The following is a 71,887-nucleotide window of genomic DNA, read 5'->3' as shown; positions in this document are numbered from 1 at the left end:
GAGTGCACAAGCAAAAGCTAGTATGGTGGCTAAAGCAGAACATATTTGAGCACACACGCCCACACCCAAGCCCACCCAAGCCCACACCTAATATGGAGGCTAGAGACGGACGAGATGAGTACCTAAGCCCTCACCCAATATGGCAGCTGGTGTGGGCACAATGAGTGCACAAGCACACTCCCAATATGGCAGCTAGAGCAGACATTATGAGTGCACAAGCACACACCCAATATGGCAGCTAGAGCAGACATTATGAGTACACAAGCACACACCCAATATGGCAGCTAGAGCAGACATTATGAGTGCACAAGGACACACCCAATATGGCAGCTAGAGCAGACATTATGAGTGAACAAGCACACACCCAATATGGCAGCTAGAGCAGACTTTATGAGTGCACAAGCACACACCCAATATGGCAGCTAGAGCAGACAGTATGAGTGAACAAGCACACACCCAATATGGCAGCTAGAGCAGACTTTATGAGTGCACAAGCACACACCCAATATGGCAGCTAGAGCAGACATTATGAGTGCACAAGCACACACCCAATATGGCAGCTAGAGCAGACATTATGAGTGCACAAGGACACACCCAATATGGCAGCTAGAGCAGACATTATGTGTGAACAAGCACACACCCAATATGGCAGCTAGAGCAGACTTTATGAGTGCACAAGCACACACCCAATATGGCAGCTAGAGCAGACAGTATGAGTGCACAAGCACACACCCAATATGGCAGCTAGAGCAGACATTTTGAGTGAACAAGCACACACCCAATATGGCAGCTAGAGCAGACATTATGAGTGCACAAGCACACACCCAATATGGCAGCTAGAGCAGACATTATGAGTGCACAAGCACACACCCAATATGGCAGTTAGAGCAGACATTATGAGTGAACAAGGACACACCCAATATGGCAGCTAGAGCAGACATTATGAGTGCACAAGCACACACCCAATATGGCAGCTAGAGCAGACATTATGAGTGCACAAGCACTCACACAATATGGCAGCTAGAGCAGACATTATGAGTGAACAAGCACACACCCAATATGGCAGCTAGAGCAGACATTATGAGTGCACAAGCACACACCCAATATGGCAGCTAGGGCAGACATTATGAGTGCACAAGCACACACCCAATATGGCAGCTAGAGCAGACATTATGAGTGAACAAGCAGAGAGTGCACAAGAACACACCCAATATGGCAGCTAGAGCAGACATTATGAGTGAACAAGCACACACCCAATATGGCAGCTAGAGCAGACATTAAGAGTGAACAAGCACACATCCAATATGGCAGCTAAAGCAGACATTATGAGTGCACTAGCACACACCCAATATGGCAGCTAGAGCAGACATTAAGAGTGAACAAGCAGAGAGTGCACAAGCACACACCCAATATGGCAGCTAGAGCAGACATTATGAGTGAACAAGCACAAACCCAATATGGCAGCTAGAGCAGACATTATGAGTGAACAAGCAAACATCCAATATGGCAACTAGAGCAGACATTATGAGTGAACAAGCACACACCCAATATGGCAGCTAGAGCAGACATTATGAGTGCACAAACACACACCCAATATGGCAGCTAGAGCAGAATTATGAGTGAACAAGCAGAGAGTGCACAAGCACACACCCAATATGGCAGCTAGAGCAGACATTATGAGTGAACAAGCACACACCCAATATGGCAGCTAGAGCAGACATTATGAGTGAACAAGCAAACATCCAATATGGCAGCTAGAGCAGACATTATGAGTGAACAAGCACACACACAATATGGCAGCTAGAGCAGACATTATGAGTGCACAAGCACACACCCAATATGGCAGCTAGAGCAGAATTATGAGTGAACAAGCAGAGAGTGCACAAGCACACACCCAATTTGGTAGCTAGAGCAGACATTATGAGTGAACAAGCACACACCCAATATGGCAGCTAGAGCAGACATTATGAGTGAACAAGCACACATCCAATATGGCCACCACAGAGAGAAGGGAAGATGCTATGCAGCTCAGCAAATGAACACCCAAACGGCAGGCAGGAAAAGGAAGAAAAGTCCACTACCCATGCACCCTCATGGCCCATCTATCATGGATCTATGCTACTTCATGGCCCATCCATGCTCCTTCATATGGGCCGTCCATGCTCCTTCATATGGCCCATCCATGCTTCTCCATATGGGTCACCCATGCTCCTTCATATGGGCAATCCATGCTCCTTCATATGGCCCTATCTACGCTCCTTGATGACCCATCCATGCTTCTCCATATGGACCATCCATGCTCCAATCTACACTTCTTTATGGCCCATCCATGCTTCTTCATATGGGCCATCCATGCTCCTATCTACACTCCTTTATGGCCCATCCATGCTTCTTCATATGGGTCACCCGTGCTCCTTTATAAGATCCTATCTATGCTCCTTCATATGGCCCTATCTACGCTCCTTCATGGCCCATCCATACTTCTTCATATGGCCCTATCTACGCTCCTTCATGGCCCATCCATGCTTCTTCATATGGGCCATCCATGCTCATTCTTAGCCCTCTCAGATACTGAATCGCGGCTCCAGATCTGAGTGTTACCCTCTCTCACTCAGCCTCTCACTCATCCCTCTGTCTTGTATGACCCTTCCCTACCTCACCACTTTTGGCACCCTCTTTACCTCACTCCCTCGGACGTCTACACCACTCCCAGTCCCTCTTCCCCTCACTCAAGGCTGCATTGCCATAGCCACTTGCTTCTCCCTGCTGGGATGCCCTTCTCAACCCCACCCCTCTCTTGGTGCTGTGCTAACCCATCGTCTCCCTGCTGCGAGCCCCTCTCTCAACTCGGTCCCTCTCCCGTCTCTTGGTGCTGTGCTACCCCATAATCTCACCTCGGCCTGCTTCGAGTGGCTTTTGTAACCCCTCTCTGTGAGAAGTTGGCCTGGCATATGCTGCCCACTATTCTAGTGGGCACCTTGCACCAGTCCAAATGACCCCCTAATGATGGAAGGTTTAAAGACAATCTTGATTGAAAGCTATCCTAGTGGTAGCTGTGGAGAGCAGCCTTCAGGCTAAGTCTTGAAGGAATGTAAAGCAGCTTGTTTTACCAGTCTATAGTCTCATGAATGACCAAATGAAAGGAGAACCACACCAGGTATATATAAAATATATATATTTATGAGGCTAGAGGCAAAAGTACATTCAGTAAACTTAATATCACACAGTAAATTAGCACAATATATGTTGAACCCTAGGGGCGTACCAAACCATATATTCGGAAAGTGGTATGAAAACCATGACTTGCATAGACACAAGGCCTAGAGCCTGTAGAAACTCTGGGGCCACCAGGAACCACCCAAGGTAGTGACACAGGGGACCCACGGGGGACTTGTGCAGTGTGTGAATACAGCCGCGAATCACCATTAACTTCTATGGGGAAAGTCGCGGTTGGAATTTTAAAGATAAAGGACACTTAGAAGAGGACTTGGAGCAAGCCCTTTTAGAACTAGGAGGTTCTAGAGTCCACACCCACAGGAGCACTGGAGTACTCGAGTTACCTCACCCATGGAAGCCGGGTGCATAGGTGTCTTTTCGTGTCGGGTTTCCTCGTCATTTTCAATGGCGATCTGCTGCAAAGTGCTGCTGGCGTCCAAGTGGAAAGTGTCCGGTGTGATCCAAGCCTGCATCGAAGATGTGAAGAACCTGAAAGCAGAGGGGACAAAGTCTGGGTCACTCGCCAGTGACCAGGGAGGCGATAAGAAGATGCCCACCGATGATTTCAGGTGAAGAAGGTGAAGCTTCACTCTTCAGCAGCGAGGACCAGGAGGTGTCAAAGATGACCAGGTTCTGGATTCAAGCTTTCCCACAAAGGATGTCAAGTGCTGTGGTGTCGGTTACAGGATTGGACCCAACAAGCCTTGGCAACAGCAACCTATGCAGAAAGCAGAGATAGGCTTCAGTGCAGACCAGCAAGGTCTGAGGGACTCCCCACGTGGTGGAGAGTCAGAGCACGTCTGGAGCAACAGGGGAAGCCCAAGGAAAAGTAGAGTTACCTTCAAGCGGACCCACCAGTCAATGGACCAAGGATCGCGAAGGAGCTTCGAGCGGAAATGCAAAAAGCGGGCTCACGGAACACTTGTGGAGTGTAGGCCTACAAACTTTGGTGCAGATGGTTCTCGGGGCTTGGGCTACAAGCAACCCAAAGCACAACTTTGGGAATGATCGGGAAGTCAATGTACCTGCAAATGTGCACAGTTACCAGGAGTGCCGGTTCCACGTCACTCGTGAGGGCTCCGAGTCTCAGCTTTGCTGGGGACACAGGTCGACCTTCGAGAAGTCCGGAAATCCTCTTCCTGCACTGCAAATACTTCGGAGTCCGGCGGGAGCTTCAGAGATGCTGAACGGAAAATGCTTCGTTGGTGCCTGTTTGAACAGGGGAGTCACTCCTTGACCCCAAGGGAGATTCTTCCGTCCTCTAATCGTTAGTAGAGTGTCGAACTTACAGGATTCAGTTTCAGAGTTTCATTCAGGTGTAATCTAAAGTCCTGTTGTCAGGGGTCCCTTACTTATACTAAGAAAAGGGGTTGGACATACTCTGGGACCCACCTATGGGAGGGTTTGGAAAGAGGGGTGGCTACACCTATTTCCTTTGTCCAGTTTCGTGCCAGAGCAGAGGCTGGTAGTCCTTGCAACCGGTTTGAACTGGGCTATGCACAGGGACACCAAATGTGCCCCCAGTGCAGACTTTCTGGCGCTCTCAGAGTGCACCCACCCAGCCCCAATACACTAACGCCTGTCTGGAAGGTGGTTACAACTCCCTGTGACATGAAATCTATTGTCCAGGCCTCCCCTGCCGGATTTTCGTCCAACAGCAGGAGGTCAGACTTGTGTCTGTGGCTGCAGCATTAATTTTATGATGCCAGGGCTCTTTTAAACTATTACTGGTTAGACTAGTGTGTACATGTCTATCCCTCTAGAAGGGGGGAATTCTACCCCCACCACCAGGACTGGCGGGGGAGGGGGGAGGATTCCAAAGAAGTTGGCACCAAACACAACATGTTTCCATGCAGCCATTCCAAAGTTAGCATTTACTGTGAGGTTATAATGCACTTAAGAGTATATGGTCTGGCTGCATCACAGAACAGCCTCAGAGAATAGATTCCGAAAGCTGCAGAGGGGTCCTGCTCATGCATGGGCACCCTCTCACACAAAACCAAGCACCCTGCCTTCAGGATTGATAAGGCCTGCAATAGGAGTGAATGATAAATTTATATGTGTCAGTGATTAAAGGTAGATATAGGTAACCTATATCTTAGTAAGTGTTGCATGCACCACCTTACCCAGGCTGCAGTAGCAGTACTGTTGTTTCATTTGGCTTCCCAGGGGTGGCATAATACATGCTTCATCCCCTGGTAGGCCTCTGGGGTACCTATGCCCTTGTTACCTAAGGTACCATATAGTAGGGACTCACAAGGGTAACCCAGTAACAAATCTGGAGTGTACCTAATGTACATGCAATCAATTTAGAGAGGAAGCAGCTAGGCTGGGGTCCTGGTTAGCAGGGCCCCAGTCAGACTAAAGTAAAAAAAAGAGTGAAACACCAGCAAAAAGTGTGGGTAACTATAGTAAGCAGATCCTACTCTCTTACACTCTACCCTTCTATTGGTGCTGTGCTACCCCATAATTTCAACTCTCCCTGCTGGGAGCCTTTTCTCCCAACCCCACCCCTTTCTCAGTGCTGGTCTACCCCCATAATCTCACCTTTCCCTGCTGCGAGTGATTCTCGTAACCCCTCTCCCCCTCTCGTGGTACTGTACTACCCCATAATCTCACCTCTCCCTGCTGCAAGCGGCTTTCGTAACCCCTCTCCCCTTCTCTTGGTGTTGTACTATTCCATAGTCTCACCTCTCCATTGCGAGCAGCTTTAGTAATCCCTGCTGCAAGCAGCTTTCGTAACCCCTCTCCCCTTCTCTTGATGCTGTACTGCCCCATAAATTCGCCTCTCCCTGCTGCGAGCAGCTTTCGTAATCCCTGTTGCAAGCGGCTTTCGTAACCCCTCTCCCCTTCTGTTGGTGCTGTACTACCACAGTTCCTCACTTCTTCCTGCTCTGAGCCCCTCTCTCAACGTCTCCCTGCCCCCGCTCGGTGCTGTACTACCCCTGTTTCTCTCCACTCCCTGCTGGGAGCTCCTCTCTTAACCCCTCCCTGCCCCTGCTTGGTGCTGTACTACCCCTGCTTCTCTCCAATCTCTCCTGCGAGCCCTTCTCTCAACTCCTCCCTGCTCCCCACTCTGTGCTGTACTACCCCTGCTTCTCTCCACTCCCTGATGGGAACCCCTCTCTTGACCCCACTGCTCTCTTGGTGCAGTTGTACCCCAGCCTCTCACTCTGTGAGTCCCTTTCCAAACTCCATCCCTCTATCCCTCTCTTGGTGCTATAGTACGCCAGTGTTGCACTTGCCTCTTTGCAGGGTCATCCCCAAACTGTTTGCTTTCACCACTCCTTTTTCCACACCTAAATCGTATTTTTTAATACGTAGAAGCCACCCCTAAGTAGTCCCTACACAGCCCATAGGGCAGAGTGCACTGGGAAAAAATAAGTAGGAAATATGTTTTAAAGTTTTACATGTCCTGGTAGTGAAAAACTCCTACATTTGTTTTTCACTACTGTAAGGCATACTTCTCCCACAGGATAACATTGGGTTACCCTAATTCAATTAATAAGTGATAACTTTTGATTGGGAGCAGGTAGAAATGTCATGTTTGGACTCAAATGAAGTATAATTTAAAATGTTCTTTAATGATAAAGTTGAATTTTAAATAAAAAAAATTGAAAATGCCACTTTTAGAAAGTTGGCCTTTTCCTGCCCAAAAGTTTCTAAGGCCTGCTAGGTTTTTCAATCTGCTGGGCCTGGTTATTGTCCTATTATGTCCATTGTGCTGACTCCTCAGACTTTTTATGTAAAAAGCACCATCCTATTTATATATCCTTGTCTAAACTCGGGAAAGCAAAGTTGTATACATATTTTCAGCACTTTCTACGATAAGCTTGGAGGTTAAATATAAACAGTTAACAAAAAGAATGCCTAATGGCCACAGACACTGAACAATAGGACCTGGGTGCAGCTGGAAGAAGACCATCCTGCCAGGATGGGAGGGGTGGAGACGTACCCTATCTCACTTACATTCCAAAGGGCTGCCTACAGCAGCACACTCACAAAGGAACTTGACACCAGCCGTTTGTCACCCTAGAATGCTTGAAACCTAGGCAGGGGAAGAAAGGGGAACAACAGAACTTTCCAGAACCAGATGTGGGAGTGGACTAGAAGTTTCCCTCACTTCAATGGGTGGATCCAGGTATAAATACTATACTTCCTGTGCCACTCACCAGTACAGTTCGGGCCTGCGGACATTATGGAAGAAGGTCTGTCTTGTTCCTCAGAGGACTGCCCTGCTGCTTAAGGCCTCTCTTTACTTCCCAGAGGAGTGCCCTCATGCTACCAGTGGACTGCCCTGCTGCTTGAGGCCTCTCTTTACTTCCCAGAGGAGTGCCCTCATGCTACCAGTGGACTGCCCTGCTGCTTGAGGCCTCTCTTTACTTCCCAGAGGAGTGCCCTCATGCTACCGGTGGACTGCCCTGTTGCTTGAGGCCTCTCTTTACTTCCCAGAGGAGTTCCCTCATGCTACCAGTGGACTGCCCTGCTGCTTACGGCCTCTCTTTACTTCCCAGAGGAGTGCCCTCATGCTACCAGTGGACTGCCCTGCTGCTTAAGGCCTCTCTTTACTTCCCAGAGGAGTGCCCTCATGCTACCGGTGGACTGCCCTGCTGGTTAAGGCCTCTCTTTACTTCCCAGAGGAGTGCCCTCATGCTACCAATGGACTGCCCTGCTGCTTGAGGCCTCTCTTTACTTCCCAGAGGAGTTCCCTCATGCTACCGGTGGACTGCCCTGCTGCTTGAGGCCTCTCTTTACTTCCCAGAGGAGTGCCCTCATGCTACCAGTGGACTGCCCTGCTGCTTGAGGCCTCTCTTTACTTCCCAGAGGAGTGCCCTCATGCTACCGGTGGACTGCCCTGCTGCTTAAGGCCTCTCTTTACTTCCCAGAGGAGTGCCCTCATGCTACCGGTGGACTGCCCTGCTGCTTGAGGCCTCTCTTTACTTCCCAGAGGAGTGCCCTCATGCTACCGGTGGACTGCCCTGCTGCTTGAGGCCTCTCTTTACTTCCCAGAGGAGTGCCCTCATGCTACCGGTGGACTGCCCTGCTGCTTGAGGCCTCTCTTTACGTCCCAGAGGAGTGCCCTCATGCTACCGGTGGACTGCCCTGCTGGTTAAGGCCTCTCTTTACTTCCCAGAGGAGTGCCCTCATGCTACCGGTGGACTGCCCTGCTGCTTGAGGCCTCTCTTTACTTCCCAGAGGAGTGCCCTCATGCTACCGGTGGACTGCCCTGCTGCTCGAGGCCTCTCTTTACTTCCCAGAGGAGTGCCCTCATGCTACCGGTGGACTGCCCTGCTGCTCAAGGCCTCTCTTTACTTCCCAGAGGAGTGCCCTCATGCTACCAGTGGACTGCCCTGCTGCTCGAGGCCTCTCTTTACTTCCCAGAGGAGTGCCCTCATGCTACCAGTGGACTGCCCTGCTGCTCGAGGCCTCTCTTTACTTCCCAGAGGAGTGCCCTCATGCTACCGGTGGACTGCCCTGCTGCTCGAGGCCTCTCTTTACTTCCCAGAGGAGTGCCCTCATGCTACCGGTGGACTGCCCTGCTGCTTGAGGCCTCTCTTTACTTCCCAGAGGAGTGCCCTCATGCTACCGGTGGACTGCCCTGCTGCTCGAGGCCTCTCTTTACTTCCCAGAGGAGTGCCCTCATGCTACCAGTGGACTGCCCTGCTGCTTGAGGCCTCTCTTTACTTCCCAGAGGAGTGCCCTCATGCTACCGGTGGACTGCCCTGCTGCTTGAGGCCTCTCTTTACTTCCCAGAGGAGTGCCCTCATGCTACCGGTGGACTGCCCTGCTGGTTAAGGCCTCTCGTTACTTCCCAGAGGAGTGCCCTCATGCTACCGGTGGACTGCCCTGCTGCTTGAGGCCTCTCTTTACTTCCCAGAGGAGTGCCCTCATGCTACCGGTGGACTGCCCTGCTGCTCGAGGCATCTCTTTACTTCCCAGAGGAGTGCCCTCATGCTACCGGTGGACTGCCCTGCTGCTTAAGGCCTCTCTTTACTTCCCAGAGGAGTGCCCTCATGCTACCAGTGGACTGCCCTGCTGCTCGAGGCCTCTCTTTACTTCCCAGAGGAGTGCCCTCATGCTACCAGTGGACTGCCCTGCTGCTCGAGGCCTCTCTTTACTTCCCAGAGGAGTGCCCTCATGCTACCGGTGGACTGCCCTGCTGCTCGAGGCCTCTCTTTACTTCCCAGAGGAGTGCCCTCATGCTACCGGTGGACTGCCCTGCTGCTCGAGGCCTCTCTTTACTTCCCAGAGGAGTGCCCTCATGCTACCGGTGGACTGCCCTGCTGCTCGAGGCCTCTCTTTACTTCCCAGAGGAGTGCCCTCATGCTACCGGTGGACTGCCCTGCTGCTTGAGGCCTCTCTTTACTTCCCAGAGGAGTGCCCTCATGCTACCGGTGGACTGCCCTGCTGCTTGAGGCCTCTCTTTACGTCCCAGAGGAGTGCCCTCATGCTACCAGTGGACTGCCCTGCTGGTTGAGGCCTCTCTTTACTTCCCAGAGGAGTGCCCTCATGCTACCGGTGGACTGCCCTGCTGCTTGAGGCCTCTCTTTACTTCCCAGAGGAGTGCCCTCATGCTACCGGTGGACTGCCCTGCTGCTTGAGGCCTCTCTTTACTTCCCAGAGGAGTGCCCTCATGCTACCGGTGGACTGCCCTGCTGCTTGAGGCCTCTCTTTACTTCCCAGAGGAGTGCCCTCATGCTACCGGTGGACTGCCCTGCTGCTTGAGGCCTCTCTTTACGTCCCAGAGGAGTGCCCTCATGCTACCGGTGGACTGCCCTGCTGGTTAAGGCCTCTCTTTACTTCCCAGAGGAGTGCCCTCATGCTACCGGTGGACTGCCCTGCTGCTTGAGGCCTCTCTTTACTTCCCAGAGGAGTGCCCTCATGCTACCGGTGGACTGCCCTGCTGCTTAAGGCCTCTCTTTACTTCCCAGAGGAGTGCCCTCATGCTACCGGTGGACTGCCCTGCTGCTTAAGGCCTCTCTTTACTTCCCAGAGGAGTGCCCTCATGCTACCAGTGGACTGCCCTGCTGCTTGAGGCCTCTCTTTACTTCCCAGAGGAGTGCCCTCATGCTACCGGTGGACTGCCCTGCTGCTTGAGGCCTCTCTTTACTTCCCAGAGGAGTTCCCTCATGCTACCAGTGGACTGCCCTGCTGCTTACGGCCTCTCTTTACTTCCCAGAGGAGTGCCCTCATGCTACCAGTGGACTGCCCTGCTGCTTGAGGCCTCTCTTTACTTCCCAGAGGAGTGCCCTCATGCTACCAGTGGACTGCCCTGCTGCTTGAGGCCTCTCTTTACTTCCCAGAGGAGTGCCCTCATGCTACCGGTGGACTGCCCTGCTGCTTGAGGCCTCTCTTTACATCCCAGAGGAGTGCCCTCATGCTACCAGTGGACTGCCCTGCTGGTTAAGGCCTCTCTTTACTTCCCAGAGGAGTGCCCTCATGCTACCGGTGGACTGCCCTGCTGCTTGAGGCCTCTCTTTACTTCCCAGAGGAGTGCCCTCATGCTACAGGTGGACTGCCCTGCTGGTTAAGGCCTCTCTTTACTTCCCAGAGGAGTGCCCTCATGCTACCGGTGGACTGCCCTGCTGCTTGAGGCCTCTCTTTACTTCCCAGAGGAGTGCCCTCATGCTACCAGTGGACTGCCCTGCTGCTTGAGGCCTCTCTTTACTTCCCAGAGGAGTGCCCTCATGCTACCGGTGGACTGCCCTGCTGCTTGAGGCCTCTCTTTACTTCCCAGAGGAGTGCCCTCATGCTACCAGTGGACTGCCCTGCTGCTTGAGGCCTCTCTTTACTTCCCAGAGGAGTGCCCTCATGCTACCGGTGGACTGCCCTGCTGCTTGAGGCCTCTCTTTACTTCCCAGAGGAGTGCCCTCATGCTACCAGTGGACTGCCCTGCTGCTTGAGGCCTCTCTTTACTTCCCAGAGGAGTGCCCTCATGCTACCGGTGGACTGCCCTGCTGCTTGAGGCCTCTCTTTACGTCCCAGAGGAGTGCCCTCATGCTACCAGTGGACTGCCCTGCTGGTTAAGGCCTCTCTTTACTTCCCAGAGGAGTGCCCTCATGCTACCGGTGGACTGCCCTGCTGCTTGAGGCCTCTCTTTACTTCCCAGAGGAGTGCCCTCATGCTACCGGTGGACTGCCCTGCTGCTTGAGGCCTCTCTTTACTTCCCAGAGGAGTGCCCTCATGCTACCGGTGGACTGCCCTGCTGCTTAAGGCCTCTCTTTACTTCCCAGAGGAGTGCCCTCATGCTACCGGTGGACTGCCCTGCTGCTTAAGGCCTCTCTTTACTTCCCAGAGGAGTGCCCTCATGCTACCGGTGGACTGCCCTGCTGCTTGAGGCCTCTCTTTACTTCCCAGAGGAGTGCCCTCATGCTACCAGTGGACTGCCCTGCTGCTTGAGGCCTCTCTTTACTTCCCAGAGGAGTGCCCTCATGCTACCGGTGGACTGCCCTGCTGCTTGAGGCCTCTCTTTACTTCCCAGAGGAGTTCCCTCATGCTACCAGTGGACTGCCCTGCTGCTTACGGCCTCTCTTTACTTCCCAGAGGAGTGCCCTCATGCTACCAGTGGACTGCCCTGCTGCTTGAGGCCTCTCTTTACTTCCCAGAGGAGTGCCCTCATGCTACCGGTGGACTGCCCTGCTGCTTGAGGCCTCTCTTTACATCCCAGAGGAGTGCCCTCATGCTACCAGTGGACTGCCCTGCTGGTTAAGGCCTCTCTTTACTTCCCAGAGGAGTGCCCTCATGCTACCGGTGGACTGCCCTGCTGCTTGAGGCCTCTCTTTACTTCCCAGAGGAGTGCCCTCATGCTACCGGTGGACTGCCCTGCTGGTTAAGGCCTCTCTTTACTTCCCAGAGGAGTGCCCTCATGCTACCGGTGGACTGCCCTGCTGCTTGAGGCCTCTCTTTACTTCCCAGAGGAGTGCCCTCATGCTACCGGTGGACTGCCCTGCTGCTTGAGGCCTCTCTTTACTTCCCAGAGGAGTGCCCTCATGCTACCAATGGACTGCCCTGCTGCTTGAGGCCTCTCTTTACTTCCCAGAGGAGTGCCCTCATGCTACCGGTGGACTGCCCAGCTGCTTAAGGCCTCTCTTTACTTCCCAGAGGAGTTCCCTCATGCTACCAGTGGACTGCCCTGCTGCTTACGGCCTCTCTTTACTTCCCAGAGGAGTTCCCTCATGCTACCAGTGGACTGCCCTGCTGCTTGAGGCCTCTCTTTACTTCCCAGAGGAGTGCCCTCATGCTACCAGTGGACTGCCCTGCTGCTTGAGGCCTCTCTTTACTTCCCAGAGGAGTTCCCTCATGCTACCAGTGGACTGCCCTGCTGCTTGAGGCCTCTCTTTACTTCCCAGAGGAGTGCCCTCATGCTACCAGTGGACTGCCCTGCTGCTTAAGGCCTCTCTTTACTTCCCAGAGGAGTGCCCTCATGCTACCAGTGGACTGCCCTGCTGCTTAAGGCCTCTCTTTACTTCCCAGAGGAGTGCCCTCATGCTACCGGTGGACTGCCCTGCTGCTTGAGGCCTCTCTTTACTTCCCAGAGGAGTGCCCTCATGCTACCAGTGGACTGCCCTGCTGCTTGAGGCCTCTCTTTACTTCCCAGAGGAGTGCCCTCATGCTACCAGTGGACTGCCCTGCTGCTTGAGGCCTCTCTTTACTTCCCAGAGGAGTGTCCTCATGCTACCAGTGGACTGCCCTGCTGCTTGAGGCCTCTCTTTACTTCCCAGAGGAGTGCCCTCATGCTACCGGTGGACTGCCCTGCTGCTTGAGGCCTCTCTTTACTTCCCAGAGGAGTGCCCTCATGCTACCGGTGGACTGCCCTGCTGCTTGAGGCCTCTCTTTACTTCCCAGAGGAGTGCCCTCATGCTACCGGTGGACTGCCCTGCTGCTTGAGGCCTCTCTTTACTTCCCAGAGGAGTGCCCTCATGCTACCGGTGGACTGCCCTGCTGCTTGAGGCCTCTCTTTACTTCCCAGAGGAGTGCCCTCATGCTACCGGTGGACTGCCCTGCTGCTTGAGGCCTCTCTTTACTTCCCAGAGGAGTGCCCTCATGCTACCGGTGGACTGCCCTGCTGCTTGAGGCCTCTCTTTACTTCCCAGAGGAGTGCCCTCAAGCTACCGGTGGACTGCCCTGCTGCTTGAGGCCTCTCTTTACTTCCCAGAGGAGTGCCCTCATGCTACCAGTGGACTGCCCTGCTGCTTGAGGCCTCTCTTTACTTCCCAGAGGAGTGCCCTCATGCTACCGGTGGACTGCCCTGCTGCTTGAGGCCTCTCTTTACTTCCCAGAGGAGTGCCCTCATGCTACCGGTGGACTGCCCTGCTGCTTGAGGCCTCTCTTTACTTCCCAGAGGAGTGCCCTCATGCTACCAGTGGACTGCCCTGCTGCTTAAGGCCTCTCTTTACTTCCCAGAGGAGTGCCCTCATGCTACCAGTGGACTGCCCTGCTGCTTGAGGCCTCTCTTTACTTCCCAGAGGAGTGCCCTCATGCTACCGGTGGACTGCCCTGCTGCTTAAGGCCTCTCTTTACTTCCCAGAGGAGTGCCCTCATGCTACCAGTGGACTGCCCTGCTGCTTGAGGCCTTCTCTGCTCTTTGAATAGGAAGTTTGGACCTACTCCCTTCATCCTAGGCAAACCTGAGCAATTCCAGGGGTCAGTTGGCTGACCCTCTATTCTGAACCTCAGGGACACAAGTTCCAGAGACCTCTCTGCAACCGTCGAGCTGACATGCTGCAACTGGGACTGCCTGAGCCCGACTGGCCTCTGCTAGAGTGAGTCCCTGATCCCCTGGAGGGGCCCCCCCAAGGTCCCAGACTTTTGGCTGGCATCAGAGGGCACTCCTCTACAAGACAGGGACAAATCCTGAAGTTCTGGACTCTTCGCGCCAAACTTTGAGAAGGTAACTTTTTGAGCAGGACTAACCTGATCCCTGTATCCAGCCTGTGCTCCATCGCGTTCAGCCTGAACTTGTGACTTGTCTCCAGTCTAGCACCACCAGATGGCTGCAGGTGACGCTTATGCTTTTAGGTGCTATATTTACCTAAAGCATGGAAATTGCATGTCTCCGATTCTACTCATTGGATGTATGTTCTACCCTCTTGCACATGGTATTGTGAGCCCTAGGTCCCTGCACAAAAATACAGAACAACACAGACACCAGTGGAATGGGTGTGGAACTGGCCCAGGGCTCGTGCGCCCGGCCGCTTTTATTGGTAAGGTCACATGACTAGTGATGCCTGCGATGGGTGGGTGTGGGTCTTAGTACAGCACCACACTGTCCACACTGTCCCACTACCGTCCAGGTGAGGTGTGTAGGGCTGTCCCAGAGGTTCATGCTTCGGCCCCGTTATAGGGGGTCTAGTTTTCAGAGGAGTCGGTCTCTTCGGTGGATCTGTCGCTCTCCAGGTCTGCCCTTCTCCGATGATGCAGCACTCTCCTGGGGTGTCCTGGGCGGCTGGGGTCCCGAGGTGGGGGATTGGTGCAGCCGCCTGAGGGGGGCATGGACATCTGTGCAGCCCTGAGGATGATAGAGGTCAACAGAGGTCAGGCGGAGCTCATATGACGGTCACAGAAGCACCTAGCCTCAGGTGAGGTACCTGACTGTCATGTGAGGTGGCAGCCACCTACTATCATGAGGTAATATTAGCTGCTAGTGTTGTCTGAAGTGTTTGTGGTAAGTGCCTGTGTGAGGCAGACAGCGCCTAGAGGCATGCGAGGTAGTACTAGAGCACAAGTGTCATGTGAAGTGTGTGGTAAGTGCTTAAAGTATTAGTGGTCAGTGTAGTGTGGAGTAATCAGCACTCAGTGCCGTGGAATACTAGAGCTCTGTGCCTGGAAACACGCTTTACAACGCAGTCATTACATCGCAACATCCTTTACAGCGCATGCAGCCATCACATTGCACGTCACTACAAGCCTTGTCATTACAATGCATTTCACTACAACGCAGGCATTACATCGCAAATCATTACAACGCATACCATTACAACGCATAGTACCCTTACACTATCCGACACTTACCCTACTGTTGCACTCACTGGAGTAGGAATAGTAATGTTTACCCCTACACTATCCAACTCTTACCTTAAATGCAATGTAATGGTATGCATTGTAATGGTATACATTGTATAGGTATAATGCGATGTAATGGAATGCGTTTTAAAGGTAGTTTCTGAAAATGCGTTGTAATGGCATGCAGTGTAAAAGAATGAATTGTAAAGGATGTTGCGATGTAAAAACTGTTGTAAAGGCATGCATTGTAAATGTATGCATTGTAACATCATACTTTCCTCTGTGACATATGAGGTACCTAGCGCCTGCTGCCATGTGAGATAACCCTAGCGCTTAGTGTCCATTGAGGTAACATTAGACCGTAGTATTCTGGTTGAGGTAGCACTGCCACAGTGTTATCTGAGGTTACACTAACATTTGGTGTCATGTGAGACAGCACACACACTTCCTGCAGCGTGGCGTAAGACCAGCTCTGCCCGCAGTGTGAGTTAACACCCACATTCACTGCAGTATGAGGTATCACCTCCACTGTAAGTGAGGTAATCAGCACTTCCTGCATGTGAGGTATCACCAGCACTTCCTGCAGTGTGAGGTATCACCAGCACTTCTTACAGCCTGGCATACCATAAGCACTGCTGCATGATTGCCAATAGTCCTCCCTGCAACATGAGGTGATTAGCACTTTCTAGAGTGTGAGATAGCAGTAACACTTATTGCAGCGTGAAGTAATCAGCACATCCTCCTGTGTGAGGTCAAATTTGCGCTTACCGCTGCGTGATGTAACACTACCTGTACCTACAGTATGAGGTAACTAGCCTTTCCTGCAGAGTGAGGTAAATAACACTTCCTACAGTTTGGAGTAAATAGCACTTCCAGCAGTGTGAGGTAACTAGCACTTCCTACAGTTTGGAGTAACTAGCGCTTTCTGCAGTGTGAGGTAACTAACACTTCCTGCAGCGTGAGGTAACTAGCACTTCCTGCAGTGTGAGATAACTAGCATTTTCTGCAGCGCGAGATAACTTACACTTACTACAGTGTGAGGTAAACAGCACTGACTACAGTGTGAGGTAACTAGCACTTCCTGCAGTGTGAGATAACTAGCATTTTCTGCAGCGTGAGATAACTTACACTTACTACAGTGTGAGGTAAACAGCACTTCCTACAGTTTGGAGTAACTAGCTCTTCCTGCAGTGTGAGATAACTAGCACTTTCTGCAGTATGAGGTAGCTAGCACTTCCTGCAGTGTGAGGTAACTAGCACTTCCAACAGTGTGAGGTAACTAGCACTTCCTACAGTTTGAGGTAACTAGCACTTCCAGCAGCTTGAGGTAACTAGTACCTCCTGCAGCGTGAGGTAACTAGCACGTCCTACAGTGTGAGGTAACTAACACTTCCTGAAGTGTGAGGTAGGTAGCACTTCCTGCAGCATGAGGTAACTAGCCTTACCTGCAGAGTGAGGTAAATAACACTTCCTACAGTTTGGAGTAACTAGCACTTCCAGCAGTGTGAGGTAACTAAAACTTCCTACAGCTTGAGGTAACTAACACTTCCTACAGTTTGGAGTAACTAGCACTTCCAGCAGTGTGAAGTAACTAGCACTTTCTGCAGTGTGAGGTAAATATCAATTACTACAGTGTGAGGTAACTAACACTTCCTGCAGTGTGAGGTAATAAGCGCTTTCTGCAGTGTGTGGTAACTAGCACTTTCTAAAGTGTGAGATCACTTGCACTTAATACAGTGTGAGGTAACTAGCACTTCCTGCAGTGTGAGATAACTAGCACTTTCTACAGTGTGAGGTAGCTAGCACTTCTTGCAGTGTGAGGTAACTAGCACCTCCTACAGTGTGAGGTAACTAGCACTTCCAGCAGTGTGAGGTAACTAGCACTTCCTGCAGTGTGAGGTAACTAGCACTTCCTGTAGTGTGAGGTATCTAGCACTTCCTACAGTGTGAGGTAACTAGCACTTCCTACAGTTTGAGGTAACTAGCACGTCTAGCAGTGAGAGGTAACCAGCACTTCCAGCAGCATGAGGTAACTAGTACTTCCAGCAGTGTGAGGTAACTAGCACTTCCAACAGTGTGAGGTAGGTAACACTTCCTGCAGCATGAGGTAACAAGCACTTCCTGCAGGGTGAGGTAACTAGCACTTTCTACAGTGTGAAGTAAATAGCACTTCCTAAAGTGTGAGATAACTAGCACTTCCTGTAGTGTGAGTTAAATAGCACTTAGTGCAGTGTGAGGTAAAAAGCACTTCCTGTAGCATGAGGTAACTAGCAATTCCTGCAGCGTGAGGTAAGAAGCACTTCCTGCTGTGGGAGATAACTAGCACTTTTTTTAATGTGAGGTAATTAGCACTATCTGCAGTGTGAGGTAAGTAGCACTTACTACAGTGTGAGGTAACTGACACTTCCTGCAGCGTGAGGTAACTAGTACTTCCTGCAGTGTGAGGTAACTAGCACTTCCTGCAGTGTGAGGTAACTAGCACTTCCTGTAGTGTGAGGTATCTAGCACTTCCTACAGTGTGAGGTAACTAGCACTTCCTACAGTTTGAGGTAACTAGCACTTCTAGCAGTGTGAGGTAACTAGCAATTCCTGCAGCGTGAGATGACTAGCATTTTCTGCAGCGTGAGATAACTTACACTTACTACAGTGTGAGGTAAACAGCACTTCCTACAGTTTGGAGTAACTAGCACTTCCTGCAGTGTGAGATAACTAGCACTTTCTGCAGTATGAGGTAGCTAGCACTTCCTGCAGTGTGAGGTAACTAGCACTTCCAACAGTGTGAGGTAACTAGCACTTCCTACAGTTTGAGGTAACTAGCACTTCCAGCAGCTTGAGGTAACTAGTACCTCCTGCAGCGTGAGGTAACTAGCACGTCCTACAGTGTGAGGTAACTAATACCTCCTGAAGTGTGAGGTAGGTAGCACTTCCTGCAGCATGAGGTAACTAGCCTTACCTGCAGAGTGAGGTAAATAACACTTCCTACAGTTTGGAGTAACTAGCACTTCCAGCAGTGTGAGGTAACTAGAACTTCCTACAGCTTGAGGTAACTATCACTTCCTACAGTTTGGAGTAACTAGCACTTCCAGCAGTGTGAAGTAACTAGCACTTTCTGCAGTGTGAGGTAAATATCAATTACTACAGTGTGAGGTAACTAACACTTCCTGCAGTGTGAGGTAACGAGCACTTCCTGCAGTGTGAGATAATAAGCACTTTCTGCAGTGTGTGGTAACTAGCACTTTCTAAAGTGTGAGATCACTTGCACTTAATACAGTGTGAGGTAACTAGCACTTCCTGCAGTGTGAGATAACTAGCACTTTCTACAGTGTGAGGTAGCTAGCACTTCTTGCAGTGTGAGGTAACTAGCACCTCCTACAGTGTGAGGTAACTAGCACTTCCAGCAGTGTGAGGTAACTAGCACTTCCTGCAGTGTGAGGTAACTAGCACTTCCTGTAGTGTGAGGTATCTAGCACTTCCTACAGTGTGAGGTAACTAGCACTTCCTACAGTTTGAGGTAACGAGCACTTCTAGCAGTGAGAGGTAACTAGCAATTCCTGCAGCGTGAGGTAACTAGCACTTCCTACAGCATGAGGTAACTAGCACTTCCTACAGTGTGTGGTAGCTAGATCTATCAACTGTTCAAGGTAACCAGCACTTCCAGCAGCATGAGGTAACTAGTACTTCCAGCAGTGTGAGGTAACTAGCACTTCCAACAGTGTGAGGTAGGTAACACTTCCTGCAGCAGGAGGTAACAAGCACTTCCTGCAGGGTGAGGTAACTAGCACTTTCTACAGTGTGAAGTAAATAGCACTTCCTAAAGTGTGAGATAACTAGCACTTCCTGCAGTGTGAGTTAAATAGCACTTAGTGCAGTGTGAGGTAAAAAGCACTTCCTGTAGCATGAGGTAACTAGCAATTCCTGCAGCGTGAGGTAAGAAGCACTTCGTGCTGTGGGAGATAACTAGCACTTTTTGTAATGTGAGGTAATTAGCACTTTCTGCAGTGTGAGGTAAGTAGCACTTACTACAGTGTGAGATAACTGACACTTCCTGCAGCGTGAGGTAACTAGTACTTCCTGCAGTGTGAGGTAACTAGCACTTCCTACAGTGTGAGGTAACTAGCACTTCCTACAATTTGAGGTAACCAGCACTTCCAGCAGCATGAGGTAACTAGTACTTCCAGCAACGTGAGGTAACTAGCACTTCCTACAGTGTGAGGTAGGTAGCACTTCCTGCAGCATGAGGTAACTAGCACTTTCTACAGTGTGAAGTAAATAGCACTTCCTAAAGTGTGAGATAACTCGCACTTCCTGCAGTGTGAGTTAAATAGCACTTAGTGCAGAGTGAGGTAAAAAGCACTTCCTGTAGCATGAGGTAACTAGCACTTCCTGCAGCGTGAGGTAAGAAGCACGTCCTGCAGTGAGAGATAACTAGCACTTTTTGCAATGTGAGGTAATTAGCACTTACTACAGTGTGAGGTAACTAACACTTCCTGCAGTGTGAGGTAACTAGTAATTCCTGCAGTGTGAGGTAACTAGCACTTCCTACAGTGTGAGGTAACTAGCACTTCCTACAATTTGAGGTAACCAGCACTTCCAGCAGCATGAGGTAACTAGTACTTCCAGCAGCGTGAGGTAACTAGCACTTCCTACAGTGTGAGGTAGGTAGAACTTCCTGCAGCATGAGGTAACTAGCACTTCCTGCAGTGTGAGGTAACTAACACTTTCTAAATTGTGAGGTAAATAGCAGTTCCTAAAGTTTGAGGTAAATAGCACTTCCTAAAGTGTGAGATAACTAGCACTTCCTGCAGTGTGAGTTAAATAGCACTTAGTGCAGTGTGCGGTAAATAGCACTTCCTGCAGCATGAGGTAACAAGGACTTCCTGCAACATGAGGCAAGAAGCACTTCCTGCAGTGCGAGATAACTAGCACTTTCTGCAGTGTGAGGTAAATAGCATTTACTACAGTGTGAGGTAACTAACACATCCTGCAGAGTGAGGTAACAAGCACTTCCTGCAGTGTGAGATAACTAGCACGTTCTGCAGTGTGAGGTAATTAGCACTTTCTGCAGTGTGAGATAAGTAGCACTTACTACAGTGTGAGGTAACTAACACTTAATGCAGCATCAGGTAACTAGTACTTCCTGTAGCATGAGGTAACTAGCACTTTCTACAGCATGAGGTAACTAGCACTTCCTGCAGCATGAGGTAACTTGCACTTCCTGCAGCGTGAGGTAAGAAGTACTTCCTGCACTGAGAGATAACTAGCACTTTCTGCAGTGTGAGGTAAGAAGCACTTACTACAGTGTGAGGTAACTAACACTTCCTGCAGTGTGAGATATTGAGCACTTTCTGCAGTGTGAGGTAACTAGCACTTACTGCAGTGTGAGGTAACTAGCACTTCCTACAGTGTGAGGTAGGTAGCACTTCCTACAGTGCGAGGTAGGTAGCACTTCCTGCAGCATGAGGTAACTAGCACTTCCTGAAGTGTGAGGTAACTAGCATTTTCTACAGTGTGAGGTAAATAGCACTTCCTAAAGTGTGAGGTAACTAGCATTTCCTAAAGTGTGAGATAACTAGCACTTCCTGCAGTGTGAGTTAAATAGCACTTAGTGCAGGGTGAGCTAAATAGCACTTCCTACAGCATGAGGTAACTAGAACTTCCTGCAGCGTGAGGTAAGAAGCACTTCCTGCAGTGAGTGATAACTAGCACGTTCTGCATAGTGAGGTAAATAGCACTTACTACAGTGTGAGGTAACTAGCACTTTCTAAATTGTGAGGTAACTAGCACTTCCTACGGTGTGAGGTAACCAGCACTTCCTACAGTTTGAGGTAACTAGCACTTCCTACAGTGTGAGGTAACCAGCACTTCCTACAGTTTGAGGTAACTAGCACTTCCTACAGTGTGAGGTAACTAGCACTTCCTATAGCTTGATGTAACTAGCACTTCCAGCTGCGTGAGGTAACTAGTACCTCCTGCAGCGTGAGGTAACTAGCACTTCCTACAGTGTGAGGTAACTAGCACTTCCTATAGCTTGATGTAACTAGCACTTCCAGCTGCGTGAGGTAACTAGCACTTCCTATAGTGTGAGGTAACTAACACTTCCAGCCAGTGTGAAGTAACACCACCACTTTCTATTTTGTGATTTACTACCAGCACTCATTGAGGTATGACTAAGGTAGCACCAGCAGTAACTGCAGGATGTAGTGACCTCAGCACTAGGTGTAATGAGAGGAAACAAGGGTAGTCCCTGCAGTATGAGGTAACACTGACCGTGGGTGTCATGAGAGACAACAAAAGCACTCCCTGTGTGAAGTGTAACACAATCACTTGGTGCAGTGAGGTAATAGCGTTTCCTGTAACGTAAGGAAACACCAGCACTCCCTGCACTGTGAGGTAATACCAGTTCTTCTTCCGTGCAAGAAAGACCTGGCAGTAGTACTTTCTGTCGTGAAAAGTGACACCTACACTTCCTGCAGTGAGGTAACATTAGCACTTGCTGGTGTGCAGGGTCTACTGGAGTAGTAATGTTTGCAGTATCAGGTACCCCATGTGCAGTGTCAGGTGGCACGCCCTGCAGTGTCCGGTAACACCAGTACATTTTATAGTACTATGTAGCACTTTCTGCAGTGCCCGTAGCACTTCCTGCAGTGTCAGAAAGCACTTGTCATTCCTGCAGAGGCAGGTAAAACTAGTACTTCCTGCAGTATCAGATCGCACTTCTGCAGTGTCACCCATCACCAGTAGTACCTGCAGTGTCAGGTCGCACGTCCTGCAGAGTCTAGTAACACCAGTAATTCCTGCAGAGTTTGGTAACACCTGTGCTTTCTGCAGGGTCAGGTAGTACGGCATGCAGTGTTAGGAAACACCTGTATGTTCTGCAGTGTTCAGTAACACTAGTACTTCCTACAGCATCAGTTAGCACTTCCGGAGTGTAAGGTAACACCAGTACTTCCAACAGTGTCGGGTAGCTCCTCTGCGGTGTCAGGTAACGCCAGTATTTCCTACAGTGTCGGGTAGCACTACCTACAGTGTCGGGTAGCACTTCCTGCAGTGTTGGGTAGCACTACCTACAGTGTCAGATAGCTCCTCTGCTGTATCAGCGGACGCCAGCACTTCCTACAGTGTCAGAAAGCGCTTCCTACGGTGTCGGGTAGCACTTTCTACAGTGTTAGGTAGCACTTTCTGCAGTGTCAGGTAACACTTCCTACAGTGTCGGGTAGCACTACCTACAGTGTTAGGTAACACCAATACTTCCTACAGTGTCGAGTAGCACACCCTAAAGTGTCAAGTAGCACCTATGCAGTGTCAGGTGACACCAGTACTTCCTGCAATGCAAGGTAGCACTTTCTGCAGTGTCAGGTAACGCCTGCAGTTCCTACAGTGTAAGGTAGCACTTCCTGCAGTGTCGGGTAGCACTTCCTGCAGTGTCGTAGCACTTCCTGCAGTGTCAGGTAGCACTTCCTGCAGTGTCGGGTAGCACTTCCTGCAGTGTCGTAGCACTTCCTGCAGTGTCGGGTAGCACTTCCTGCAGTGTCGGGTAGCACTTCCTGCAGTGTCGGGTAGCACTACCTACAGTGTCAGATAGCTCCTCTGCTGTATCAGCTAACGCCAGCACTTCCTACAGTGTTAGGAAGCGCTTCCTAAGGTGTCGGGTAGCACTTTCTACAGTGTCGGGTAGCACTTTCTGCAGTGTCAGGTAACACTTCCTACAGCGTCGGGTAGCACTACCTACAGTGTCAGGTAACACCAATACTTCCTACAGTGTCGAGTAGCACATCCTAAAGTGTCAAGTAGCACCTATGCAGTGTCAGGTGACACCAGTACTTCCTGCAATGCAAGGTAGCACTTTCTGCAGTGTCAGGTAACGCCTGCAGTTCCTACAGTGTAAGGTAGCACTTCCTGCAGTGTCGGGTAGCACTTCCTGCAGTGTCGTAGCACTTCCTGCAGTGTCAGGTAGCACTTCCTACAGTGTCGGGGAGCACTTCCTGCAGTGTCGGGTAGCACTTCCTGCAGTGTCGGGTAGCACTACCTACAGTGTCAGATAGCTCCTCTGCTGTATCAGCTAACGCCAGCACTTCCTACAGAGTCAGGAAGCGCTTCCTAAGGTGTCGGGTAGCACTTCCTACAGTGTCGGGTAGCACTTTCTGCAGTGTCAGGTAGCACTTCCTGCAGTGTCGGGTAGCACTTCCTGCAGTGTCGGGTAGCACTTCCTGTAGTGTCGTAGCACTTCCTGCAGTGTCAGGTAGCACTTCCTGCAGTGTCAGGTAGAACCTTTGCTGTGTCAGGTAACACCAATACTTCTAACAGTGTCAGGTAGTACTTCCCACAGCGTCGGGAAGCACTTCCTGCAGTGTCGGGTAGCACTTCCTACAGTGTCAGGTAGCCCCCCTGTGGTGTCAGGTAACACCAGTACTTGCTGCAGTGTTGGTTAAAAAGTGCACTTACAGTTTCTCCATCTCTGAGTCCATGCTGGTGTCTGTCAACAGCTCTGCTTTGTCTGGCAGGGCACCTGCAGACAAAGGGATAGAGGTTATCACAGGAGAGGAAAGCACACTGCTGTCCAGAGAGAGGGAAGGGAGGGCATTTACCACACGAGAGGAAAGCACACTGCTGCCGGAGGGAGGGAGGGCATTTAACACAGAAGAGGGAAGCACACTTCTGTCAGAGGGAGGGCATTTAACACAGGAGAGGAAAGCACACTGCTGTCGGAGGGAGGGAGGGCATGGAATATAACACAGGAGAGGAAAACACATTGAGGCCCAGCAGGAGGGAATGGAGTGAGGGCATTTACCACAGGAGAGGAAAGCACACTGCTGTCGGAGGGAGGAAAGCACACTGCTGTCGGAGGGAGGGAGGGAGGGCATTTAACAAAGGAGAGTAAAGCACACTGCTGGCCAGAGAGGGGGAAGGAGGGTATTTAACACAGGAGAGGAAAGCACACTGCTGTCGGAGAGAGGGAAGGGAGGGCATTTATCACAGGAGAGGAAAACACACTGCTGTCGGAGGGATAGAGGGTATTTAACACAGGAGAGGAAAGCACACTGCTGTCAGAGAGAGGGAAGGGAGGGCATTTATCACAGGAGAGGAAAACACACTGCTGTCGGAGGGATAGAGGGTATTTAACACAGGAGAGGAAAGCACACTGCTGTCAGAGAGAGGGAAGGGAGGGCATTTATCACAGGAGAGGAAAACACACTGCTGTCGGAGGGATAGAGGGTATTTAACACAGGAGAGGAAAGCACACTGCTGTCAGAGAGAGGGAAGGGAGGGCATTTATCACAGGAGAGGAAAACACACTGCTGTCGGAGGGATAGAGGGTATTTAACACAGGAGAGGAAAGCACACTGCTGTCAGAGAGAGGGAAGGGAGGGCATTTATCACAGGAGAGGAAAACACACTGCTGTCGGAGGGATAGAGGGTATTTAACACAGGAGAGGAAAGCACACTGCTGTCAGAGAGAGGGAAGGGAGGGCATTTATCACAGGAGAGGAAAACACACTGCTGTCGGAGGGATAGAGGGTATTTAACACAGGAGAGGAAAGCACACTGCTGTCAGAGAGAGGGAAGGGAGGGCATTTATCACAGGAGAGGAAAACACACTGCTGTCGGAGGGATAGAGGGTATTTAACACAGGAGAGGAAAGCACACTGCTGTCAGAGAGAGGGAAGGGAGGGCATTTATCACAGGAGAGGAAAACACACTGCTGTCCAGAGAGAGGGAAGGGAGGGCATTTATCACAGGAGAGGAAAGCACACTGCTGTCGGAGGGATAGAGGGTGTTTAACACAGGAGAGGAAAGCACACTGCTGTCCAGAGGGAGGGAGGGGGGCATTTAACACAGGAGAGGAAAGCACACTGCTGTCAGAGAGAGGGAAGGGAGGGCATTTATCACAGGAGAGGAAAACACACTGCTGTCCAGAGAGAGGGAAGGGAGGGCATTTATCACAGGAGAGGAAAGCACACTGCTGTCGGAGGGATAGAGGGTGTTTAACACAGGAGAGGAAAGCACACTGCTGTCCAGAGGGAGGGAGGGGGGCATTTAACACAGGAGAGGAAAGCACACTGCTGTCCAGAGGGAGGGAGGGGGGTATCTAACACAGGAGAGGAAAGCGCACTGCTACAGCACAGGAGGTGGGCACACTGTTCCCCAGGATCAAGAAAATGCTCACAGGTGACAGGGCTCGTTAGAAATAGGATTAAAGATGCGCTCTATATAGTGAGTACCTGCACTTCTCATACATGCGCTAATATTGATAAATACAATATCGATATACACCATAATATATGTACGTATAATAACAAACTCACATTTCTATTGTTGAATTCACCCAATGTGACCTCCCCTCAGCCCCCAGTCAGAAGTATGTGGTCAGGCAGGCTCCGAGACCCCAGCCTGAAGCAACTGACGGACAGATCACAGGTGGAGAGACACGAAACCCTTAGACAAACACACGAACAGGAAACCCCAGGTCAATCCCACAGGTAGGCAGCGACCCCACAATGGTCTCAGGAGATTGGCATGCCACACTAAGTTAGGAACACTCAGCCAATCAGAACACAGCATGCACAATGCACGCAGTGATCAAGCGCTCCCCATGTCGGTCATCTGGACACGTAGACACTAGCTCCGCATTGGGTCCATGCAGGGTCAAGATTCACCTGCGTTTCTTATCAAGCGACCAGATTTATGACTTCGTGACTAGGCCCTGGTTCCTGTTCAAAAACAAAAAGCACAGATTGCTTTACACTTTTGGAAATGTATAAAAAAGTTCGGCCAGAACCAATGTATCTTGAGGCAGTCATCAGACGCCGACTCTGTTGCCGTTTGTGTTTATTTCACAATTTCTCACGAAGGAGGAGTCGCCGAGAGATACGGAATTTGAGACCGTTTGTGAAAGTTCAAAAGGCGCCGTGCTGGGTCGCGGTGCGCTGCCAGGCCCTCCATTAATTGGGACTGGTTTGGAAGATATTACAATAACATGCTAACACTTCAATATACTCCAGGTTGGGGCCAATTAAATGACCTTAAGCCCTCACAATCAGGTAGGCTTGGGACCTACAGACGGAATCTTGCGAACTATCTAGACTGCGTATTGCTGCAGGAAAATATTTTGTTGCCCAAAGTCCTGAAGAGGCCTGAAACTATTATAGGCTGAAACGCGTCGACTGTTGTCTATACTGGCACCACCATAGAACACAGAATTAAATGAAAAATACTTTTTGAGAGCCTCAAGTAAAAAGGAAGTACAAAGGATTTTGACCTTCCCAGGCTGCATTTAAATGCGATGTGGTGACCATGACAAAGGAATAAGGGCTTATAATTAAGTGCCATCAATCTCCTTGTTTGAATAATTGGGCATTTGAACCACCAAAACGGTTCAGGAGAAAATTTCTTTGCTCCTTTGTGTTTGTCTTTATGTTTGTAGATATTGTATATATTGTACAAATATACATGTTCAAAAGTGTTAAATATGTTTATATATGTATGAAGAAAAAAAGTAAATGAGAATCAGAAAAAGAGAAAATTAATTTTCCTTAAGAAAAAAAATATGGTTTACTAAAATAAGTTATATAAACCAGTTTTTGTTCTGTTGGATTCATTGAATTGTTTGGATGGTGACGAGATGAATGAATACAAAGTACATTTTGAGATTAATTCAATGAGTATTTGAAAAATCAAGGACAGATAATTTATGGTATCGGTCCTACATTGGATATTTCAGAGAGTATTACCATAGACTTCATTTTTGTCAATTTAGTTTATATTCCCAGATGCCTTTGTGATTTAATGTGTCGCCCCTGTGATAATAGCTGCTGTACCCGTCCCTGCATTTAATTCAACCAACTGTTCCTGTTTTGCCTTTTCCCATTAATTTTTTTAGGTTAAATCATATTCAAGCAACATTTTGGCAAACCAGAATGGAGAGATTGGTTCTTTGAGCCCCACTGCAGCTGAAGGAACAGGACCCCACCCATACAGATTCACATCTGGAGAGCAGATGCTGCAATTGATTAGAAGTTCTGCTGAATTCACGGACTGGAGGTTCATCCTGAAGCCGCCCTCAGTGGGTAAGAGACTACATCTGATACTTAGTCCCTGCATTTGGCGTTTGACAAGCTAGGACAGAGAGCATCCTTCTTGGATAGTCAGCATGCTAGGAAAGGTGAGAGTTGCATTAGTTGCTTGGAACGCTGGGCGTGACACAGAAGGTACGCTTGTCTCTGGGTGTGATACAGAGCCACTTTGAACGCTGGGCGTGACACAGAAGGTACGCTTGTCTCTGGGTGTGATACAGAGCCACTTGGAACGCTGGGCATGACACAGAGGGGACGCTTGTCTCTGGGTGTGATACAGAGCCACTTGGAACACTGGGCATGACACAGAGGGGACGCTTGTCTCTGGGTGTGATACAGAGCCACTTGGAACGCTGGGCGTGACACAGAAGGTACGCTTGTCTCTGGGTGTGATACAGAGACACTTGCAACACTGGGCATGACACAGATGGGACGCTTGTCTCTGGGTGTGATACAGAGCCACTTGGAACGCTGGGCGTGACACAGAGGGGCCGCTTGTCTCTGGGTGTGATACAGAGCCACTTGGAACGTTGGGCGTGACACAGAGGGGACGCTTGTCTCTGGGTGTGATACAGACCGCTTGCAACACTGGGCATGACACAGAGGGGATGCTTTTCTCTGGGTGTTATACAGAGCCACTTGGAACGCTGGGTGTGACACAGAGGGGACGCTTGTCTCTGGGTGTGATACAGACCGCTTGCAACACTGGGCATGACACAGAGGGGACGCTTGTCTCTGGGTGTTATACAGAGCCACTTGGAACGCTGGGCGTGAAACAGAGGGGACGCTTGTCTCTGGGTGTGATACAGACCGCTTGCAACACTGGGCACGACACATAGGGGACGCTTGTCTCTGGGTGTGAAAAAGAGCGACTTGGAACGCTGGGCGTGACACAGATGGGACGCTTGTCTCTGGGTGTGATACAGTCCGCTTGCAACACTGGGCATGACACAGAGGGGACGCTTGTCTCTGGGTGTGATACAGAGCCACTTGGAACGTTGGGCGTGACACAGAGGGGACGCTTGTCTCTGGGTGTGATACAGAGCCACTTGAAACGCTGGGCGTGACACAGAGGGGACGCTTGTCTCTGGGTGTGATACAGAACCACTTGGAACGCTGGGCGTGACACAGAGGGGACGCTTGTCTCTGGGTGTGATACAGAGCCACTTTGAACGCTGGGCATGACACAGAGGGGACGCTTGTCTCTGGGTGTGATACAGAGCCACTTTGAACGCTGGGCGTGACACAGAGGGGATACTTGTCTCTGGGTGTGATACAGAGCCACTTGAAACGTTGGACGTGACACAGAGGGGACGCTTGTCTCTGAGTGTGATACAGAGCCACTTGGAACGTTGGGCGTGACACAGAGGGGACGCTTGTCTCTGGGTGTGATACAGAGCCACTTTGAACGCTGGGCGTGAATCAGAGGGGATACTTGTCTCTGGGTGTGATACAGAGCCACTTGGAACGTTGGGCGTGACACAGAGGGGACGCTTGTCTCTGGGTGTGATACAGAGCCACTTGGAATGTTGGGCGTGACACAGAGGGGACGCTTGTCTCTGGGTGTGATACAGAGCCACTTGGAACGTTGGGCGTAACACAGAGGGGACGCTTGTCTCTGGGTGTGATACAGAGCCACTTGGAATGCTGGGCGTGACACAGAGGGGACGCTTGTCGCAGGGCGTGACACAGAGGGGACGCTTGTCTCTGGGTGTGATACAGACCGCTTGCAACACTGGGCATAAAACAGAGGGGACGCTTGTCTCTGGGTGTTATACAGAGCCACTTGGAACGCTGGGCGTGACACAGAGGGGACGCTTGTCTCTGGGTGTGATACAGACCGCTTGCAACACTGGGCATGAAACAGAGGGGACGCTTGTCTCTGGGTGTTATACAGAGCCACTTGGAACGATGGGCGTGACACAGAGGGGACGCTTGTCTCTGGGTGTGATACAGACCGCTTCCAACACTGGGCATGACACAGAGGGGACGCTTGTCTCTGGGTGTTATACAGAGCCACTTGGAATGCTGGGCGTGACACAGAGGGGACGCTTGTCTCTGGGTGTGATACAGACCGCTTGCAACACTGGGCATGACACAGAGGGGACGCTTGTCTCTGGGTGTGAAAAAGAGCGACTTGGAACGCTGGGCGTGACACAGAGGGGACGCTTGTCTCTGGGTGTGATACAGACCGCTTGCAACACTGGGCATGACACAGAGGGGACGCTTGTCTCTGGGTGTGAAAAAGAGCGACTTGGAACGCTGGGCGTGACACAGAGGGGACGCTTGTCTCTGGGTGTGATACAGACCGCTTGCAACACTGGGCATGACACAGAGGGGACGCTTGTCTCTGGGTGTGATACAGAGCCACTTGGAACGTTGGGCGTGACACAGAGGGGACGCTTGTCTCTGGGTGTGATACAGAGCCACTTGAAACGCTGGGCGTGACACAGAGGGGACGCTTGTCTCTGGGTGTGATACAGAACCACTTGGAACGCTGGGCGTGACACAGAGGGGACGCTTGTCTCTGGGTGTGATACAGAGCCACTTTGAACGCTGGGCATGACACAGAGGGGACGCTTGTCTCTGGGTGTGATACAGAGCCACTTTGAACGCTGGGCGTGACACAGAGGGGATACTTGTCTCTGGGTGTGATACAGAGCCACTTGAAACGTTGGACGTGACACAGAGGGGACGCTTGTCTCTGAGTGTGATACAGAGCCACTTGGAACGTTGGGCGTGACACAGGGGGGACGCTTGTCTCTGGGTGTGATACAGAGCCACTTTGAACGCTGGGCGTGACACAGAGGGGATACTTGTCTCTGGGTGTGATACAGAGCCACTTGGAACGTTGGGCGTGACACAGAGGGGACGCTTGTCTCTGGGTGTGATACAGAGCCACTTGGAATGTTGGGCGTGACACAGAGGGGACGCTTGTCTCTGGGTGTGATACAGAGCCACTTGGAACGTTGGGCGTAACACAGAGGGGACGCTTGTCTCTGGGTGTGATACAGAGCCACTTGGAATGCTGGGCGTGACACAGAGGGGACGCTTGTCGCTGGGCGTGACACAGAGGGGACGCTTGTCTCTGGGTGTGATACAGACCGCTTGCAACACTGGGCATAAAACAGAGGGGACGCTTGTCTCTGGGTGTTATACAGAGCCACTTGGAACGCTGGGCGTGACACAGAGGGGACGCTTGTCTCTGGGTGTGATACAGACCGCTTGCAACACTGGGCATGAAACAGAGGGGACGCTTGTCTCTGGGTGTTATACAGAGCCACTTGGAACGATGGGCGTGACACAGAGGGGACGCTTGTCTCTGGGTGTGATACAGACCGCTTCCAACACTGGGCATGACACAGAGGGGACGCTTGTCTCTGGGTGTTATACAGAGCCACTTGGAATGCTGGGCGTGACACAGAGGGGACGCTTGTCTCTGGGTGTGATACAGACCGCTTGCAACACTGGGCATGACACAGAGGGGACGCTTGTCTCTGGGTGTGATAAAGAGCCACTTGGAATGCTGGGCGTGACACAGAGGGGACGCTTGTCTCTGGGTGTGATACAGACCGCTTGCAACACTGGGCATGACACAGAGGGGACGCTTGTCTCTGGGTGTGATACAGAGCCACTTGGAACATTGGGCGTGACACAGAGGGGACGCTTGTCTCTGGGTGTGATACAGAGCCACTTGGAACGCTGGGCGTGACACAGAGGGGATGCTTGTCTCTGGGTGTGATACAGAACCACTTGGAACGCTGGGCGTGACACAGAGGGGACGCTTGTCTCTGGGTGTGATACAGAGCCACTTTGAACGCTGGGCGTGACACAGAGGGGACGCTTGTCTCTGGGTGTGATACAGAGCCACTTTGAACGCTGGGCGTGACACAGAGGGGATACTTGTCTCTGGGTGTGATACAGAGCCACTTGGAACGTTGGGCGTGACACAGAGGGGACGCTTGTCTCTGGGTGTGATACAGAGCCACTTGGAACGTTGGGCGTGACACAGAGGGGACGCTTGTCTCTGGGTGTGATACAGAGCCACTTTGAATGCTGGGCGTGACACAGAGGGGATACTTGTCTCTGGGTGTGATACAGAGCCACTTGGAACGTTGGCCGTGACACAGAGGGGACGCTTGTCTCTGGGTGTGATACAGAGCCACTTGGAACATTGGGCGTGACACAGAGGGGACGCTTGTCTCTGGGTGTGATACAGAGCCACTTTGAATGCTGGGCGTGACACAGAGGGGATACTTGTCTCTGGGTGTGATACAGAGCCACTTGGAACGCTGGGCGTGACACAGAGGGGACGCTTGTCTCTGGGTGTGATACAGACCGCTTGCAACACTGGGCATGAAACAGAGGGGACGCTTGTCTCTGGGTGTTATACAGAGCCACTTGGAACGCTGGGCGTGACACAGAGGGGACGCTTGTCTCTGGGTGTTATACAGAGCAACTTGGAACGCTGGGCGTGACACAGAGGGGACGCTTGTCTCTGGGTGTAATACAGAGCCACTTGGAACGCTGGGCGTGACACAGAGGGGACGCTTGTCTCTGGGTGTGATACAGACCACTTGCAACACTGGGCATGACACAGAGGGGACGCTTGTCTCTGGGTGTGATACAGATTGCTTGCAACACTGGGCATGACACAGAGGGGAAGCTTGTCTCTGGGTGTGATACAGAGCCACTTGGAACGTTGGGCGTGACACAGAGGGGACGCTTGTCTCTGGGTGTGATACAGAGCCACTTGGAACGTTGGGCGTGACACAGAGGGGACGCTTGACTCTGGGTGTGATACAGAGCCACTTGGAACGCTGGGCGTGACACAGAGGGGACGCTTGTCTCTGGGTGTGATACAGACCGCTTGCAACACTGGGCATGACACAGAGTGGACGCTTGTCTCTGGGTGTGATACAGAGCCACTTGGAACGTTGGACGTGACACAGAGGGGACGCTTGTCTCTGGGTGTGATACAGAGCCACTTGGAACGCTGGGCGTGACACAGAGGGGACGCTTGTCTCTGGGTGTGATACAGACCGCTTGCAACACTGGGCATGACACAGAGTGGACGCTTGTCTCTGGGTGTGATACAGAGCCACTTGGAACGTTGGGCGTGACACAGAGGGGACGCTTGTCTCTGGGTGTGATACAGAGCCACTTGGAACGCTGGGCGTGACACAGAGGGGACGCTTGTCTCTGGGTGTAATACAGACCGCTTGCAACACTGGGCATGACACAGAGGGGACGCTTGTCTCTGGGTGTGATACAGAGCCACTTGGAACACTGGGCATGACATAGAGGGGACGCTTGTCTCTGGGTGTGATACAGACCGCTTGCAACACTGGACATGACACAGAGGGGACGCTTGTCTCTGGGTGTGATACAGAGCCACTTGGAACACTGGGCGTAACACAGAGGGGACGCTTGTCTCTGGGTGTGATACAGAGCCACTTGGAACGTTGGGCGTGACACAGAGGGGACGCTTGTCTCTGGGTGTGATACAGAGCCACTTGGAACGCTGGGCGTGACACAGAGGGGACGCTTGTCTCTGGGTGTAATACAGACCGCTTGCAACACTGGGCATGACACAGAGGGGACGCTTGTCTCTGGGTGTGATACAGAGCCACTTGGAACACTGAGCAAGACACAGAGGGGACGCTTGTCTCTGGGTGTGATACAGACCGCTTGCAACACTGGGCATGACACAGAGGGGACGCTTGTCTCTGGGTGTGATACAGAGCCACTTGGAACACTGGGCGTAACACAGAGGGGACGCTTGTCTCTGGGTGTGATACAGAGCCACTTGGAACACTGGGCGTAACACAGAGGGGACGCTTGTCTCTGGGTGTGATACAGAGCCACTTGGAACACTGGGCGTAACACAGAGGGGACGCTTGTCTCTGGGTGTGATACAGAGCCACTTGGAACACTGGGCGTAACACAGAGGGGACGCTTGTCTCTGGGTGTGATACAGAGCCACTTGGAACACTGGGCGTAACACAGAGGGGACGCTTGTCTCTGGGTGTGATACAGAGCCACTTGGAACGCTGGGCATGACACAGAGGGGACGCTTGTCTCTGGGTGTGATACAGAGCCACTTGGAACACTGGGCGTAACACAGAGGGGACGCTTGTCTCTGGATGTGATACAGAGCCACTTGGAACACTGGGCGTAACACAGAGGGGACGCTTGTCTCTGGGTGTGATACAGAGCCACTTGGAACACTGGGCGTAACACAGTGGGGACGCTTGTCTCTGGGTGTGATACAGAGCCACTTGGAACACTGGGCATGACACAGAGTGGACGCTTGTCTCTGGGTGTGATACAGAGCCACTTGGAACGTTGGGCGTGACACAGAGGGGACGCTTGTCTCTGGGTGTGATACAGAGCCACTTGGAAAGCTGGGCATGACACAGAGGGGACGCATGTCTCTGGGTGTGATACAGAGCCACTTGGAACACTGGGCGTAACACAGAGGCTCTGGGTATAATATAGAGTCAGCATCTGGATCTTAACTTTTCAGTCTAAAGGAGTTTTCTTAGTGCGATTGGTTTCTTAACACTGGTAATATCTGAAAGAAGCGGAGCAGAGTTTACTGCAACCCGCATGCTCCCCGGACCACGGAGTGTAGAAAACTCTGCAAACAAAGTGGAGTTGACTGCACAGGCCTAAAAAGTACAGTTCATAAAGGTTTTGAGTTAACCAATGCCCTTTCTTACAGATCTTTATTTTCCACGTTTTGTTTAATGTGTTGTGAACGATTGTCTGATGCATCCTTGTCTTAAGCTGAGCTCATAGTGAAAGTAGTGTTTGCCAGAATAATCCCTTGTACACATTTCCCCCATGATCAGAGTAGTATTTAAGTTTGTTTTGAAGACTTGTTACAAGTGTTCTAGCCTTTGAAATGTTCCCAACACATCCTGGAGTCACCGTTAAACCGCATGCAAACGAGGTTCCATACAGAGGCTAAGAAGATAGATACATTCTGCTGCGAATGACACGCACACACAAGACACATGCGTTCTCCTGGCCAGAGGGAGGGAACCTTCGACACCAACATATCAGAACCTATATTTGGACCAAGTATGTAGGGCAGAGGAAGGCTAGAAGAGAGGCATTGTTAGAACTTTGGCCAAACTTTGAGGTGGCCCGACCTAAAATTCTGCCCCTGCAAACAAGGCATCCACACCTCCGCCACCATACTACGGCACAGAGGAGTGGAGAAGTGTGGCTCAATGGTTGTAGCGGCAGACCCTGATGCAGAGGTCTAGCCCGTGACCAGGGTTCAATTCCCCGCCTCGGCGGGTCTTGGACTCAAAATTCCACGGACCTGATAATTCTCGCCTCGGTGCCTATTCCAAACATGGAGTCCCACTCTGCAACTCTGGGCAATAGCTTGCTTAATCTCCACAACGGCCCCCACAACGCTAAGGATGCCTGGCCTCCACCTTGGGGGTGCCCAGGAGTGGACGCCTCACAGGGAAAGCCAGGATGGGTTCCACAGCGGTATTCGTACAAGCGCCTTGAGACCCTTGCGGGTGAGTAGTGCGCTATACAAGTATCAATTTACATTACATTACATTTACAGAGGGGACTCTCTAATGCCAGCTCTGCCATTCCTGCACGGGGTCACACCAACCTGCTGATCGTAGGGGCGAAGGGCCCTCCCTCCCCCCACTGGGCAGAGAGCAACTATATCCAGGGCAGAGAGGTTGCCAGTTCAGCAGACCCAGCCACTTTCGGCCTCAACACAGTTAGGTGCTAGAATTCCCTGAAGTTCAACCCCCCCATCCATCTCACACATCCTATCAAGCCCCAGAGGCCCGGGGACCACACTCTCCAACCCATCCAGTCGAGCGCTCTCAGGTAACTGGGAGGTTCATAGCGGTACTAGATAGTGACACCACCAGTGGGGGGGGGGGGTCCTTATCCTCCAGTGTCCGACCCTGAGTAGGGAGACGCAGGGAATGTTCAGGCAGCAGAAGAAATGACATGAAGTGAGCTGGAGGACACTCCCACTGGGCCTCGCTCCGACAGACCACTGGGCCTCGCTCCAACAGACCACTGGGCCTCGCTCCGACCTACCACTGGGCCTCGCTCCGACCTACCGCTGGGCCTCGCTCCGACCTACCCCGGGGCCTCACTCCGACCTACCCCGGGGCCTCGCTCCGACCTACCGCTGGGGCTCGCTGCGACCTACCCCGGGGGCTTCGCTCTGACCTATCCCGGGCCTCGCGCCTCTGCAAGCATTACCAGTGCGTCATGGGCCCTGGAGCAAGCAAGGAAATGGCTGCTATTTGAATGGTAAAATACAGCAACAAGCAGGGTTCCCAAGCCCCTGGCGTCACTGCACCTGATGCACCAATGGAAGCGACGCCCTGAGTATTATACAGAGTAGGCAGGGTCGAAAAACATTTAAAATCGGCATGTAGTACATCTTGCCACAGGTGTCAGTCTTACTTTATTTCAATTAAAACTGCATTTATATAGTGCTTACTACTCCTGCTGAGGCGTCGAACTGCTTTACGGCGAGTAGCACTAAATACCAGAAGCCTCTCGAATCCTCGAGGGGAGAGACAGACCGCCTTACCTGGGTTCCTCGCTGACTGCAATCCATGGTGGGTCTTGGCGCCAGCCGCCACTACTACAGACCTGCCCTAAGGGAGCGCCATAAGCAGAGTTCAATATTAGGAGCTACAGTTGAATCTTGGCTCCACCCTAAAGTCCTTGTGATCTTGTGCAAACCATTTTATATCACTGCAGCCAGAAGCACTGGGATCTCAGGGTCTGGTCATCTGCACGGAGAGACCCGGAGCAGGGGCCCAACCCTCTGAGCTGGAGTGAACACTGACTCTCTAGTGCACAGACGTATTGTATTGTAATTGTAATTGCATTTATATGGCGCTTACTACCCCTGAAAAGGCGTCAAAGTGCTTTTTCGGCGAGTAGCACGCTACTCCGGGACCCACAGAGGATTAGAGTTGAATTAGTATAGTGAAACATAAAAGTATCTTTTAAGTGCTGGATAGGTTAGTAAGTTATTTGGATTTGGAAGGATAGCAGAAGGATAGAGGAGGAAAAAGGTTTGTATTTATATAGCGCTTGTTACCCCTGATGGGGTGTTGACGCACGCTACTACGGAAACCCATAAAGGGTTAGTGGTGAATTAGTATGGTGAAATATGAAGTAATTTCAGTGGTGGATATTAGTCTGTTACTTGGAGTGAGAAGGATAGCGATGGGATAGAAGGGAAGAAAGGTTTGCATTCATATAGCACCTGTTACCCCTGATGGGCGCTGAAGTGCCTCGCCACTGGGGAACCCATAAAGGATTAGTGTTGACAATTAGCATAGTGTTGAAAATGAGTTTAGTATAACTACGAAGTAGTTCGAGTGGTGGATGCGCGTGATCAGCCCTCAAGCACAGAGGCCCCTGGGGCTGTCCATACCAAGGGATGCACAACAGGAGGTGGGAGGGCAGGGAGGCAGGGAAAGGTGCAGCCCCCCCTCACCCGTGGGTGACCCCAGTCATCTGGGCCCACCAGCTGCAGCCCCCACGGGGGTCCGGATCTTCATGTCTGAGACGATAAAGCCCCCTCAAGGATGAGGGGGGTCGGGGGGGCTAATCTAAGCCTGTCACAGTCTCAGCGGAATAATCCGGGGCGCCTTCGGGTACTGGCACAGGCTGAGCCTGGGTTGATGGGAGGCGCCCCCCCTCACGCTCCCCCACCTCCCGCCGCCAGGAAGTGACGTGTAATGGAGCCCAATTGTGCACCTTTCAATGCACGCGGCTCTCTTGATCTGCACCTTCAGATCATTGGAGACAAACAGCTTGGGTCCGCCAACCTTCCAGACACCCCCGCACAGCCGCACTCTCACTGGTGCACATACCCCACACACGTGCCCCACACACGTGCCCCGCACACGTGCCCCACACACGTACCCCACACACGTACCCCACACACGTACCCCACACACACACATACCCCACACACGTACCCAACACACGTGCCCCACACATGTACCCCACACATGTGCCCCACACACACACACGTACCCGACACACGTACCCCACACGTGCCCCACACAAGTACCCCACACACGTGCCCCACACACGTACCCCACACACGTGCCCCGCACACGTACACCACACACATGCCCCACACACGTGCCCCACACACACACATGCACCTCACACACCTACCCTACACACCTACCCCACACAAGCACCCCCCACACACGTACCCCACACACGTGCCCTCACATGTACCCCAAACAAGTACCCCCCACACACATGTACCCAACACAAGTACCCCCCACACACACGTACCCCACACACGTGCCCCACACATGTACCCCACACATGTGCCCCACACACACACGTACCCCACACACGTACACCACACACGTGCCCCACACAAGTACCCCACACACGTGCCCCACACATGTACCCCACACACGTGCCCTGCACACGTACACCACACACATGCCCCACACACGTGCCCCACACGCACACACGTACCTCACACACCTACCCAACACACCTACCCCACACAAGCACCCCCCCACACACGTACCCCACACACGTGCCCTCACATGTACCCCAAACAAGTACCCCCCACACACATGTACCCAACACAAGTACCCCCCACACACACGTACCCCACACACGTGCCCCACACATGTACCCCACACATGTGCCCCACACACAAGCGTACCCCACACACGTACACCACACACGTGCCCCACACAAGTACCCCACACACGTGCCCCACACACGTACCCCACACACGTGCCCCGCACACGTACACCACACACATGCCCCACACACGTGCCCCACACGCACACACGTACCTCACACACGTGCCCCACACATGTACCCCAAACAAGTACCCCCACACACAAGTACCCCACACACAAGTACCCCACACACCTACCCAACACACCTACCCCACACAAGTACCCCCCCCACACATACGTATTGCACACACATACACCACATACATACCAGCAGAGCAGGAGCAGGTGGGGGGTCGGTCCCCCAAAGCGTGGACCAACCCCCCCACAGCAGCAGGAGAAGACCCTCAAGAGGACCCACAGGACGAAGAGACAGGAGTCGCAAGAAGACCCACAGGACCAAGAGACAGGAGTCGCAAGAAGACCCACAGGACCAAGAGACAGGAGTCGCCAGAGGACCCAAAGGACGAAGAGACAGGAGTCGCAAGAAGACCCACAGGACGAAGAGACAGGAGTCGCAAGAAGACCCACAGGACGAAGAGACAGGAGTCGCAAGAAGACCCACAGGACGAAGAGACAGGAGTCGCAAGAAGACCCACAGGACAAAGAGACAGGAGTCGCAAGAAGACCCACAGGACGAAGAGACAGGAGTCGCAAGAAGACCCACAGGACCAAGAGACAGGAGTTGCAAGAAGACCCACAGGACCAAGAGACAGGAGTTGCAAGAAGACCCACAGGACCAAGAGACAGGAGTTGCAAGAAGACTCACAGGACGAAGAGACAGGAGTCGCAAGAAGACCCACAGGACAAAGAGACAGGAGTCGCAAGAAGACCCACAGGACGAAGAGACAGGAGTCGCAAGAAGACCCACAGGACCAAGAGACAGGAGTTGCAAGAAGACCCACAGGACCAAGAGACAGGAGTTGCAAGAAGACTCACAGGACGAAGAGACAGGAGTCGCAAGAAGACCCACAGGACAAAGAGACAGGAGTCGCAAGAAGACCCACAGGACGAAGAGACAGGAGTCGCAAGAAGACCCACAGGACCAAGAGACAGGAGTTGCAAGAAGACCCACAGGACCAAGAGACAGGAGTTGCAAGAGGACCTCTAGCAGGTCGCCAAAGATGAAGGCCCACGGAGGGGTCTCCTACATGCTCCCCCTCCCGCCCTCCCCCCCCCCCATCTCATCCAGGGGCTCAAGAAGTATATTAGCATCACCCCCTCCTAAAGGAATCCACGGGCCCCCTTTAATGGCCCGAACCACCTTCAAAACAACTGCATCCTTTACAAAGCCGCTATGAGCAGCACCCCTTATACTGCAGACAATCTCACCCCCTCGGTGGTCTCGGCAGACCCCCCGCCAGGACATCGGGGCAAAGGAAGAAGTGTAAAAAAGAAATAACCAAGATAACAGGCCTTTCCATCTAAGCAGCCAGGGTCTGTAGAATCCCGTCTCCATCAGGGCCGCCCCAAAGATGCTCCAGTTATGGAAAGAGGCCAAGACGCCTCCTGTAAAGATGTATTAACAATCCACAGACCAGCTCCCCTCCCATCACTCGGTGACGTCAGTCTCACCTTTACCCGTGTACAGCGCCCCCTGCCTTTTGGCCACAGCTGTGCCACACACATGCCAGGGGCCCATCTGGATATACACTCCAAACAAAAACTAAAAATAGACCTCTTGAAAGACAGGGGAGAAAAACACACAGACAGCATCTGCCAGGGGTTCAGGAAGCACGTCACGAGATCTGACAATGCAAGAGAGACGCCTCGCGCCCAAGCCAAGGGCCCCTCGGAGCCATCTCAGGAGTCTGGCTGTGGACAGCATCACCCACTTAACCGACTTAACTTCATTAAAAAGCTGGCACCGTGGAGGCTAACCTTCAACAGGAAGTGCTCAATGACCCAACCCCTCCACATGACAATTATGCAAACTTCGGATTCCACCGATATGCAAAAAACTCTTCACTCTACCTGGCTTTCCTTAAAAGAAACTCCTGAACGATTCGATTGAAGGAATGCCGAGGTATTTAAGGCATCAGGGGATTATCGGATGCATTACATACCTTCAAACTAGTCATTCCCATTTACGTCAGAATTTAACGAGCAACTTGTAATCAGGGCCTAAAACTTCCCGGAGTTGAAGGCACCGTCCTTACCTGGATGAAGGCACCTCTTGACGACAGACCCCAAGGTTACGACCCCTCCTCCCGCTCTCCATCACTCACTCTTCAGGTGCGCCTCTCTCCAGCCCCCCCCCCCCTCCCCCCCCCCCCCCCCCGCTGCTCCCCAGGGCATCGATGTCTTAGATCCCAGACTTGTCTACTCGTTCAAGCTTAAACTACCAATAAGAAACAGACCCGAACTGTGGCCCCGCCCAGGGCGTAACAAATGGACCCTCGGCTCAACCTCCACAAAGAAAGGCTCTCTCCCAAAATACATTAATACAGGACACCTTCTTTCACCCTAAAGAGGGGGTTAAGAACCTCTCAGGATACTACAAACACCTCCATCCTATGGTTAGTCTTCATGGGCACTATTCAAAATGGCACAGAACATATAAGACAAGCTGCAGGGACTTACCCTGCATCTAGCGCCTACAACCATCTCCCCATCTAGACAACAGCAGCGGCGTTCCCTCCTTTTATTAGGAACCTTTATCATTCCCTTCCTCATCCTTTATGTGAATTCTTTCATGCTTAACTAGTCGTTGCTCACACATTAACCCTGTGTGAGAGGACAAATATCGCACACTGTATTCATAGTTTACCTCTTCAGGAAGTACGGTCAGACACATCACAGCCAATGTGACATTGAAGTCTACATGTTTCAGCACTCAGTGCCCTTCTGTGTTGAGCCTTCTTCAGGGCTACTAGTGTAGATATTATTAGGCTTGGGGGAAATTTGAATTACGTGGGCTTCGTGTAATTTTGGTAATTCTGATAAATTACTGAGCTTACCCCACTATGCCACATCGTGTCATTTCAGGGAGAAATGTTAACACGAGGTGTACCACTTGTGTCATTTCTGAACGCGAGCAGCCTTTCGGGTAGATATTTTAGCTGGGTGGACCCTTCGAGTCATTTTTTAAAGCAAACCTACAAATCCGAGCAGGAGTGGCAATTCCTTTAACATTAGTGTCGACAAACATTTCAGGCAGATTTTTTACCCGAGCGCAAAACTAAAAATCCAAATACAAGCGCAAGTGTTTCGAATGCGAGCGACGCAAAATCAACTCTACATTGCAATTTTAAGTTACATATTCACGTGTACGTTCTGCACGTGGGATGCACTCCGCGTAATTGCACATCCCTGGTTATTATAGTGATACCTGTCTGCAATTAACACGAATGTTAGCACCTTACAACCGGTTCCTTTTAGAATTTGGCCAGTCCACGGCAGCTATCAGGGATCTCTTGGCTCTTGGGGGCTTCTTTGAAGCTAGTCTGCACACACGTCCATCTAGTTAGGGTGAAATAGAGTGAGCATGAAGGGACCTAGCAGGGCCGGCTTTAGGCATGTGCAAGCTGTGCAACTGCACAGGGCCACCAAACGCCAGGGGCCACCACACCAATTTATATCCTTAATTTAATAATCCTCTGAGGATGGATACATATTTGCGTGGCAGCCCCAGTGGCAGGGATTTGGTGCCTCCGGCTCTGTTCCACTTCCAAACACCCTGACTCCCCCCTCTTCACTGGTCTGCGCGCTCCGCCCCGACCTCCTCTTCCGGGGCCCCCTACCTACGCTCCCTGCCCAGGACCACCATGAGCCTAGAGCCGCCCCTGAACCTAGGCAGGGGCACCGTGGGTCATTGACCAAAGGTCAGAACTGTGCAGCAGCCAAGAGTCATCAAGACCCAAGGCTTCTTCTGTGCCTGTGCCCTGCAGCTCCCACTGCACCACCAGCAGGGCGAGGAGCTAGCTGCCTGCTGTGCGCTCTGACAGATGTCTACCTGGGTCCCCTCTAATCCTTGCTTCTACCTGGGTCCCCTCTAATCCTTGCTTCTACCTGGGTTCCCTCTAATCCTTGCTTCTACCTGGGTCCCCTCCCATCCCTGCTTCTACCTGGGTCCCCTCCCATCCCTGTTTCTGTCAGATGTCTACCTGGGTCCCCTCTCATCCCTGTTTCTACCTGGGTCCCCTCCCATCCCTGTTTCTGTTAGATGTCTACCTGGGTCCCCTCTCATCCCTGCTTCCACAGACGTCTACCTGGGTCCCCTCCCATCTCTGTTTCTGTCAGATGTCTACCTGGGTCCCCTCTCATCCCTGCTTCCACAGATGTCTACCTGGGTCCCCTTTCATCCCTGCTTCCACAGACGTCTACCTGGGTCCCCTCCCGTCCCTGTTTCTGTCAGATGTCTACCTGGGTCCCCTCTCATCCCTGCTTCCACAGATGTCTACCTGGGTCCCCTCTCATCCCTGCTTCTACCTGGGTCCCCTCCCATCCCTGTTTCTGTCAGATGTCTACCTGGGTCCCCTCTCATCCCTGCTTCCACAGACGTCTACCTGGGTCCCCTCCCATCTCAGTTTCTGTCAGATGTCTACCTGGGTCCCCTCTCATCCCCGCTTCCACAGATGTCTACCTGGGTCCCCTCTCATCCCTGCTTCCACAGACGTCTACCTGGGTCCCCTCCCATCTCTGTTTCTGTCAGATGTCTACCTGGATCCCCTCTCATCCCTGCTTCCACAGACATCTACCTGGGCCCCCTCCCATCCCTGTTTCTGTCAGATGTCTACCTGTGTCCCCTCTCATCCCTGCTTCCACAGACGTCTACCTGGGTCCCCTCCCATCCCTGTTTCTGTCAGATGTCTACCTGGGTCCCCTCTCATCCCTGCTTCCACAGACGTCTACCTGGGTCCCCTCCCATCCCTGTTTCTGTCAGATGTCTACCTGGGTCCCCTCTCTTCCCCACTTCCACAGACGCCTACCTGGGTCCCCTCCCATCCGTGTTTCTGTCAGATGTCTACCTGGGTCCCCTCTCATCCCTGCTTCCACAGATGTCTACCTGGGTCCCCTCTCATCCCTGCTTCTACCTGGGTCCCCTCCCATCCCTGTTTCTGTCAGATGTCTACCTGGGTCCCCTCTCATCCCTGCTTCCACAGACGTCTACCTGGGTCCCCTCCCATCCCTGTTTCTGTCAGATGTCTACCTGGGTCCCCTCTCATCCCTGCTTCCACAGACGTCTACCTGGGTCCCCTACCATCCCTGTTTCTGTCAGATGTCTACCTGGGTCCCCTCTCGCCTGCTTCCACAGACGTCTACCTGGGTCCCCTCCCATCTCTGTTTCTGGCAGATGTCTACCTGGGTCCCCTCTCATCCCTGCTTCCACAGATGTCTACCTGGGTCCCCTCTCATCCCTGCTTCTACAGACGTCTACCTGGGTCCCCTCCCATCTCTGTTTCTGTCAGATGTCTACCTGGATCCCCTCTCATCCCTGCTTCCACAGACGTCTACCTGGGTCCCCTCCCATCCCTGTTTCTGTCAGATGTCTACCTGGGTCCCCTTCCGTCCCTGCTTCTACAGATGTCTACCTGGGCCCCCTCTCATCCCTGCTTCCACAGATGTCTACCTGGGTCCCCTCTCATCCCTGCTTCTACCTGGGTCCCCTCCCAACCCTGTTTCTGTCAGATATCTACCTGGGTCCCCTTTCATCCCTGCTTCCACAGACGTCTACCTGGGTCCCCTCCTGTGAGAAGGTGGCCTGATATGCAGTGCTCACTATTCTAGTGAACACTATGTATCAGTCCAGCAACCCTTATTGATGATTGGTTGTAAGTCAACCTTATAGACCAGCTATCCTAGTAGCGTGGATACGAGCAGTCTAAGGCTAAAGACTCGAGAGGGCGTGTTAAGCCAGCTGTTATACCATCACATATACCCCTTAAATGTAGGCCACGCCCCCTTAATGTGGGCCACTTTTTCAGTGATGGCGAGAAGTTCATGCCCTGTAAATATGTCATATATATCTGTCCAACCCTCATCGCTTCAACTCTTCTTCAACTGTAGTGCTGAGTGAACATGCGAGGTGCATACATGTAGCTCTACCCGCTAGTATCTGTGGTCACTACCCTTCTTATGTGAGTTCTTTAGAGTTTATCTGTCTCGTTTCTTTCATGTCATTCACGTCCTCTGAAGTCCTTATGTAATGTAACTGGTTCTATTATACAGCGCTCTGACACCTTCGGGTAAAGTCCGCGCTTTATAAAAACACATAAGTAAATGAAATAAGCAGCCCTGTGGCTCTTTGACGTCTTGAAGATGAGTCGGTTAGCGCCCCCCTCAGGTACGCAGCAGTGGGGTAGTAAGTGTGGGCAAGGACGGCCTACGTACCTTCAACCCCATCCTACAGGCGCTGGTGTCCAAGACGTCACTCCGCCCGATGTGTCCAAAGTTACCAAGCTCAGGCGAGAAACAGCAATATTCACAAAAGTAAACTGAGACAAAAGGCTAACTTTACAACCATGTATTCACAAACAGCATTTACTACTCGTAAAAGCCCTTTATGAATACCAATAGTTGAACTTTACGACTTTCGGTGTTCACAAAGGGCATTTACAAGTAGTAAATGCCCTTTGTGAATACTGAAGTCGTAAAGTTCAACTTTGTTCTCATTTTACCTTTGTGAATCGTCCCAAAGAGTCCAAAGCTGTCAGCATCGCCACCAAATGTACTCACAATAACAAAAACAGCATGAATCTGTGGATGAGTGTGTATCGACCTCAGGGAACTTGCCATCAAACGTCACGAGCCTTGGCAGATGAGCCAAGGACCAGCTGGATGTGGAGGCCACAGGACAAAGATGCAGAGAGACTCTGGAGGCAAGAAACCCCACCATGAAGGAGGATGAGGAGACATCAATGTCCGATTCACTGATTGATTTATAGCACTTAGAGTCGCGCTAAAGCGTCCTGGCGCTAGAGTGGAACTAACAAGACAGGGACAAGCTTGACTGGGAGCCATCAGGGGGACCTCCCAGAGTAAAAGAAAGAGAAGGAAATCGATGTAAATGTTGTAGGTGAACAGGAAAGTTTTGAGGTCTTTTCTAAAAGACCTCAGGTTCTGTTCGGAGTAGGGTTCCAGGCAGCTGTCAAAGTGCATAAAAAAGAATGGGAGGCGTGGCCAAGATGTCGGCGGAGTAGGACTCTTTTCCGAGCCGCTCCGGCGTCGATCCGACATAGCTTCTTATAGCACGATCCTGAGGGAGCGGTTTAGCTTTAAAAGTGCTGCAGAAGTACCCCTGGCATAGCACAGTGGTTTGGTGCCGTCGGTGGAGCGGAGAGGCATCAGGGACGACCACGAGACCGACTGAGCTCTGAGGCCTACACGACCCCGGTCTCGCTTGGTTCCTGGCGGCCGCTATTGGAAGAGGGCAGGCCTCCTGAGATCCCGCCCAGGACCGCCATCGCTGATTGAAGGTGGAGGAACGCTCCGTGCCGACGAAGCGGTCGATCTAGCTTCCGGCGTGGAGCGAGCCCACGAGGCGTCGAGGAGGAGGTTCAACGGCGCCCAGCAGTGACCATCGAGGGGAGGCCCGGGGACGCCCGAGTACCGGCGGGGCTGCGCACGCCGAGGGCGGCTGTGAAGAATCGGCAACAGGTGGGGCCCGAGCTTGACTGGTGGAGGAGAGTGGTGCCGGACCAGCGGTGGTGACCGGTGGGCCCAGGCGAGAGCAAATTTGCATGTGATGAGGACGCGGCCTACGTGATAGCAGCGGCATTCCTGCCTGGCCACCGCAGGACTTCGGGCCGTCAGTACGCTTGTGCATCAGCCTTGGCGCCTGTGTAGCCTACAAGCAAGTGCGGAACGGAGGCCTGGGCCGCTGTGTGGGTCGTGTGAGTGATTCGGAAGCACTACGGCCTATAGCTTGAGGCCTGGACATTGGGATCGCGGGCCCCGGCTCTGAACTGGAGGTGGAGCGAGCGGCCGGACCCGCCATTTTGTTTGGTCTCGTGGCGCCCGGGCGGAGTGCTGCCCGCCGCAATGTCCAACACGCTGCGCAAGGGGCGCCCGGGGAAGGATGGCGCCTCGAAGTCCTCCCAGCAGCCGGCATCCCCAGGGGCTAGTGGCTCGTCGAAGCAGTCGGACGATGAGGCGCCGGTGACGAAGGCTTTCATGTCCGAACTTTTTGCCTCCATTAAGGAAGACATCTCCGAGCTCCGCGCACAATTGGCGTCCGACCTACGGGATGTACGGAGGGACGTAGATGGTATAGGCGAGAGGGTAGCGACCCTGGAGGACCATGATTTAAGTGTGGCCAATGACGTGCACCTGTTGCAGCAGGATATCATCCGCCTCACCGAACAGAACCTGGACTTGCAGACGCACACGGAGGACCTGGAAAATCGTTCCCGCAGGAACAACATTCGCATCCAAGCTGTGCCATGGGATGGTGAGGTGGGCGACCTGCGTGGCTATGTTCAGGAGTTGTTCCTACAGATATTGGATGAGGAGGATGTGCGGGAAATTCAGATGGATAGAGTACATAGAGTGGGGTTGCCTAGACAAGGGGGGGGGGCCCCCCTCCTGACATTCTTGTCTGTGTCCATGATTTCCAGGTGAAAGAGCGCATCCTCCGTAAAGCCAGGGCCCTCACATCGTTGCAATTCAGGGACCACCGCCCTCAGCTTTATCAGGACTTAGCGGCCTCTACACTGCGGAAACGGAGGGAGTTCCGTCCAGTGACTGCTTTTTTGAGGGAACGTAACATCGCCTACTCCTGGGGTCATCCTTTCAGGATCATCTTCCGGTGGCAGAACCGGCTCGCACAGATTCGCTCCCTCCAAGTGGCGAAGGACCTCTTGGGCCTGGAGGATGTGCCACCTTCTCAGGGAGCATCCGCTTCCCCGTCTCGGAGGCGCCACCGCTCCTCTTCCTGGCACAGAGTGGGCGCTTCCCCTGACCGGCGGCGACCGGATCGCACTACCAGCTTGCAGGAACGGGGCAACGCGGTGGCATCAGTGGCCTCGGCTACCCTGGCTGATACACAGCAAAGTTCCGGCGCAGCGTGACCTCTGCCTTGAAGATGGTTCTGCGCCAGAGGGGCCTCGGCCTTCTGGTCTGGGGGTATGGTTGTACTTTTGGAGGAGACACCCCTGGCCGTGGCCGTGGGGGCTACCGTGTTGGTACCCCTAACCCACTTCCGGAACAGAAGGCCCCTCGCAAACTTTGGACTTCTGGACACGATGAGTACTCTCTTCGAATTCACAGTTTTGAATCTGCTATTGTTTTTTTTCTATGTGGGGGGGGTTGGGAGTTGGGGGGCTTGGGTTGTTGGGGGGGGGGGGGTCCCATGACGGTGGAGAGGGGGGATTGCTGCGTGAATGGTTGCTGCTGTGTGTGAGGGCTTCGGATCGGTGTGGGCAGGCTGGAGCTGTGGATAGGATTGCTATGGATGTGTGGGGAGCTTTGGGCTATGATGGGGGGAGAGTAGCTGACCCTTTGAAGTTTCCTATGATCGGAGGACACCTGAATACGGGGGTGGGGACCCTTGGGGTGGCAGTAGAGAGTTTTGGGGTCCATTTCTATTATGCCGATTAGCATAGGAACATGGAACGTTAAGGGTATGAATTTGCCGCAGAAGAGGCAGAAGGTGTGGAAATATGTGGTGGATCATCAACTTGATGTAGTGGGGTTGCAGGAAACCCATCTGGCACGGAAAGATGAGTTGCGGCTGCGGCACAGGGCATATCCCATTATCTATAGGTCTTCCGCTGCCACGAAACATAGGGGGTGGCTCTCCTTTTCCGAGATGCGCTTCACTTCCAGCCTGTAGAGGTGCGTAACGATAAGGACGGCCGTTGGTTGATGGTCAAAGGGCTCATTCAGGGACGGCTGTGCACCTTTGTGGTGGTGTATCTACCCAACGCTGGTCAGAATAAGTTTTTACAAGATTTGTTGCTGAAGGTTGGAGACTTTGCGGAGGGACATCTGTTTTTGCTGGGGGATTTTAATCTGGTGTGGGACAAGGAGATGGACAGCTCAGGGGGGCATAGGGCGGATACGGGTGTGTTTTCTGCGTCAACGCAGCGGGAGGTGGGGGAGCTGGGGCTGGTTGATGGTTGGCGTTTTTTCCACCCTACTGCAAAAGATTACACGTTCTTCTCCCACGTACATCATTCCTACTCCCGTTTAGACTCCATATTTCTTAGCCAATCACTGCGTGGGGACATAGTAGATGCCGCCATTCTTCCGATATCCATTTCGGACCATAGTCTGTTGGTGCTTAGCCTTCGCTGGTCATCGCCCGGTGCAGCGCAACGGAAGTGGTACTTCCCGGCCTCGGTGATCAGGGACGACACGTCCAATAAAGCCTTGCGACTTGCCATTAGAGAATTTTTTGAGCTTAACCCCCCGTCGGACACCTCGCTCTCGAACACGTGGGACGCCTTTAAGGCGTCGATCAGGGGCACGTGTCTGGGCCTCAACTCGCAGCTCAACACCTTGCGGAGGAGGGAACGTGAGGCCCTGGAGGCTGAGGTGGTCGAGCTCGAACGAGCTCACAAACTCAACCCCTCGAGGGTGACCCTCCGTCCGCTGACGGCGTGAGGGGCAAATTAAAGGCGCACTACGCCAATAGGGCCGAGCTTACGCTCTTGAGACTGGGGCGACAATCCTATTCATGCGGGAACAAGGTGGGCAGGCACTTGGCGCGGCAACTGCGGGATAGGAGAGAGCGAGAATATATAGGAGGGATCAGAGACGCTGCAGGTGTGCTGCAACATCGGGACGAAACGAAGGCGGACATTTTTGGACGCTTTTATGCCGAGTTGTACACGGGAGATAACCTGGGAGCAGAAACACAAAGAGAGTTCCTGCAACGTTTGCCTCTACCTCAAATATCTAAAAAATGGAACGAATTATTGGAGGCGCCAATTTCTAGAGAGGAAGTTCTCTCCGCTATCAAAAATTTGAAGTTACACAAGGCCCCGGGTCCGGATGGTTACACCGTGGTTTTTTACAAGACATATGCTACTGAGCTGTGTGACTTTCTAGTGGCTCTTTTTAACGATATGGCGTCATCCGGAACCTTCCACAGGGACTCTGGCCGAGGCGGTGATCACGGTCCTGCCGAAACCGGGGAAGGATCCGGCGCAATGCGATTCCTTTCGTCCCAGAGCCTTACTTAACATCGACGCAAAATTATATTCAGCGATCCTGGCGAGCCGCTTACAGGATTTGATGCCGGCGATCATCCACCCAGACCAGTCTGGCTTTATTAAAGGACGCCAGACCCACGATAATACTCGTAGAGTGGTTCACCTCATCGAAAAGGCGGACAGGTTCCGTATTCCGGCGGTGCTTGTGGGCCTGGACGCGGAGAAGGCCTTTGACCGAGTAGATTGGGGCTTTTTGTTTAATACGCTGACGGCTTTCGGCTTTTCTGACAAATTCATCACTATGGTAAGGGCTAATTTTTGCAACCCACGATCGAGGGTGGCAGTGAATGGCCAGTTGTCGGCCTTCTTCCCACACTCGAGGGGCACCAGACAGGGATGTCCCCTCTCTCCCCTGCTGTTCGCGCTCAGCATTGAGCCTCTAGCGGTGGCGGTGAGGGAACATGAAGGCGTGAGAGGCATACCGTTCACAGGAGAGCAACACAAGATCTCGCTCTTCGCGGACGACATCCTGTTTTCGGTGGCGGACCCGGCAGGTTCCTTGCCTTGCATTAGGGAGATTCTACTTAAATTTGAGGACGTGGCAGGATTCAAAGTGAATTATGGCAAATCATATATTTTGAATTTGACTCTCTCACAACCTGACGTGGCTCATGTGCGGACGTTTACACCATTGGCGTGGGCAACCGGATCGATTGTTTATCTGGGAGTCCACCTGACTCCGACGGTGGGCAAACTGTTTGCGGCCAACTTCCCACCCCTCCTGACGAAGACCCGGGCCGAATTGGAGAGGTGGAAACCTAAATTCCTGTCCTGGCTAGGTAGGATACACGCGATTAAGATGGTCCTCCTCCCCAAATATTTGTACCTCTTCCAGGCCCTGCCTATTCCGCTGGATAGCGCCTACTTCCGACAGCTTAAAACGCAGATACTGCGATTTGTCTGGCAAGGGGGCCGAGCCCGACTGTCTTTTATAGTCTTACGCCGGCCTAGGTCGGAGGGTGGAGTGGGTCTGCCGGACCTGCATCTCTATTATAAGGCTGCTCAATTGAGGGTAATGGTGGAATGGTCGCAGCAGTTTTCAGAAAAACATTGGCTGCATATGGACCGGAGTGTGGCTGGCCGGTCCATATGGGATCTGGCCTGGAAACCGAAGAGGGATCGCCCCTTGAACGCCTACATTAGTACTCCCACGGGTACTACGCTGAAGGTCTGGGATACCCTGGCTACTGATGAGCGGTGGACGACTTTCCCATCTCCGTTCACGCCCTTGCATTTCAATCCGGCCTTTCCACCGGCGCTTAGTGAGGGGCCCTTTGACGCATGGAGGGAGGGTGGATGTAGGGCACTAACTCACCTGTTTCATGGCTCTGACCCTTTGACCTTTGCTAACTGTATATGGGACTATCAGGTGCCACAGACCGATAGGTATCGGCATGTCCAATTGCTACACTGGGCCACGTCTCCAGGGGTGCTGGAGGCAGCTACGAGACCTACCTCGGCGTTCGAGGCTTTCTTGCTACGGACGTCTACCATGAAGGGAGTCATCTCCTTCCTATATCAATTACTGCTTAAGTCCGAACAGTCACCTAGACCACGTTATATGGAGCAGTGGGAGGAGATGGTGGGGAGAGATGTTACCGACAATAAATGGTCAGCGCTTTGGAGGGATATGACCCAATTTAACCACTCGATTTATCTTAGGGAGGCTCACTTAAAGACTCTCACGCAATGGTATTTATGCCCGACTAGGCTCCACCGTATCTATCCGGCTACCTCGGATAAGTGCTGGAGGGGATGTGGACTCCTGGGGGACTTCCGCCATATTTGGTGGGATTGCCCGGTGATTAGGCCTTACTGGGACGAAATTCTCTCACATATCAAAGATATCCTTCAATACCCCATAGAGGACTCTGTGGCCTCTGTGCTGTTGGGTCTGCGAGACCCCGGCCTTGAACACCAGACGCGATCTGATAAAAAGATTCTGTGGTTGTGCTTGGGGGCGGCCAAGCTCACGTTGGCGGCGGCGTGGAAGCGAAAGGAGGCACCAGCGATATCTCTTTGGCACGCGAGGCTTTGGAAGCTTTTAAGCTTAGAAAGAATGGCGGACATCTTCCTCGGTAATTACAAGAATTTCACGCATGTGTGGGGACCCTTGGTTGTCTTCCTGTCTAAAGGCCTGCCGTCGGCTGTTTGCCCAGCATCTTTGAGATCTCTGCACCTCTTCCAACTTTAGTGCGACTTCTGAATGAGTGTGGTAAGTGTGTGTCACCGTCATGGGGGGGGGGGGGGGGGGGGGGGGGGGAATTGGGAGTTGCATTTTCTTTCCTTTTTTTCTTTCTCCTTTGACACCGAGGTGCTCGTTCTCGCCGATTGGTGCATTTGAATGGTTTGCAATAGCCTGAAGACCTGCTTGTTATGGGACATCCTGACTACATAAGGCTCAGCACCGATGGCTGCTTGTTTACCTATTGCTCTTCTTCCTGCAGGTTCCTGGACTGACTGGCTTGGTTTTCTCTTTGCGGTGTGGCATCACCATTGTTTTGATTTGGTTTGCTCCTCCTGCGTGGGGACATATGCGGCACCTCGGTGCTTCTCTCCTGTGTTTCTTTTTGTTATATGCAAAATAAAAATTTTACAAAAAAAAAAAGAATGGGAACTGTGATGCTGCGTGCTGTGGGGGCAGGGGCAGTCAGCGCGGAGTTAAAATGTGCCTAAAAAATGTACTATTCTGTACGTATTTGAGGTCTTTCACCATCAGGTAGCTACATTTAAAATAACTGCAGCTTAAACACAAAATACATTTTTAAAAGTTGTTACACAATGGGAAATGCACGATAGTACATTCTGAAACCTCAATTAGTTAATGCACTGCTGAGGTCTGTGTGTAACCAGAGAGCCATAAAAATACAACTTGGTTGGTGCAGCGCAGAATGGGGACTTTTGTATGTTGAATGCTCTGAGGCCACAGCCTGTGACGGAAAGCACTGTGAATATGTGTTGTTGTTTTAAGCTTCCATTACATACTGCGTAAGATCGACTGCTACAGAACGCGCTATACGGTTAAAGATAAAATTATGCTTTCAAAATATAGATTTTAGTAATACCCAGAGTGTATGTACGTAATGCAATTTTTACATTACTGACCCTTCAATACCTCCAGGGGTAATACGTGTAATTAAATGCAATTACGATTAAAAGGACTCACTTTACAGCTCAGTTCTTAACTCTTTTCTCTACCACTCAAAAAAAAAAAATCAATGATTCAATCAAATAAATCCAGTACCGGCTCCAAAGCATCCTTTACATTTGCAGATTAACACGTAGCGCACATTTGCATTTCTGCCAGGCAAGCAGGCACCCTGGCAGGAAGGCCTGTTTAGCGGTCTCCCCGGCTTTGGTTTCACACTCAGGAAACTTCACTAAATAACGCTTCAGCTGCAGCACTAAAACTATTGGAATTAACTGCCCCGGAACGGATGTCTTTTAACAAAAGGTAGGAGAATGGTGTTTCATAAATCAAAAAAGTATGGGCACGTTGTGCCCCTCCAATCCCGCCCACTTTGACCACTGGTTACAGGAAGTGCGTTCCACAGAAAGACAGCAGACTCCAGTTCTTGACTTCCTAAACTTGGGGACTGCATCCCAATTGGTCTGGCAGGATGCAATGTAAAGACCCAAGCACACACATTGGGTCCGATTCACAGAACTAACTTACGACAAAATCCTAAACTTACTACTTTTGGTATTCACAGAAGGCATTTAGTAGTCTTAAATTAAGATTTTGTCCGAAATTAGGATTTTGTCCGAAATTAGGATTTTGTCTTAAATTAAACTTAAGTTTAACTTAAATTTGACTTAAATTTAATTTAAGACACAATCCTAACTTACAACAAAATCCTAATTTAAGACAAAATCCAAATTTAAAACACAATCCTAATTTAGGACAAAATCTTAATTTAAGACAAAATCCAATTTTAAGACAAAGGGCCATATGTATGAAGGTACCCATTTGCGAATCTCAACTAGCGATTTTTAAGAAATCGCTATTTGAGATTCACAAATTGGTATGTATGTAGAAAATCGCTTTTTTTTGCGATTTCTCAAAATTCCAGAATTGCGATTAGCAAATTACGAATCACAATTATGGAATACTTTCCCATTCATTTCTATGGGCCAGGAGGCCCATAGGAATGAATGGGAAGTTATTCTCAATTTGAAAATCGCAAATTGAGAATAATTTCAGGGGTGCAGGGGTGTCCAAAGGACACCCTGTTGCACCCCTGAAATTAGCATGGGTGCACATGTGGTTCACATACATGCCCTAAGGGTGTCTATGTGCTTCACAGTGCACTTTGAAAAATGCAAAAAAGTGCATTTTTCAAGGAATTCACAAATTACCACCAACTTGAAGTTGGTGGTAATTTCCGATTTCTTAAGGCCAATTTGTTTTTTTTTAATGCTTCTTACATTGCATTTAAGGAATCGCAAAATTTGAGATTCCTTAAATGCAATCGCAAAATAAGGAATTGCAAATTTTGTGATTCCTTATTTTGCACGCAGATTTGCTTAATACATACCATTTGACCAAATTGCATTCGCAAACACCGAAATTCTGCGAATTTCGGCGTTTGCTAATGCAATTTGGCTCGATACATATGGCCCAAAATCCTAATTTAGGACAAAATCCAAACTTAGGACAATATCATAATTTAGAACAGCATCCTAATTTTAGACAAAATCCTAATTTAGGACAAAATCCTAATTTAAGACAAAATCCTAATTTAGGACAAAATCCTAATTTAAGACAAAATCCTAACACAACAAAATCCAAATTTAAGACAAAATCCTAATTTACGACAAAATCCTAATTTATGGCAAAATCCTAATTCAAGACAAAATTAACCCTTAACAATTAACAATATAACCCTTTGTTCCTCCATCCCACATCATGTGATCCTCCAGCTCACACCCTGCGACCCTCAATCTCGCCCCCTCTGACCCTCCACCTCACACCCTGTGACCCTCCATCTCACACTCTCTGACCCTCACCCTGGGACCCTCCATCTCACACCCTGTGCCCCTCACCCTCTGACCCTTCATCTCACACCCTGTGAACCTCCCCCTCACAGCCTGTGAGCCTCAAGCGCAAAATCTCTCTTCCTCCATCTCACACCCTCTGACCCTGAACCTCACTCTCTGTGACCCTCCATCTCACACCCTGTGACCCTGACCATGTGACCCTCCATCTCACACCCTCTGACCCTGAACCTCACACCCTCTGACCCTCCATCTCACACCATGTCGCTTCCCATCTCAGGCCCTCCCTCATACCCCTAGCCGCGGCTGGAAGCGGCAGAGGGCGCTATACTCACCGATGGACTTTTTGATCTGGGGGTGCTTGGCCAGGGTCATCAGCAGTCCGCAGAAGTTGAGCCTCTGACCCTCACCCTTTGACCCTCACCCTCTGACCCTCACCCTGGGACCCTCAATCTCACACCCTCTGACCCTCACCCTGGGACCCTCACCCTGGGACCCTCCCTCACACCCCTAGCAGCAGCAGGGGGCGCTATACTCACCAATGGCCTTGTTGATCTCTGGGTGCTTGGCCAGGGTCATCAGCAGTCCATAGAAGGTCAGCCTCTGGACACGGCTCAGCACCTCCTTGAGGAGGGCAGGGGGAGGCCGGCTGTGGATAGAGGAGGACAGTCAGTATCCGCCAGGGGGCAGTGAGGAAGCAAGAACCAGAAATGGTCAACTCAGGGAATGCAGGGAAGGAATGAAGGTATGACCCTGGGGTACAAGGAGGTACTGGGTGAATAAGGAATAACCCATGGGGTAGACGAGGGGACTGTCGGGTCCAGACACAGGGGAGGGGAGGGTGAGAGGGTCATTAAGGGAAGGCACAACCCGGTGGGCATTTTTAAATGAGGTACACGCCCAGGGACACACAAAAAAAGAGGCTGTTATGTTATGTTATGTTATGTAAAAAGATTTATAGAGAACAACACAAATCACTCCCGAAGGAGTATCTCGGTGCTAAGCGGAAACAAAAGGGAAAGCAGCTATTCACGAGAGCCAATAGTTCAGCAGATATTTAAAACTTCCGGAATCAGTGCAAGAGGAAATGCAAAGGGTAAGCCTCTTCAATGGAGGGGGCTAGATAGAAAACTGAGCCACCACCATACCTTCTCATCAATCGATTACAACACATCCAAAACGCCTCGGCACGACTAATCCTCGATGTACCACGACACGGCCACATCACCCACAACCTGAGAAACCTGCACTGACTCCCCGTCAACAAGAGGATATCCTTCAAGCTCCTCGTCCACGCACACAAGGCACTCCACAAGACCGGCCCAGCCTACCTCAACAGACGGCTCTCCTTCTACACCCTCAACCGTCAGCTCCGCTCCGCTGACCTCTCGCCACCGTCCCGCTGTGGCGGGGTTGTATGAAGGGAACGGAGACTTGTTCTGGGTAAGTAGGGTTTTATTTTTATGAAGGTTCTTTTATAACAGGACGTGCGTCTTTCTCTTGCAAAGTCTGCCGGATCGGTGTTCGCGGTATTCCTCCCACAGGGTACAGGTTCAGTGGCCTTGTTCTTCCTGCTTTTACTCCTCTCGTCGTGGTCCTGGGTACTCTCACCACCGGCCATATGGGAAAGGAACACAGAGAAGAGGGTATAAGGACACTGCTTTTTGGTCCGAATGCCCTAGAGGAACCGGAGGGGTGTTAGGGTCACCGCTGCACACATGTTTTGTCAAAAGAGGTCTATACAAGGACGTGTGAGGAAACAGTTGTGAGGAAAGGGTGAGGGGGGGTACGGGAAAAGCGGGTAAGGAAGGAGTATTCACACTATGGACAAAACGGCAAGCCAGACGTTAGCGGTACTAAGGAGGGGAGTCTTCCCGCCTCCCAACCCAGCCTGCGAACCGCTGCCGTACCTGCTTCAGCCACACTCCTCCCTCAGGAGTGTGGCACAATGCATCGCGGGGACGGTGGCCTCCTGGCTCCGCTACTCCTTGAGCGAGTACAAGTCTTCCTCCTTCATTCAATAACTGCCTCCTTCTTCCTTCTCCGACTTTCGAACTCCGTCTGCCTCCAGGGTGTCGTCACACGCTGAACTCTGCTCTTCCGCTCTTTTGGCCAAGCCCACGGTTCTTACGTCAGATGGGGGTGTAGCCTCATCCTCCACATATGCCCAGTTAAAGGAGCCGTCTCCCGTGTCCTCTTCTGTTGATGCAAAGAGGAGATATTTGTCCGAGCACCAGTTGTTCTGGGTAATTGAAAAGAGGGGGGAGAAGCAGAGTCAACAGCCCACCAGTCATTTGAGGGGGGCACCTCCTCCTCCCGCCCAGTCACCTTTTTACACACCTCCCCCCCTGGTTTCTCCCGATCGGGGAGAAAAGAGGACCTGGATCAATTATCTGCGTTTCCATTTTCAGGGCCCTTCCTGTGCGTCACAACAAAAGAGAAGGGCTGGAGGAACAAAATCTACCTGAGGACTCTTGGGTTTTGTGCTTTGTGTCTATACATCCATTGAAGGGGGGCATGGTCGGTATATAGGACAAAAGACCTCCCCTCTAAGTAGTATTTGAGTTTGTCGATAGCCCATCGTATGGCCAAACACTCCCTCTCCATGGTGGGATACTTGCTCTCTCTAGGATGTAGCTTCCTGCTAATGAATAGGATGGGGTGTTCAAGGCCGTCATCACCTATTTGGGATAACACCGCCCCTAACCCTGTGTTGGAGGAATCTGTGGCCAGGGAAAACAGTCTGCTAAAGTTGGGAGGTATTAGTTCCGGACTCATGGTTATGGCTTCCTTTAGGTGCCGAAAGGCCAGGCGAGCGCTTTCAGGGGGATTCAGTATGTGGGATGTTGTAACATCTTTTTTTAATAAGTCTGTGAGGGAACTAGCCATGTTGGCAAAGTTATCAAGGACTCTCCTATAATAACCTATCAGACCTAGGAAAGCTCTTAGATCTCTTTTGGAGGAGGGAAAGGGGGTATTCAGTATCACTTTGATCTTTTCTTCTTGTGGGGTATTACTTCTTCCCCTAACATGAATCCTAGATATTTGACTTTAGGGTACGCCGCCCTCGATTTCTTTGTATTGACGTGTAGTCCATCTGTTTTTAGTGCCGTCAAAATCGTCTGTACATGCTTCAAGTGCTCTCTCCAGGTGTTACTGAAGATGACGATGTCATCTAAGTACACCGAACAATGAGCTGTATAGGGGCTCAATATGTCATTCATCAAGCGTTTAAATGTTGCAGGAGCCCCGTGGAGGCCAAAGGGGAGGACGTTAAACTCAAACAGCCCCTCTTCAGTTGCGAAGGCGGTCTTTCGTCGGTCCTCCTCTCTGAGAGGGACCTGCCAACAACCCTTGGTCAGGTCCAATGTGGTGATGAATCAAGCCCCTCCAATCCGTTTGATTAGTTCATCCACCCTAGGTATGGGGTACGCATCGAAGGAGGATATATCGTTTAAAGCGGGGAAGTCCATGCAGAACCTGGTCGTCCCGTCAGGTTTTGGCACCATTACAATCGGGGATGACCAGTTACTCCTGGAGGGTCGTATCACTCCTAACCGGAGCATTTCATGTATCTCCCACTTGACATATTGTCTCCTTGCTGCGGGGATCCGATATGCTTTAAGTTTTACACATTTTCCTTCTTCTGTCTAAATCTTGTGTTCAATTAGATGTGTCCTCCCTGGAGTGCCGGAAAAAAATATGTGCAAAGGGTTGTAGGGACTCCAGTAACTCTTTTCTCATTTCTTCGGTTAGTTCCTGGTTCACCGGAAGTTGTTCTGGGGTAGAGACATCTGAGGACGTGGGGAGACCAAACTGAGAGGACTTAGGTAAAGGACATATCCACTTTTTTAACAGGTTTATATGAAAACATTGTTGTCTTGAAGGGGATATTTGTACCGGATAGGTGGAGTTCCCCAGTGTCTCAGTGATGGGGTAGGGTCCAAGCCATTCACTCTGAAACTTCTTGGTCGAGGATGGAAGTAAGACCAACGCCCAGTCTCCCCTTTGATAGTTTCCTCCACCTTTTCCCACAATCATAATATTTCTTTTGACAGTGTTGACTCTTCTCCAAGTTGGAGTAAGCCAGATCTCGTAACTTTCCCAGTTTGGACTTCAGATGTTGGGTATACTCCAACAACATCCTTTATTCTGTCACAACTTCTTGTTCCCAGGCTTCTTTAGTGATCTCAAGTAAGGTCCTGGGTTGCCGTCCATAAAGCATTTCAAATGCTGAGCAGCCTAGACTGCTTGGTACTTGGGCCCTAAGTACGTAGAGGGCTAAGGGTAATAGGCGATCCCAGTCTTTGTTCTCTACAGATAACATCTTCCTTAAGGTGGTCTTTAATGTACGATTATAACGTTCAACCAGGCCATCGGTCTGGGGATGGTAAGCCGAAGTACGAATATGGCGTAGGTCTGACATCTTGCATACCTCTTTCATTAGACGGGACACAAAACGTGTCCCCTGGTCGGTAAGTATTTCCTTGGGGAAACCTACTCTTGAGAACAGCTCAAGCAGCTTCTCTGCAACATTTTTAGTGGTGGGGGCTCGAAGTGCAAAAGCCTCAGGAAAGCGAGTAGTGTAATCTACTATGACCAGGGCGTAGACATGCCCTTTTAATGTACGGGGAAGGGGCCCGATTAGATCCATTCCCACCCTCTCTAAGGGATTTCCTATAATCGGATGGGGCAGTAGGAGTACTGCTGGAGGTTTGTACATGTTCCTCTTTTGACAGGTCTCCTATTTCTTACAATACTCCTCGGACTCTTTGTAGATACCTGGCCAATAGAAGTATTTGGTTATGTTTTGGGTGTTTTTTTCTGCCCCGAGTGTCCGCAGTCAGGTGGGTATGCGCATAAAAGAGTATCTGTTCTCTGAACACTCTGGGCACCAATAACTGGTGGGGTTTGTTCGGTCTTCCTTCCCTATACAACAACTCATTCACTATCGTAAATCTAGGGAAAGTGTCTGGAGGGGACATTTGTGCAACATGTGCTGACTCCCAGGCATTAAACAAGGTGGAATCATTAGCCAAGTAACCAGGGTTCAGAGGATATCAAAGCTGGTCGGGGAAGATTCTTTTCTTTTTCTGCCTCTTTTAGCTCAGTTTGGAATAAGGACAGGAATTCGGGGTTATCCACCCCTATGATTAGGTCCTCCGGGAGTGACTCTACCACACCTACTCTTACAGTACAGGGGTTCCCCCCTATCGGGTGTATAGTGACCTGGGCCAGGTGATAGGGCTTCATGTCGCCGTGAACACACTGGATGTGGACTGTGGTTTCTGGGAGGAGTTGATTGGTAAGAACTAGCCTTTTCTGTATGACAGATTGTCTACACCCAGAGCCCAATAAAGCCCTTATACTTCTACTGTTGACTTGCACACGTACATAGAAGGAGGGTCCCATTTCTGCCATGTACATCACTGCATTAGGGATGTACCCCACCTCCACCGGTTCTTTGGTGGTTTTTATTCTAGGACACATGCAGGCGATATGGCCCCACTCCCCGCATTCAAAGCACTGTGGTCCTTTCATAGGCGTAGGGTCAAATCTGAAGGGTTTAGGCTTAGGGGGTTCCAGGCCAGTCTTGCTTTTCTTCTCCTGTTTGAGGTTGAGAGCCGTCTTAATGGATTTGTCACTGTCCCAAGGAAATGTGCGGGGTTGGGCCCTAGAGTAGTGTGCGGCCATTTCTATGTCTTGTTCTGCGGTAAGCCCCGAGTGATGTTTTAACCAACGTTGGGTTCCGTAGGGGAGGGCCTCCATGAACTGCTCTAAATAAATACTTGTCATTATCTCTTGCTTACTTCTGCTGTCTGGTCTTAGCCACTTGTCTGCGGCCATTTTCAGTCGAAAAAACAGGGTCTTAGGGTTTTCTCCCGGGACCCCCTTCTCCTTGCAGAACCGGACTCTGTAAGCTTCTGAATCAAGTCCAAGGTGGTCCAGTATGATTTCTTCAATTTCCCTATAAGGAGTGTTGCCTGCTGCATTGGCTACTTGGTAGGCAGCTTGGGCCTCTCCTGACAATAGGGGTCCAGGAAGAAGGGTCACTTGTCTTCTGGCCACCCAAAGGCTCTGGCCGCCCTTTCAAAATTGCTTAGGAATGCGTCTGGATCATCTCCCACCACGTACTTCTGTAAGGAGACCCCCGAGGGATGTGGCATGGGACGCCTCCTTTCTGCTACTGGGGTCGAGCCAGGCTCTTGCATGGCTTTCTGCATTCCTTTAATCTGCGCTGAAATGGTATTTTTAAATACCTCTTGGTCAGCCTTGGCTGAACTCATTTGACGTTCGATGGCCCATTCTAATTTCTCCTGTGCCTTAATTAGATGTTGAATAATCTGATCCATCTTGGGTGGCGGGATGGAAGTGAAAGATCCCACTTCTGACACCAGTTGTGGCGGGGTTGTATGAAGGGTGCCCGGAAACTTGTTCTGGGCAAGTAGGGTTTTATTTTTATGAAGGTGCTTTTATAACAGGACGTGAGTCTTTCTCTTGCAAAGTCTGTCAGATCTGTGTTCGCAGTATCCCTCCCACAGGGTTAAGGTTCAGTGGCTTTGTTCTTCCTGCTTTTACTCCTCTCGTCGTGGTCCTGGGTTACTCTCACCACCGGCCATATGGGAAAGGAACACAGAGAAGAGGGTATCAGGACACTGCTTTTTGGTCCGAATGCCCGAGAAGAACTGGGGGGGTGTTAGGGTCACCGCTGCACACGTGCTTTGTCAAAAGAGGTCTATACCAGGGTGTGTGAGGAAACAGTTGTGAGGAAAGGGTGAGGGGGAGTACGGGAAAAGCGGGTAAGGAAGGAGTATTTACACAATGGACAAAACAGCAAGCCAGACGTTAGCGGTACTAAGGAGGGGAGTCTCCCCGCCTCCCAACCCAGCCTGCAAACCGCTGCCGTACCTGCTTCAGCCACACTCCTCCCTCTGGAGTGTGGCACGGCGCTTTGCGGGGAAGGTGGCCTCCTGGCTCCGCTACTCCTTCAGCGAGTGCACGTCTTCCTCCTTCGTTCCGATAACTGCCTCCTTCTTCCTTCTCCGACTTTCGAACTCTGTCTGCCTCCAGGGTGTTGTCACACGCTGAACTCTGCTCTTCCGCTCTTTTGGCCAATCGCACGGTTCTTACGTCAGATGGGGGCGTGGCCTCATCCTCCACATCCTCCACATACGCCTGTGTCCTCTTCTGTCGATACGAAGAGGAGATATTTGTCCGAGTACCAGTCGTTCTGGGGTAATTGAAAAGAGGGGGGAGAGGCAGAGTCAACAACCCACCAGTCATTTGAGGTGGGCACATCCATCTCCCGCCCGGTCACCTTTTTACACCAGCGCATCTGAAGAACAACCACCGGTGGGAGATCCTTCTCCCACCTCACCGCCAAGACATGAAACACCCTCCCACTGAAACTACGACAAACCCAAGACCTGCTGACCTTCAGGAGGACACTAAAGACCTGGCTGTTCGATCAGTAGCGGCCCCCGACTCCCCCCCAGCGCCTTGAGACCCTAGCGGGTATGTAGTGAGCTTAACAAATGACTGATTGATTGATTGGAGGTACGAATACGGTAGGGCCTTAAATGGGCTTTATCCTTGGACCTCAGATTTCTTCTCGGGCTATACCAGGTGAGCCTGGCCCGAGGTAGGATTCCCCACAAGGGGTCAGTGTGTGAGGCATTGGAGCTTGAACAGAGAGCGCCCTCTGACAGGTAACCCATGTAAGGCTCTTAATGAGGGTACAGAAGGGGGACCGGCCGGGAGGTTACAAACTAAACAAGCCACAGTAGTTTGTACCACCTGCAGTTTGGAAAGACGAGTCTCGTTGGCTGCTACAAGTAGCGCATTCCCATAATTAAGACGACTCATGATGAGGGCTCGGGTCAGCATCCTCCTGGAACTCATAGGAAGCCGGGAGAATACCCTTATAAGCATCCGCACCGTACTGAAACAGGTGCCCCTGATAGAGGTACCCTGCTCGTTGATGGATCATTTATTATACACCAGGATACCAGGCTTTTTACTACACGCTGCTTGGACATGGCCCTGGACCTAGTTCTATCGGCCACCAACCATCTGACCAGAGAGCCTGAGATTTGCCACACAGGAGAATTTCAGTCTGTCCTCCGATCAACCGTAGCCTGTGAAGAGTCATCCAAGCGGCCATCTCTCCATGCAGCCAATGAATCTGACTTTGGGCTTCCCAGAGTCCTGCCCAGAAGAAATAATCAATTGGCTGTCATCGCATATGATATTACTTCAAAACCGCAGACTTTAAGAATCTTTGCAAGTGGGGCCACTTAAATATTAAAGAGGGTAGGACCCAAGGAAGAACGCCCTTATCAATAGTCACAGTTCTAGATCTGAACCGGCTACTTGGGTCCTGTCAGCCAAAAACTCTATGAACCAGTCCAGGACCTTCACAGATAGGCCTACCTCAGGCAGTCTCTGAATTAGAATGGAATGGGAGACGGCATCGAAGGCAGCTGACCAATCAATTGTTACCAGCAAGGCTGCCGTGCCTTCGTCCAGCAGAACTCAGGCGGAGCCCGTTACTGCCGTGAGAGCGGTCTGTACACTCTCGTAAGCTGTCCGATTGAGAATGGGATGGGAGACGGCATTGAAGGCAGCTGACCAATCAAGTAATGCCAGCATGGCTGCCGCGCCTTCGTCCAGCGGAACTCAAGCGGAGCCTGTTACTGCCAGAAGAGAGGTCTCTGTGCTATCTCATACAGTGTCTGAATGGAAGATGGCATCGAAGGCTGCTGACTAATCAAGTAATACCCACATGGCTGCCGTGCCTTCGTCCAGCGGAACTCTGGCAGAGCCCGTTACTGCCAGAAGAGCGGTCTGTGCGATCTCATACAGTGTCCGATTGATAATGGGATGGAAGACGGCATCGAAGGCAGCTGACCAATCAAGTAATGCCAGTATGGCTGCCGTGCCTTCGTCCATCGGAACTCTGGCAGAGCCCGTTACTGCCAGAAGAGCGGTCTCTGTGCTATGAGAAGCCCTGAAGCCCGACTGTGAAGAGTCCGGTAGACAGTCGTCCTCCAAATATTTAGAAAGATCTTTATTACCTAAGAAGAGGGAGAAGTGAAATGGGTCTGTAATTTGCAAGCTTGGAAGGATTATCATTTGTATTTTTTAAGAACGGGATGACAAAGGCTGATTTCCAATCTTGTGGCAGTTTTGCTGAGTCCAAGGATATATTAAACACATCTGAAATATAGGGAGTGAGTAAAGAGGACGGGGATGGCTGGCACGGAAGCGAGAGGACATATTAAAAAATAAATAAATAGAAAATACTTACCTTCTCTTGCCTCCTAGCTGCGTCTCTCCTCCGAAGTTCCTTGTTCTGGCCAGAACAGGAAGCCCACCCGGGCTCCCCATAGCCAATCCCAACACTGCAATGCAGCGTTGTGATTTGTCTAAGAGCTGTGTTACAGGAATCAGAAGCTGACTGGGAGCCTGAGCCTGTTCTCCACGCAGGGTGTAATGCAGCGGAGAACTTGCAAAGCACGCATGAATGTTTAGATGGGCTGAGATGGCCGGCCAAACATTCATGTGCACTTACACAGTGTGCTCACCACTGACTCTGCTCCTCTGTCAGCAGTAGGGCAATGCTCCGCCGCTTTAGCAGAGGAGCTGCCACTGAGGGAGGAGACTCTATAAGTAGCCAGGGATCAGACGGAGAGCCCGATCTAACCTCCCCAGCACATCTAGCCCCTTTTCTTGACAAACGGCCTCAAATGTTTCCGGCCGGGCTGGGGCAGTCGATGAAAATGAATTCCAGTTAAGCGGATCCTCGGGTCTCGCTGTCGAGAAGGTCTTATCCTCAAAAGCGAGTCACACAGCTCTTGTGAAGTCAGTGAATGAATGGAAGTGGGGGAGGGGCAAAGAAGGGAAGGAAGGCATGAGCCGAGAGGTGCAAGGAAGGAGTGAATTTCTAAATCAAGGGTACAAGAAAGCGAGGAATTCTGAGTCAGCGACACAAGAAGGAATGAGGGTGGACCTGGGAGAATCTGTGGGTGGAAGAAAGGGGCGAGTCTCTGATTAGGGGACAAGAAGGAATAAGGAAATGAAATGCATGTACCTGGGGTGCAAGAAAGGTATAGTGTCTGAGTCAGGGGTACACGAAGCGGTGAGGCATAAAATGCATGTAAAACGGGGTGCAAGAAAGGGTTGAGTGTCCGAATCAGTGGTACAGGAAAGGAAGGAGTATTGGAATAAATGTACCTTAGGGGCCAGGGGGAGGAAGAAAGGGGTGAGTGTCTGTAGCAGGGGTACAAGAAAGAATGAGGGATGAAATGCATGTACTGGGGGTAAAAGAAAGGAAGGGGTGAGTGTCTCAGGCAGGGTTACAAGAAGGAATGAGGATAGTAATGCATGTACTGGGGGTGTAAGGAAGGGGTGAGTGTCTGAGTCAGGGGTACAAGGAGGAATGAGGTTTGAAATGTATGCACCAGGAGTGCAAGAAAAGAAGGGGTGAGTGTCTGAAGCAGGGGTACAAGAAAGAATGAGGGATGAAATGCATGTACTGGGGGTAAAAGAAAGGAAGGGGTGAGTGTCTCAGGCAGGGTTACAAGAAGGAATGAGGATAGTAATGCATGTACTGGGGGTGTAAGGAAGGGGTGCATGTCTGAGGCATGGGTCCAAGAAGGAATGAAGCTTGAAATGTATACACCGAGGGTGCAAGAGAGGGGGGAGTTTGATTTGATTTGAAGATACGGCCCGTTTGCAAACATAAAAAAAGGCTTTTCCAATGCATCAAACCCTATTTTGTAATTCAGTAACCTGTTACCGAGTCGCAAAATGGGTTTGCGATTCGATATTTGGAAGGGGCATGTTTACGGCGTTCCTTCCAAATAGTGAATCACAGCGGTATCTATGAATGTTCTGCGACCGTGAATTCGGTGCAAAACAGACGCATTTTACCCATTCTCAAATGAGAAGAGGTCCCCAAGAGATCCTCTCCCCTGGGGGAATTGGGGCAAACACTTTTTTAAGAGCAGGCGGACCGTGGCCTGCCCTTAAAAAATGAAAAGAAAACTTTTTTAAAATCTGTGACCCCTGAGAATCATTAAATGAAACCTTTGGGGCGTCATACATTAGAAATAGCGATTACCAAATTGAGATTAGCAGAAAACCGCAGTTTGGGCATGGCTATCCCTAATGTTGATACATGCGGCCCAAAATTCGGCGCTGAGTCCCACTCCACCCCTCGGTGCAACAATACCTCTCAGACTAGGTTTACTCCAGAGCCTAGCTTCACATCTAACTACTAGTGTTAGCGCTTCTCCAAACATCTTCATCTGTTAACCCCTGAGTCTACGTTGAGCCCTTGGTTTCAGTTTGGCCCGAATAGCCCCAGAGTCCGAGTTTGTTTCTTGATTGCTAGTTGCCGTTCTGTCTAGTTCATTTACCGGTATTTGTAAAAAAAATACATCTCTCCCACCCCTCAAGACCCCCTCCAAGTCTAAGTACAAGGCTTACTGTTAGACGGGGACCTGAAGGGTCGGCCGAGCACAGGGGGAGAGGCCTCCGGTGAGGACCGTCTCCAGCGATCGTACAGACAAGTAAGTTCCCCCCCACAAATGGACACCACACAAGGATACGATCTGCACACTTTATATAGGATTCTTGAGGCAAGGTTATCAACGATACAGTGGGGGCAGGACACAAGGATCCTCCCAATTCTAGTCTCTGTAGGGTAAGGGGTAGCGGGACAGTCTTGGGTACCGGTCAGGTACAAGGGCGGCCAGAAGGAGCTCACAATCCTCGAGCTCGGAGGTCTGAAAGATCGGGCCGCGGCAGCGCCAGCAGGCTAGGATGATGTTCTCGGCAAGGTGGGCCGCGGCAGCGCCAGCAGGCTACGATGATGGTTCTCGGTAAGGAGGGCCGCGGCAGTGCCAGCAGGCTACGATGATGACTTCTTTGCAGAGGGGCCGCGGCAGCGCCAGCAGGCAGGAGCGATGGTTCACAAGGATGGGCCGCGGCAGCGCCAGCAGGTCCCGACGAAGATGCACGTTGCAGAGGGCTGCGGCAGCGCCAGCAGGCTTCGGAGATAGTTCACAAGGCAAGGCTGCGGCAGCGCCAGCAGTCCGTCAGGGATGAGTTCTTCAAGGTGTCTCTCGACTCCAGGATACAACTGCCTTCCTGCTCTGGAGCTGCCCCAGTTATAGGTCTGGTCTCCTTTGATGTCCGGACCCTCGCGCTTGGAGGTCGGGAGGTCCGGGATGAGGGAGTCCAGACACCCAGCAGGGGGGTGGAGCCAGCGCCCGGGGAGACCGGGGGCGATCGGCACCTGGCGGGGGAGAGCCATCGACACTCCTCTCTCCCATTGACCTGCCAAGTGGTCTCTTCACCTCCTGGGTGGATGGTGGTGCCTCGATATCGGGGCCTGGCCAGGCCCAGGGTTGGGGTCGGGCTGAGGCCACGCGGCCTCGTGGTGCAGTGTCCAAGATGGCGGCTGGGTCGAGGCAATGGTGCTGACGGGGGCCCGGGACAGCCGGTGCTGGGATGTTCGGGCGCAGGCGTCCCGTTGGGGACGGTTTGTGGGTTGCTTCGGTGGGTTGCCGGGGTGGTTCTTCTGGGGACACCGGGAGAGCCGGCGTTTGGACCTTATCATGCGGGGAGGGAGCGGCCCTTTCACAAGGCCTGTCCAACACTTACTTTAATGTTACTCCTTCCTGGTGACATACTCCTTGTTGGGACGGGAAGTCTCCTGCATGTCTCTAGAGAGAGTGCTTCCCCTGCCTTATGCTGATCTCCAGGTAAGTCACTCAAAAACAGCTGTATGGTTTCTAGATTCCTACCTCAGTGAGCATGACAGTGATACATGTCCACTGAGGGTCTCCCTGTTTACATGGATTGAGACCCTAGAGCTTGGCTCTGAGGTCGAGGGGGCATGCCTAGTGCACTCGTTATTTTCAGAGAGTGGCTACTGCTCTTTCTATTAAGGCTGTGGTAGACTGACAGTTGTGGCCGGAATAAATCTATAGTCAGGAGGGGTGAGTCCCTAGGCACCCTCCTGACCAAGTCTGTGCAGTTTGCCATGCATGTGCGCCTGTTGCCTTTGTCTGATTGCTGTGTGTTTGAGAGCCCGTGGGTGTACAGGGGAAGAATGGTGATTTGAGCCAGTGTGAGGAATGCGAGCTGTTCTGCTGGACATCCCAGCTCCCCTGTGCCCCTCCCTATTTCCTTGGAAAGGCCTGGTGGGCTGGGGGAGACACTCAGCTCTCATCTGGGTTTAGCTGCACTCTGTGAAGAGGACCCGCCACCCACTGGTCAGGGCCTCCTGGGCTGGAGGTTTTTAAAATTCCTCTCTACGGAGTTGCACAGCCTGATACCAGGAGAACTTGGGGGTTGACTGGGGCATGCTTTACCCATGCATTGAACACGCAGTGAATGGTTTGTGATTGGAGGTGTAATCAGGATGCAAAAGTAGCAGACCCTCTGATTGGATGAGCCTATCAATCCGAGGTAATAAAAGTCTGGCCTAAGTGGTCAGCCGTGGTTCAAGACTGGTCTATGACTGAAGAGGTAGCCACACAAGGTCCGTCTGAAGATAGCCAGGCAGGACCCACAGTGTGAAGGCAGGAGATAAGACACTGTTCACTGCGTCTGGAACTAAGGCCGTTCTCTCTATGACGGATGGAGTTTGCTGCCAAGAGTTCAAAGAGAACCCACAGCACCAGCAACATTGGAGACAAGCTGTTTCTGTGAGGCTTGCGGGAGCGAGCGTTTTGGACCAAGGAAATTACAGAGAGCTGCCCAAGGTGTGAAAAGGAAGCTTACAGCACATCATAGGAGTTGGTGTGGAAAGGAAGCTTGCGGTACATCACCGAAGCTGGTGGAAGGGGACGCTTGCAGCACATCACAGGAGCCAGAGAGGAGAAAGCTTGATTCTAGTCTTTGAAGGTGAAATCAAATCCATTCTAAGCTCCTCCCTTGCACTGTTGGAGCCTGTACAAGCAGTACCCGGGAATAGAGGCCTGTGAAACAGGCCCCCACATTTCTTTTTGTGATCTCTGAGGGTATCAGGGTGAACTGGCACTCTGTCCAGCCACTACCCTCCTACAGCTAGCCAGTGGCTACTGGACTAGTGGGACTCCAGTAAACTATGCCAAGACATCAGGCACCTGTAATCAGAACCCTGACACCACTAGAGGGGCGTCCTCACTCACGACGGGAGGACACTTCTGTTGCTTTGGGTGGGGGTTATGGGGCTGATCAAGAACATTTTACTTCACATCATATGCTGAAACTATATCCTTTCAATCCAAAGATTGGTATCAAGGCTCTAGTGAATGAGAAGAGCCCTGTGTAACATGGTCTGTAATATGCAATGCTTACTGTGTGTTTTCATGTTAACTGTGTTTTTATAGTGCTTGGCGTCTAGGCGCTATAAAACTGTTTGGGACCAGAAGTCTGTCCCAGAGGGTTGTAGGGACATCTTGTTTTCACTGTTTATCCTAGTTTTATGTGTAGTATAAATATCTTGTGTGTATTAAAATACTTTTCTTTTATAAAAAGTAAAGCACTGACTGGACATTGAGTTTATCAGCGGGTGGTACGGTTTACACTGTATTCTGAATGTCTAACCCCACCTCACCTCCTTGGTCATCCAGTTTTGGGTCCATTAGTACTGAGGCCCTAGGACACAAGTGGGGAACACTCCAGTTGATGCAATTGGAGCGCAGTTACCCCTGAGTGCCCTGGTGCCCAGGAAGCCGGGTCTAACACTCCTTAAGCTACAAGTAGGTGTTGAGGACACTTAGGTATGTATCTCGCCTTAGTCCATACTTCCGCTGAGGTTATGTTTGCACTTACGTCTACCCCTGAGCCTCGCTGCACTCCCCGGTGTCATTAACCCCCATTAGTGTAGATTCACCAACAGTTTCTCTTTGCTCCTCTGCGCATCAGCCTTGGCCTCCAGGTCCCGACCCAGCAGACTCCCCCAGGGCTCGACTCGAGGTACCACGCGGGTGGACGGCATCCCCCCACTTATTTTACCAGGAGCTCAATTACTGGAGCAAATGGAGCCACACATTCACTCTTTGGCCTCTCTGGGGCGAGTTCAGAGCTCATTCAGAACGCTGCTCACACGGTGGCTTCTCTGATGCAATCGCATCTAAGGGGTGAGCGAGGGGAGGCAATGAGTCTGATGGTGCAAGCCACCTTTCGTGATGTCACTTTCTGTTGTGATGTCAGTGTACCCCCACTTCTTTTTTTAGGATTTGTGCCCTGGACTCCCCGCTGCATAAAACCATCGACCAGGGGTACCTCCGTGAGGCGCTGCCACTGAAGAGGGCTGTAAAAATACAAGCTTTAAGAAGCACTATTCCAGAACATCCCACTTCAATCCCCATCAGGGCAGCTCAAGGTAGCACTACTGCGCTCCATCTCGGCTGCAAGGCGCTATACCAACGCTGCAGTCATGACCTGTGCTTGTAGCGCTCACACAGACTCTCCAGCTTGTGTGAGAAGAGAGTGCATCGACGCGTTCCGGTGTGCTCCCGTCACTATGCGCTACACGCTGACGCTGCTGCAAGGCGCTATACCAATGCTACAGTCCTACCTGTGCTTGTAGCGCTCACACAGGCTCTCCAGGCTGTGTAAGAAGAGATTGGCATCAACGCCCTCTGGTGGGATACCGTCACTAGGCGCCACACGCTGGCGTGGCTGCCCGGAAGAGGTGGGCACTACCACTGTGTTCGGGTTCTTTCCGGTGAGAAGGTCGTGGTAAACTGCAGCTGCACTGTCCAGAAACTCTGCAAAGGGGGAGACAAGAGAGAAGAGCGGTGAGGTGCGAGGCACGTACAAAGAGAGCACGGCACACGTGCAGGGAGTGGCACTGGCCAATAGTGGCATGAGCCACGCCATCCAATACAGCTCTTTACTAAGCCTGGGCAAAGCACTAAGCTACGCTCGCGTAGTTTGTGAAGTTTGAGTTACTTCGCACTACGCAAATTACACGTAGCACAGTGCAAACACCCGCAGTGTAGTGCAGCTGTCATTTTTTGCTTGCTCGCGGTCCTCAACGTCAAGTTGGCGACCGTGAGCAAGCAAAATGATATCCCGGTGAGACTTTTTCCTCATTCGCGATCAGCAACATCAAGTTGCCGAGCGCGAGCGTGGAATTTAAACCTCCCGGCGAGCTCCTCAATGCGGGGAGGTTACGTTTTTCATTGCGAGTGGTTGCGTATGCTCGCGACCGCTCACTACGAGAAACTACCAGTCCGCGTTGAGAAAGCTGCCGCTCGAGTAGAAATCTACTCGAGCGGCAGAAAACGACCGCTTGCATTGTGCAAGATGCAGTTTGCACTGATTGCACAGTGCGGACATGCATCCGGTACTGTGCAATCAGTGCGAACAGCATTTTGCACAGTGCGCTACGCAGTTCGCGTAACTACGCGTAGCTCACATAGTACGAAGTGCACTTCGTGTAGCGCTACTTCGCAAACTTCGCCCAGGGTTACAGTCTTTACCAGCTCCATGGAAGTCGAGGTCATCTTGACCCATGCCCGAGGGGTTTCTTCTAGTTCAAATGGACCGTAATAAAGCCACACCAGTATACAGTACATGATGCTGAATTACTGAGAAACCCGCCGCATAATTCGGTCCATTGCCTCATCATAACCCCAGCAGCCCAGACATCAGATAAGATTTATTGGGTGGTTTGGGGGCTGACGTGGTGGGAACGAACAGTAAAACATGTTCTAAATTTCATGACTCCCTCTAAAGAGAGGATTGTTATACCACTGCAATCTGTGAACTAAAGACACCCAAACATGTAACATATAACTCATGAATCACAGAGACGTGTGACTTCACAGTTCCCGGTGAAATACAGATTTTATCATCATATTGAGAGTCCTCAAGCAACTCCACACAGCTTTAAGAAAAGCTCCTGGGATTATGCAGCATGGAGCACTAAAATATGTGGCACGGTTATCTAAATTATGTGGCAAAAAAGCAAACTTCGTAGCAGAATCTCTAGCAGTATTATTTTCATCAATTTCAGCCACAAACAACATTTTTTGAGAAATCTGTAAATTATGCAACAAATTCGATAAATCTATTTTTATGCGTAAATGGTGCGGCTGCAGAATGGAATACATGCACCGACCCTCAGCGTTATCCATTATTTCATGTACAATTTATTCATGACAGATATACAAAAAGGAAACAGCCTAACTCCAATCAGTACCTATTGTTAGCTGCACTTTGAAGAAAACAGTTTTCGCGTGGTATCGTATTTGCTGCTTTCATTAGTATCTGTGCCAGACTGTGCCCCGATCTCGCCCTGCATTGCTTTGTTGTTGTTTGGTGCCATTTTGTTGTCCCAGCCCGTCTCTTCTCCCCGCTCCCTGCCGCTGCTCCCCCGCAGCTCCACCCCCGCTCCCTACAGCATCTACAATCGATCCCCTCCCCACTCGCCACCCCGCTCCCGCCTCCCAGCTGCTCCTCCCTCCCACTGGAACATAAGGATAGACCGGAGCGGTGAAGAGCTGTGACCGTCCTGACCTGGTCAGAAACGGTCGCTCCACCCGCTCCTGGCCGTCCTTGTACCGCATCAACACTCTGTGCCAGACTGTGCCCCCGATCTCGCCTGCATCCTGGGATATATCGTATCTGTGCCCCCGATCTCGCCCTGCTTGGTGTGGTATCGTATTTGCTGCTGTAATTAGTTTCT

General features: G+C 51.5%; 1 protein-coding gene across 1 annotated transcript; it reads right to left on the bottom strand.

The window, feature by feature from the left end:
- Positions 1-14,374: 14,374 nt before the first annotated feature.
- CSTPP1 (centriolar satellite-associated tubulin polyglutamylase complex regulator 1) lies at positions 14,375-70,074 on the bottom strand. Its single transcript, XM_086959841.1, has 4 exons — positions 69,770-70,074; positions 54,729-54,838; positions 23,662-23,725; positions 14,375-14,725 (listed from the first exon to the last, which is right to left on the bottom strand). The coding sequence occupies exons 1-4, from the start codon at positions 70,072-70,074 to the stop codon at positions 14,566-14,568; spliced, it is 639 nt and encodes a 212-aa protein (XP_086815967.1). The 3' UTR covers positions 14,375-14,565.
- Positions 70,075-71,887: the final 1,813 nt, after the last annotated feature.

Source organism: Lissotriton vulgaris, chromosome 2_2, assembly GCF_964263255.1.
Source record: "Lissotriton vulgaris chromosome 2_2, aLisVul1.2, whole genome shotgun sequence".
NCBI lineage: Eukaryota > Metazoa > Chordata > Amphibia > Caudata > Salamandridae > Lissotriton > Lissotriton vulgaris.
The sequence above is the reverse complement of the archived record's forward strand: the minus strand, read 5'-3'. Positions and strand labels throughout refer to the sequence as shown.

Bases quoted from the DNA above. Each gene is read 5' to 3' on its own strand.
- CSTPP1 (XM_086959841.1), bottom strand. From the start codon at position 70,074: ATGGCGTGGCTCATGCCACTATTGGCCAGTGCCACTCCCTGCACGTGT. The intron at 54,839-69,769 runs GTAGGACTGTAG...CTCTATCCACAG, and splicing joins TGTGAGCGCTACAAGCACAG to CCGGCCTCCCCCTGCCCTCC. The intron at 23,726-54,728 runs GTGAGTATAGCG...CTTTGTCTGCAG, and splicing joins AGAGATCAACAAGGCCATTG to GTGCCCTGCCAGACAAAGCA.